Source organism: Balaenoptera borealis (genome assembly GCF_965194805.1).
Source record: "Balaenoptera borealis genome assembly, contig: HAP1_SCAFFOLD_1920, whole genome shotgun sequence".
Taxonomy (NCBI): Eukaryota; Metazoa; Chordata; class Mammalia; order Artiodactyla; family Balaenopteridae; genus Balaenoptera; species Balaenoptera borealis.
In genome coordinates, this window is record NW_028122338.1 from 7,043 (window position 1) to 72,155 (window position 65,113).

The following is a 65,113-nucleotide window of genomic DNA, read 5'->3' on the forward strand; positions in this document are numbered from 1 at the left end:
CTGTGAGTCTTCCTCGTATAATCTAACCTCTGCTCTGTCATTACATCTCTTTCTCTCTGATTTGATCCTCTTGCCTCCCTCTTACACAAACCCTTGTGACTACACTGGGCCTACTTCGATAACCCAGGATAACAGTCCCATCTCATGATCCCTACCTTAATCACATCTACAAAGTCCCATTTAACATTAAGGTAAACATATTACCTGGTTTCAGTGGTGGTGGTTTTCTTTCACTGGGCTAGAAGAAAGATTCATTCAACATACCACTCTCCGCAAGATTTTCTATTAGATCTTTTTAGATTTTATTTTTTCATTCTTGTTTTTTTTTAATTCTTGGTGATAGAAGAAAAAAAGGAACAGAAGCAGTAGGGAATAAGCAAAGGAAAGAGAACTAGAAGGAAAGCAAGAAAGAAGGGAGAAGGGAGAAAAGACAGGAAGCAAGCAAGCCAAGCTCAAATTACAATAGTTTAAAAAAATTATGTTTTTTGGTGAACTGTTAAAAATAAGACTGTGGGAGAGCTCATGTTATACTATTTTGAAAGGGAGATTTCAAATGACCACTCCAACATATATTCATTTACATGTGTGAGGATATTAACATTAATATATTTGAATGTTAGCAAAGGAACTAGATCCTCTTAGCCTCTTACTTCATGATATGGAATGGTTTTAAAATCTTTCAAAAGTAGTCACACGTTATCTTTAACTACATGTCTAAAACATACTTTTGCTTTTTTAGCACAAAAACTATAATGTTTTCAGCTGTATCTCAGAAAATGAGAAATGCAGGATGCTCTGTTGGGTGTTCTTAGTTCTGTAATACTATCCCTCAGTTTGTCCTATGGAGTGAGAATTACTGACCCTCAGGGCATGGGGAGAGATTTATTATTTTAACAATTTTTGTAAAGCATGGTCTAATAAGTAAACTCCATCTGCTAACATAAAAGCAGTTCCTTGTTAGACCTGGATATAATGTCTGCTTACAGGAGATTATCCAAAGCATGATTATGGTTAAATAAAAAGCCATTTGCATCTGTTTATTTTAACTCAAAATGCATATACAGTCTCTGGCACTAAGTAGGAAAGTAATAGGTTCTTATAGCATGTGATATTTAATTTATCTTTCCTTTTAAAAGTTCATGCCATGTAGGTACTCCATCAGAGTTTATATGGATACAATTTTCTCCTAAAATACAGTTTTTATAAGAAGTCATCTACTGTTGAGCTTATATATGTCTCTGATATAGCTTTCTTTTAGTGCCTCATAGAAAAAGTAGCCCTTCATTTTGTTTTATTATTGAAGGAGAATCCAGCAAATACCTTAGGCTGATTCATCTTAGAAATATCTGTTCTCTCATCTGCTGTGTAGCAAACCTCCCACACAGTCTAATTTGTTCTAATGCTCTTCCCTTTACAGTTGCAGCAGTATTTTCAATTACTTTTAAAGCAGTATTTTCTGGGAAAGAATTGCATTTTACTTTATTGCCATATAGTTTTCTAGATATTTTTGCTTTCCACCATGGGAGGAAAATCAAGTTCTTCCTGGATGAAATAGGATATTTTGCATTTTGCTATTACATAAAGCATTAAACAGGAAGTCTGAGTCCTTTTTTATACCACTAATAAGATAACGTGGCTACAAAGGCTTTCAGAGTCACTCTTCAATTCTTTCCAAAGCATTGTCAAAGTTTTTGTAATTTTTGTAAATTTTTTAACACATCAATATTATTAACCACATCAGTGCCAGCCTTTCAAGTCCCTACACAAACCTTCAGTGACTTTTCACTCAGATTTAATTTAAAATCCTTTGAATTAGAGGATACAGAGCTCAAAATAATCTGACTCTCCACTCCCAATTCCCTGAACTAAGCTCTCACCACCTCGACTCTGCGTCCATCAGCCGTTTTGGACAACTTTCTTTCCAAATAAGTGTATCTTGCTCTTACCTCTGAGCGCTTGCACTTTGCCTGGAACACCGTTCCTCAGCCTCAGGTAGGAGCGAGCTCCCCCTCTTACCTGCTTCCTATGTCACTCTCCCTGACCACGCTTTTGAATATTGCAAGTCTCTCCTCACTTTTTTCCCCTCTAGCGCTCATCACCACCTAATATGTTATATAACTCACTTATTTCACGTTTTGTATATAAATGTCTAGTGGAAACCAAGCACTCTGAAAATACCAATTGCTTTTATTTGTTTTCTGTTTGTATTTAACTTGAGCATCCCCAAAACCTAGAACCGTGCTTACCACAGAGGTCGTCAATAAGTCTTGTTACTATAGACAGTAACTTTCAAGATAAATTTACACTGATTATTTTCCTTCCTGATGTGCTATTCATATTTAGTTTTTCTGAGAAGCCCAACTTGTTACTCTCCTGAGAATGGTCAATGGAAAATCATAAAGTTCCTTATTTAATATTAGAATTTCTTTACAAGTTTATATCAATAAAAATTTTTAAATATATACTTGATCAAAAGAACAACAGTGAATAATTTAAAACAGCTTACTTCTACAGGCCCACCTCAAAGATATTCCATGTTTCGTTCCAGACCACTGCAGTAAAGTGAATATTGCAATAAAGTGAGTCACATGAAGTTTTTGGTGTCCCTGTGCATACAAAAGTTATGTTTAAACTATACTGTAGTTTATTAAGTGCGCAATGGCATTATATCTAATAAAACATGTACATGCCCTTAATTAAAAAATACTATATTACTTAAAAAATGCTAACCATGATCTGAGCCTTCAGTGAGCTGTAATCTTTCTGCAATAGTAACATCAGAGATCACTGATCACAGATCACCGTAACAAATTGAATAATAATGAAAAAGTTTGAAATGTGAGAATCACCAAAAGAGTGAAGTGAACAAAGGCAGTTGGTAAAATAGCGCTGATAGACTTGCCCGATGCAGGGTTGCCACAGACCTTCAATTTGTAAAAAGCATAATCTCTGTGAAGCACAGTAAAGTAAAGAATAATAAAAGAAGGTATGCTCGAATAGCTTAGAATAATAGTTAACATTTATGAGCTGTAAGGGAGTCTGGGATTTTTGACCTATTCACTTTACATATGAGGAAACCAATAACTGAGAGGTTAAGTGACATGTTAAAATTTACCATCATAAACCAACACAGGCAGAGCAATTCTGATTTAGAAGTGCAATCCTGTAACCTAATATTATATCTCACTACTTTCCCCAATTCTAAATCAAATTTGAAGTTATTTAAAACATCTCATATAAAGTAATACTTTTTTCTTTTATTTCCACGTAATCATAGCATGGAATGGTTTTAAAATATTTACAATGATAGAGTTAAGTAAAAACTAATAGATACACTATTGGTGCCTTTCAGAGTAACACTATCTAATTGGATATTACATCCTCATTAAGATTTTGTGAGTAATTATTTATTTAACGATAGATATTGAAGGTAAAACCATCACTTGTATAAGTTAGTGAATATTGTAATTCCTCCTACATTAATAATTCTAGGAAAATGCTATTTCATATACTTTGTATTTTCTGCATTTTATAATTTTATTTTCACTTGCTAATAATGAAAACATAAAGGAAATACCTAGACATTTTTTGTTTAATTGACTCTTTTAGAAATTTGACTCCTTTCTTGTTCCAAATAGTGATCTTCACATATATATTCATCCTCTTCTTCAAATGTTAAATAAAATGAATAATCAGTTGATTTATTTTGTCCAGTCTACCCTCCATATTTCATCATGGTCCTTACCTTCATCTTCCATGTCAAGTCTAAAGGGCGCTGTAAAATGAACCAGGTAGTTAATGATTCTTAAAATTTTATTTCAAATCTCTAAGTTCACATTTTTAAGAAAACATATTGCAATTGAGCACCTTTGATTTTTCTGAATTTCTACCCTGTTTTAAAAGTAAACTTCTAAATAGCTCTTTTGCTTTGGATACGAGAAACACCAGAGTACAAGAATTCATAGGTGAAATTTCTCAGAGAAATAATATGAGTGAATGTGTCTCAATGCTTGAAGGCAGACAGATCATGACAGTGGGCTGCTGAAAAAATTACTTTATAATGACTATAGAGGGCCACAAGCAGAGGAAGAAGAAAGCAGTGTACCAAGTGCTGATTCAAAAAAATCTGAAGAATACTTGGGATTTGATAAGTTATAGTCAACAGAGTTGGGATGGGAAGAAAGGCTGCTTAGGACTTCTTTGAAAGAAAGCTTATTATGAAATTATTTTTGGCAAGGCATATACTTCTGTCTCTTTCTTACTGAATTTAATCTCATGATTTAGATTCTTCTTGGTGTATTTCTATCATTCTCAAGTACAGTTAACCCTCCTCACATGCTGAATTACATGGAATTGCTGATAATTGAAAATTTTTGACATAAAAAGAACAATTTTATATGATTCAGTCTACAGTAATAAACTCACTCGTATTTCCACATTTATTACTATATAAAAATTCATCTTCATTCTCTTTGTTTATTCTCTGTTAATGAATAATCATATTCTCATGGCAAACAACTGATAGGTCGATCTAAAAATGTTTCAGCTGAAAAATAAAATGACTAACGTTTAGAAGAAACAGAAAAGGCAATCTTATTAACATATTTTAGTAATAAGTGAACCAAAAAACCTTGGTTGAATGAAATCCCTGTTGTGCTGACATGCGGATTAACTGAGACTCTCAAAGTGTTTCTGTTTCAACACTGTGTGTGTATGTGTGTGTGTGTGTTGTGTGTTTAACTAGTACTTTAACAATAATTGCTCTTAGTGACACTTTGGAAACTGTGTTTAACATTTATATTCAATTGCCTTCCACAATCATTTTTATTATACATTCTATTTCTAGTTTATAGTTTTCTTATCCTCATTCTGCAAATTTCCTGTCCCCTTTCCCCTTAAATAATTTCTAAGCCTTTCATATTTCTCTTCCTTAGCTCCCAGTGGAATTTCTTTCATTAAAACTGCTAGATTGACATCCTTAGTGAGATACACTTCTAGTTTTTCCTGCACATGCCCAGCATGTCTGAGACTATTTAAATTGTGATAGCACCAGTTGCACCAAAAGAGATACATTTGGGCCTAATTAACTTTTTTTCATTAAAAATGACCTTGTTACAGTGAAACAGGCATTAGGCAGCCTCAGCCCTCCCAGAGATACATTTAGAAACATAGCAAAAAAGGAAGAGATCTTTTGGACACTTTATTTATTTATTTATTTATTTATTTATTTATTTATTTATGTCTGTGTTGGGTCTTCGTTTCTGTGCGAGGGCTTTCTCTAGTTGTGGCAAGCGGGGGCCACTCTTCATCGCGGTGCGCGGGCCTCTCACTATCGCGGCCTCTCTTGTTGCAGAGCACAGGCTCCAGACGCGCAGGCTCAGTAGTTGTGGCTCACGGGCCCAGCTGCTCTGCGGCATGTGGGATCTTCCCAGACCAGGGCTCGAACCCGTTTCCCCTGCATTGGCAGGCAAACTCTCAACCACTGCGCCACCAGGGAAGCCCCCTTTTGGGCACTTCTGAGTCTTCCAGTCATATGACTTAGATAACATTAGCTGCGGATGGTGTTATTAACACTATCATCTTTAATAAGATGATTCCTTTGTCCAACGATGCAAATGGCTGCTTTTCCCCAGTGAGCACTTTAATATGAGCAGAGATATTCACTATTCTGTGATGTCAATGTCTTTACTCCTTCTAGTGACAAATATGTGCATCAGTAGGACATGTGGAAAACACAAAGCTCCATGATAATATGATATACTGAATGATACTGTATTGAATTGCAGTATGTCCTCCTTTTGAAAGAGAAAGAAAAATTTTGAAAATAATAAATTCATTGTGGGTTCTTGTATTTAATCCCCTTTTTTTTTTCTTATGTTTCCATAGGTCAAATACATGACCTATTTTTTAAGTTTTTTGCTTTACTTATATTGTAACTCTATCAAGAGCAGGATTTGGCAAAATCTATTCAAAACACTTTAACTCACCACCAATTACAGCTCTGTTAGCCTATAAAAGGTTAGTTTACAAAGACAATACGTGTTCCTTCCAGACTCCCTCTCAATATTTACTTAGATTCATTTCCTACAAACACTTCTGTATATACGTTTCATTCAAAATCACACAAGGTTGACCGTAACTTCACATTTGCAAATAATCCTCTTCACCCTTTTTGCTTTCTGCTTTTTTTACTTGTCCTCTTCACACTCTTCATCATATGTAAAAGAAATGTTAACAGACCTCCTTATAAACTTTCTCTGTTATTAGGTGGGTACACAATTGATCAATAGGTATAATAATCAAATCCTGGTTTATATCTAGTGGAAAAAATGAATATATATGACATCATTATATTACCTTACATATGAAATTATTTTTATTTTGAATTTAGTATTTCTGAGATGATATTTACTAGTTCAAATTACAGATATCTATGTAAAAGGTAAAATAAGAAAGCATATCGTTAGCAGTACTGTGAGCTTGAATTTAAACTTCAAGGTGATACTTGCTGATATGTATGAATAAAGTTGTAGATAAAATAATGCCAATTAAGAGGAGGCATTTCTTACTCTATTAGAAGAAATATTACGCTGTGGAACTGGGTGGGTTTCACTAATAATTATACTGATTTCCTTGGTCACCTTGGGTAAATCATTCTACTTCTCTGGGCCTCAGTTCCCACCTTCATTAAATAAAGGAATTAAACTAGAATCAAGGTTCTTAAACTTGAATGTATGTTAAAATAAACCTGAGAGATTTAAAAAAATATATTTATGCCCAAGTCCAATGACCAGAATTTGTCTGGGGTGGGTTTGGGCATCACTATATTTTAAAGTCCCCAGAAATTTTATAAAACTTGATTAGATGATCTTTAATGTTTCTCGCAGTTCAAAGAAGTCTGAAAAGAGTTGAATAAACTAGATGTTGATATGACAAAGCATTTAGAAACCAGTGAACCTAAAATATACCCTTATGGAAAACTTGAAATGCGTGTGCTATATAAAAAAATGATAATTCCTATTCATTTCTTACGATTATGTAGCACTGTCTGGGAGCATCAGCATGTGTTTCTAGGAATAGATTCTTCCTGGAGATTTTAGTGACTGAAGCATCCCACACTTGCCATTCATCAGAAAAACATGCCCTGTGGGTTATTACTATACAGTCTGCCTTCTTCAGAAAAGTAACAGCAATTTGCTAAAGCAGTACAGTGAGTGCTACAGAACATAAGCTTATTGTTCCAATTACTCTTCAGTTCTTGGAAGGGAACTAGCGAGAATAAAATCTGGCTTTAGGTTTCTGTTTCAAAGACATTTCTCTGCCAAACAAAGGTATATGTTTTAGAAGATGAAACCAAGAACTTAAAGGAATCTACAAGATTCAACTTCTTCCAGTGCATATATTTAGCTACAAAGAATACGGCAATACTAAGTTTAATATGGCTGTAACTTGAAAAAGTATAGAGTTAAAATAAGGAAAACAATCTTCTTGATAAGTGCAAAAGAATTCAATACATTTTCTTCTTCATAAGCTTTAAATAAGTTTTCAGTGAGTATCAGAATATTTTTCTTATTTAACGAGCAAGAAGTAATTTAAATATATATTATATATGATAAGATATAGTTATTGTATACAGTATAATTATATATAAAATTTATATAATATACACAATTATGTTAGATTAAAATATTATATTTTCTTAATTTTAATACATGGCTTTGTTACCCATTATAAATTATAATCTAATATATTTATATATTAGGAATTTATCAATCAGCTGCTATTGAAAACAACCTGAACACCAACTGATTTATGCAAAGAATTTACTTCTCACTCATAAACGTGTGGGTCAACTCAGGATCTGCTGAGCTCAACTCAGATCAGCTAATTGACTCTAAGCTGTGGGTTGGGTTCAAGTCTACTCTATATGTATTCACATTCGGGGACTATATTTCCTTAACCATAGCCAGTCTTATAACAAAGGGTAGATTGACAATTTGCAAATAATATTTCATTCTACTACATTAGTTTATTCATCCATTTATTCAACTATCCATTCAATCATCCTATTAAAAAAATGTATACTGAGAGCTATTATATGATTGGTACAATATAAAGCACTAAAAATACAAAGTGAGAAAAATAAACATGGTGTCTTCTTTCATGGAGTCAAAAGTCCAGTGGAGCAGTGAGTGCTACTAATCAAGCAATTGCACAAACACACCTATAAGTAAACAATTTTTTAAATGCAATTAAATGCAAATACTAAGTGGTATAAGCTATGCAATGGCGTAACACTAGAATTCAAGAAATCTTCATGCAGAAAACAACAAACGAGCTGAGAACTAGGTATTATTCTATGTAGCCGAACGTGTTGTGGCAGAGAGAAGAGTGTTTGAGGCAAATGAAAGAGTATGTGCAAATGTTTTGTAATGACAGAGATCATGTTTGTTTGAAGGAAATTTTTCAAAGAGAGATAAGAGAGGTGAAGGAGGATGGCACGGGTGAGAACTATAAAGAGAGTTGGGGTCATACTATTGAAGACCTCATAGACCATGGCAAACATTTTGAACATTTACCTAAGAGCAATAAGAAGTTGGTGAATGCTTTTGAGCAAAAAGCCTGATGTGAAATATTTATATTTCCATTTTAAAATATCGCAATGGATTCGTTAAAGATATTGGAAGGAGACAAGAGTGGATATGGAGCTTTTCATCCAACAGACATTTTAGCCAGTTATAGTTTGATAATATAGAGGCAGATGCATTGGAGAGAAATTTTGAAGATAAAACTCAAAGTACTCTGAAAATTTAATTGCAGAGCATAAGGGAGGAAGAAGTTTCAAGACTCACTCCTACAGTTCAGGCTTGTGACACTGAGCATATCGTATACTCTTCGAAGATCATTCTCTTGACTCATTTTCCTCTTTATCTTCCCCAAGTATTTTAGGTCTGTCTTTACCTGTCCATGAAACTGCATATTCAGTTATGCTACGATAAGGTATTTTCTTGTCTGCACATCAGAAATGAACTAGAATGTTGTTTAAGCAGAAAGAGTAAAATCCATCTCAAATGCCACATGTGATCATTAAAATCATGTCAAGATAAGGAAGCAATTCTTACTATAAATCAAACATTATTGCTAATATTCTTAAAGTAATCACAAGCTTAATTAGCTAAAAAATCACTGCAAATGATTAAAAGGATCAGTATGTATGAACCATTTGATGCTCCTCATATCAAATAATAGTCGAATAGAGGTTATTTTTGAGGAAAAAAAGGGACAGGCATTAATCCTCAATTTTATGTCACAATGCTAGTTACAAAGGAGTGACATTATTTTCCACTTCATGCTAATCACTACCTGGGCAAAGGATTACATATTTGCTTCCTAACATATATCATTTTTTCCTGAAATACACGACTATCCAAGTACATGGGGAAAAAAGCTACTCATTAATTATTTGGATAGTTATCCACACCAGCCATTCTCCTGAAAATCTTTCCCCTCAGTAATTTTATAGCTAAAATAATTTATCTGAGAATACTTCAAACTTGATGATATTATAATATTACAGAGAACATAATTAGTAAATTATGGCTATGATAATGACCTTGCTAATGTCTATCATCAATCTGATGGTCTAGCAATACATATGAATTATTATATTGCCAAAATTAATGTATTATCTTGAGTCCAAATTTACTTTGCCGTATTTATTGAGTTTCTAATATATGTCATGGCTTGTGTTGGCCTTGGTAATACATTAGCCCCATCCTCAGGACTTTAAAATCCAACACATAGAAAACTCTAAACACTTTTCATGTGTATAGGATACATTTCATCTTTTAATCCAAAAAGTTAGGATTACAAATATTGATTGATTCTACCCTGGACTATAGAGCTGTATTATGTCCTGTTGACTATTATTCTTTTATTTATGACAATCTTTAAACAGTAAATCATAATTTCAGAGTACGAAATCAGATTAAAGAAACAGATGAGAGATTCTCTGAGCTAAGCAATAAAGAATGAAAGCTTTGGAAGTAAATTCATTGAAATCCAACCGGACTGTGATACAAGCTTTGAAACTTCATAAATATCTTCATTCCTCCAAACTCCATTTTTATTTTAAAATAACAATTGTGCCAAAGCTGACATTTTTGAGTGTTCATATATTTTAGGCTATGAATTAGGGCATTAAATAAATTGTCTCATTACTGAAAACCCTACATTATAGTCAGCACTATTATTATCCATCACATTTTACAGAAGAGGAAACAAACTTAAAATTCACAAATTTAGTAAGGGATAGAGCCAAAATTTAACTCATACTAAATTTAGACCCCATGACCTAAACACTATAACAAGATATTAGTATAAGATATTAACCTCAGAAGGCTCTTTGGGGTTTCCAAAGAGGTTGAATATAAAGCAGGTAGGTCTCAGTTGGGGGGCAAAATACGCTGATACTTGCTCTTCCTTCTCTTAAGAATACAATAAGGAGGTCCCTGAGACCAACACTTCCTAAACGAAAAAAGAGTAAACATATATGTTAGCCATTAATCTAAGACTAAAATGTCAAGCAAAATGTCCTTAAATGTTTCTTTTTTAACCTGGTACCGATTCTGACAAGGAGATGCACATGCATAGCCCATCCACTCCCGTCAGCTAACACTACATAGCAGGGGTTACTAAATGGGTCAATATGAGAAGGTGTAGAAATAGCCCCTAAAATTATGCCAGTGAAAGCTTCAGCTTTTTCCTTTCTGATCCTTACTAATCCCTGACAAAAGAGCATGCCAGGTTGCTTATGTGGGTACCAGACACACCAGATCACACATTCTTTGATGAGTACAGGAGCTGTACCTTAACTTTCCATTCCTGTGCTCACTTTAGTGTCTGGCACAGAGTAGAGCGCAGACTTTTGAATAAATGGATGAATTATTCTAGTGATAATACCAAATTTGTACTTGACAATCTTCTTAGAGTAAATGAGAAATTAAGCAGATGTGTCACTTTAAGAAAGACGTAGCTTCTACCTATAGTTTATAGTGTATATGTGATACCTATGCATTAAGGGTACAGATCAGGGCAAAAGTTATACCCGTGTCTACTTGTTTATGAACATATAGAAAGATGTCAGAATTAAGCCATTCTATTAGGAGCTAAGAAACTAACCAGAGGTGGTTTTTATTTACATAGGCAAACTGTGTGTGTGTGTGTGTGTATATATATATATATATATATATATATATATATAAAACTCTGTGTGTGTGTATATATATATATATATATATATATATAAATTATCTATAAATATATAATGTGAATTTGCTGGACAAGGCCTCATAACAGGCACATGGGTTCACTAGTGAATGGTATCTAAAGTTATTACCAAATGATTTCACAGGCCTTTTGTCAGATGGACACAAAATGAGAAAATAAATGTCCCAGCAGCATTAGGAAGTCAGAGGTTAAAGAAACCTTAATCACATTTTGTTAGCAAAGATTGTTTTAAGGATATTTAGGTTTGAAATGCATTGATCTTTACCCAGGCTTTTAAATATCAGTCAAAGGGAGACTAAGAAATGAAGTAGCAAGGAAATAAATACCTAAAGGAGAAGAAGAAAGAAAAAAAGAGATGAGTATAGGTTTTGAAATATTTCAGAGACTAACTCAAGATGGTTTATATGTTCTCACTTTCTCTGGATATTTTTTATGTTTGAAGAGAATTCCCTGTTCTCATAGAGAGAACTACTAAGAAAATTAAGTGTGACAGTTAGAAAAGAGTCCTTTTTATACTAATATTTTTTTCATGTATTTATACTTACCTTTTAAATCAGTATTTTTCAGAATAGGGTATAACTGTATCTAATTCGTTTTTAATTATCAAATAATATAATGGAACATTTCTAATCCACAAGGTTTGTTTCAGGTTTATTGAGATATAATTGTTTAAGTTTAACATGTACAATGCGATGACTTGATATACATATATATTGTGAAATAATTGCCATAATTAATAAAGTTAGTTAATACATCCATCACCTCACATAGTATTTTTTGTCTGTGTGGTGTGTACATTTAAGATCTACTCTCTGCAAATTTCAAGTATACAGTACAGAATTATTAACTATAGTCACTATGCTGTACATTAGATCCCCCGAACTTATTCATCTTAAAACTGAAAGTTTGTACTCTTTGACCAGCATCCTCCATTTTTACCACCTACAATTTTAAGTCAACTACTATTAATGAGTGTCCATTAAAGATCTCATTCTATGTGAGTGTAGGAGGTTGTTACATAAAAATTATTCTTTTCCACCAAGACTTTACTAAATTTGGGAAACACATCACTTATAGATATTTGAAAATCAAGTGATGATATTTCAGTATACGAGTAACCACTAAATTGTGTAGTGTAATGAGTGTGCTTTTCCCATGCCCAGCCCCACTACCTTCCAAAGCTCATTCTACTGCAGTCCCTTTAGAAGTCAAGGACTCTCTGTGCTTTGGTGATGCTTACAAAGTCCTTGGCTGTGGCAAAGAGTTATCTGCTCACAAGGTAGTTTTGATGAAAACTCAAAAGTGCATAGCATGGGAGGGCATCCATCTGTTGAAAGAGTCTCTGGTGTTATATAGGCAATGACTGATAGAAAGAATTCTTCTGTAGGAAGGTAACACCCAACTGGCCTCTGTTCAGGGGAAGTAAGCTGCTCGCTTGACATCATGACGAGTTAATATTTTCAGCTGTTGTCTTGTCCTCTACTTGACAGCCTACATAAGTTGCTCCTGCCTTTTGATGACCTCATCCAAATCCCCCAGGTTATATCCTTCTGTTTTGACATGGGCTTCCATTTTGGCCATGGTCCACTGTCTTCTCTACCCCATTTACATCCCATAAGACTATCTTTTACTCTTACATGGACCACTGATGTTGCTTTCTATTCCTCTCTATATGCTTTCTAAAGTTTTCTGTGGGATCAATTTGATATTTACATCCTCTCTGTACTATCTGGACATTAGGATCCTGGTCACAATTTATTTATATAGTAGTAGTTGTGCCTTTTCCTCTGCACTTCTGCTACAACAACTCTAGGCATTTTTAAGTTACTTCTTTCCCTTCAAATGAAAAGAGAAGGGACAGGGTGTAAAGAAAGTACAATAATTAATATTTTAAGATCTTTTCTCTTTAAAGTAACACTACAAAATCTACAGGTTAACTCTTTCTCATACTTTTTTCTTACATTTCCAGTGATCTGCTGATCATATTTTAGCATCTGTTCTACATACATGTAAACCAAAAAATGTTTACCCTGATCCTTCAAACTTGCTGTTCTTACTGAACACTATTTCTTCTTGTCCTGCTCCTGTTGTCTCAGTCACTCAGTCTTGAAAATTGATAATGATACTCTCCATTCCCATTGCCACCATAATTAGTTGGCTGAACTTTCAGTGATGTTGTAATTTTTCATCAATTTGCATCTTTTCCCCCACTCATCTCTTTATTGGATTAATTGTCGCTATTGGAATAATAAGTCCCTTGATTTAAATATTATCATTGGAATGCAGACACATAATAAAATAATAATATAAGGCTCTAGACTTGCAGTTATGTGGGAGAATAAGCACATTTGATCCACATATCTGTTACTTGCACCTGAAAGTAGAACTGATACACAAGGAAAAGAGGCAAAAGCAAAACTGTAAAAAAGAAAGTCAGAACACAAGAAGGAGATGAAAAAAAAGGATTTAGGACAGAAAATAAGAAGGAAAAAGAGTAAAGAAGGAACAGAAAAGAAAAAAAGAAAGAAAAAGAAAAAAGAAAAGAGAAGAAAAGAAAAGAAGAGCTACGAGAGAGCCAATACACTAGCAAAGTATTCTGAGAAGTTGTCACAAATGTCTAGAAGTAGTTTAGTCCCCAGTTCACTGCTTTTAGTTTTCTTTCCTAATTCTAGATTATGTAGAACATGTAGAAGAAGGTAAATAATTTAATGTTAATAAAATTCAAGCAGCAATGTCTTGTGACAAGAAAAAAGGGAACACTAAAGATTTTTAAGTAAAGCTTGTATGTTTACTAAAACTATTTTCAGGGCTATGGAAGTGAAAGTTCTAGGGAAACTGAGAGAACTCTTTCTCTTTCCCTACCTCCATTCCAGCAATAAAAGTTTTTTTCTTTGCTTTCTTGTTTACTTTTTAAGGAGACATAAATCTACCACCCAGCCCGAATACTGGAACACTACCAATAACCTACAGCTATATCCTCGTCTATTTATCTCCATAAAAAGCCCTAAGAGCTCTTTATACATATTCATACATGTATTTTTCCTTTAGGTTCTATAATTCCACTGTTAGGAGTCTGTATAGAAAAATATATGCTTGTAGATGTTCATCACCACATTTCAAAATTATGCAATATCATAGGAAAATGTTTACATTAAGTGTATTTTGATGTGTGCATGTGTGTCTATGAATAAATGTGTATTTTGTATGTATATATTAAAAATAAAGAATATGCATGTAAAAATTAAAATATTACAGAGGTGCTTACGATAAGAGAGACTACTATTTTTTCCATATCCTGTTCCCAGTTCAACTTCTCAAACTTAGCTGTATTTATTCAGACATACCTCCTTATGTGGAAATTACACACTTTACTTAAATTGCTTAAATAATCTTTTCTAATTTATCAACTTAACATCTTATCTCTTAATGCTCTTCTAAGAAGGATGGTGATTTAGTTCACAGATATTCAACTTCATCTCTTTTCCTCCTCTCAATCAATGAAATTATTATTTTAATCCTTTTATCATTTTGCTTTTAAAATATGCGTTGAATTTGAGGAAGAATTTCACTCACACCTCCTGTTTTAGCATCCCTTTTCCTTCTCTCCTACTGTAGTTCCTTTCTGTTTTATTTTTAATACCTCTCTTTATTGCTTTTCTTTTCATCAGTACTGGTTCTCATATACTTTGTGGTTTGCAGCAGTTGGTACAAATGTCTTTTTTTTCACTGAAGGTTTTCTCTCATTCTTTTTTGCTGTTATAAGATTCTTTACTTAATATAGTTTTATTGGTGCTTTGGAAAAGAGCAGAGCAAAAGCTTGAACTTAATTAGCCATCTTGGACGATGAACAATTGTATTATACTAAACTCTCTAATGTATTTTTTGGGCGTCAAACGTTCTATAATCCCCTGGGTTTCAATTGACTGCAACTGTGGAAAATCAGGTCCCCAAGAAATCTGACTCTGAGATGTGGATTAGCATGCATTAGGTTTATTAGGGAGTGCTCCCAAATAAACACCTGCAGGAGAAGGGAAGTCAGCAGGACTGGGCAGATTAAGTTATGTTGTGATGCATTCACAGCAGCTGAGTTAACTCATCAGCTTTATCCTGAATTGTGGTAAAGTGTCCAAATCTTTACAGCCAAATCCACCAGTCACTGGACTGCCCCTGGGAAGGAGCTTGATGGATGAGTGCTGTCTGCCACCAGCACCTCCAGCAGATGGAAACTTAATTCTCATTCCTATTGGTGAGTCTGAACTGCTCAGCACAATATCAGCTACAACTACAAAATCTAAAATCAAAGCCTGGAATTCAAAACTGTGTCCAGTCTATCCTTAACCTGTTTATATACTTTTATTTCCCACAACTCCCCAGTCTCCCCAGTATGAATCTAAGTATTCTAGTAAAACTAAGTACACCCCATTGTTTCATAATCCTTCTTTCTTTCCTGCCTTAGACAACATCTGAGCTCAGCTTTGATATCATTTCACATATAAAGCTATTTCTGATCAGACAAGTTGAAATGACCTTTCCTGCTTCTGAATTCTTTTAGAATTTTTTATCTTAGCCGAATGAATTTATGGCATTTCCCTGTATTATAGTTATTAGAATGTGAATCTTATCTCTTCACTAGATTGTGACTTAAGGTGCTCCATAATAGTTATTAAAATAGTAATTAAATGATTATTAAAATGAGAAATGTTGAAAGCAGAGTGAAAAACTGAACCATGTAGACAAGGCCACAGACAAGGAAATCAGATTTGAGCTGGGTTTTCAAGTCTTAGTGAGTAAACATGGCTTTCTTCATCTCCTGGGAATTCTCAGGTTATAGGAAGACTCGTTTTGTGATTTACTGGTTATGAGGCTCAAATCACTTGTTCCAATATTTAATTGCTGTGTGACCTTGCATGTGTTACTTACCTTTCTGAACATCAGTTCAGGATATTGATACCTTTTTGAGATTCTGATTCAGAGGTTTTGGGTATATACCCAGAAATGATATTGCTGGGTCAAATGGTATTTTAATTTTCAATTTTTTGAGGAACTTCCATACTGTTTTCCATAATAGTTACACCTATTTTGTATTCTCAACAACATTGTACAAGGGTTCCAATATCTCCACATCCTTACCAACACTTATCACTTTTAAAAGTAATAATAATAATAGCCACTCTAGTAGGTGTGAGGTAATTCTTCATTGTGGTTTTTATTTTCATTTTTCTAATGATTTGTGAGGTTGAAATATTTTTATATACCTATTGGCTATGTGTAAGCTTCTTAGAGAAATGTCTTTTCATATTTTTTGCCCACTTTGTAATTAAGTTATTTTATTTTATTTTTTTACTATTTTGTTGTAGGAATTCCTTGAGTATTTCATATATTAACCCTTTGTCAGTTTGAAAATATTTTTCCCATATTATAGGTTGCCTTTTCATTTTGTTGGTTATTTCCTTTGCTATGCAGAAATTTTTAGTTTAATGTAGTCCCATTTGTCTATTTTTTTCTTTTGCTATCCATGCTTATGGTGTCATATCCAAGAAATTATTGCCAAGACAAATATTATCAAGATTTTCACCTATGTTTTCTTCTAGAAGTGTTAGAGTTTTACATCTTACACATAAGTCTTTAATCCATTTTGACTTGATTTTGTGTATGATGTAAGGTAAAGGACCAATTCTATTTTTTTTTTCCTTACGCCTATCCAGTTTTCCCATAACCATTTGCTGAAGAGACTATTGTTTCCTCATTGTGCACACTTGACATACTTGTTGACTATCATTTGACATTTAAGTATGGGTTTATTTGTTGGCTTTCTATTTTGCTCCACTGGTCTATGTCTGGATCTATGCCAGTGCCATACTGTTTTGATTGCTGTAGATTTGTAATATTTTTGAAAATCAGGTAATGTCAGGAGGTTCCATCTTTGTTCTTCTTTCTCAAAGTTGTTTTCAACATTCAGGGCCCTTTGTGGTTCCATATTAATTTTAGTATTGGGGTGTCTTTCCAACTATTTATGTCTCCTTTAATTTCTTGTAGTTTTCATTGTACATCTTTCAACTGCTAGGTTGTTTATTTCAAAGTATTATATTATATTCATTTTATATTATATTTATATTATATATTTATATTATATTATATTTATATTATATTATTATATATATATTATATATATTATATTATTTTATATTATATTCATTTTAGTCAAAGTATTATGCTATTTTATGCTATTGTAAATGGGACTGTTTTGTTAATTCCTTTTTGGATAGTTTGTTGTTAGTCTACAGAGACACGACTGACTTTTGTATTTCAATTTTTAGCACCCTGTAACTTTGCTGAATTTGTTTATTAGTTTTAACAATTCTGTGTGTGTGTATGTGTTTACCATGAGGCTTACATAAAACCTCTTAGAGTTATAAAGTCTATTTTAAGCTGACTACAACTTAACTTCAATCAAATACAAAATTCTACCTTTTTACTTCTCTTCCTTACACACGTTTTATATTATTAATACCAAATTTATATATTTTTATATTGTATATTGATTAACATTTTTGTCATTATAATTATTTTTCATGCTTTTGTGTTTTAACATTTATAGTACAATTAAAACCACCACTACAGTATTATGATAGTCTGTATTTGTCTATATGTTTGCCTTTACCAGAGAGTTTTATTGTTGCTCTTTATTTAAGATGTTCTTAGTCCCATAAAACCCTTAGGATTTCTTGATTCTCTTTCATTTTTTTTTTTTTTTTTTTTCTCCTCTGAGTGGATAACTAATGACCTGTCTTTGTATTCTCTCATTCTTTCTTCTGCTTGCTTATGTCTGGTGTTGAACTCCTGTAGTGAATTTTTCAGTTCAATTATTGTATTCTTCAGATCTAAAATTTCTGTTTAGGTCTTTTTTTTTAATAGTATCTATTTCTTCTGTTGATCTCATTCTGTTCATGTATTGTTTTCTGATTTTTAGTTGTCTATCTGCGATCTCTTGAATTTTTAAAATATAATCTATAGATCTCCATTTTCTTAGGGTTGATCACTGGAGATTTATTTTGAGTATTTTAATGAGTCATGTTGTTGCCCTAATTCTTTGTATTCCTTGTAGATTTACATCAGTAGCTGTGTATTTGAAGACACAACTCTCCTAGTCTTTACAGAATGGCTTCATGAGGGAATGACCTTCACCAATCAGCCCAGCTGGAGTTTCTGGGGGCTTCTCAAACCTCTTCTATGGACTTGTGCATTTTTATTACTAATCAGACATAGTTTTTTTTATCCAAGAGCCTGTAATCACTTGCACTCTCTGGTTACTGACTGTTTTACCACAAGCTTGGATATTGGAGGAGGCTCTATTTCTTTTCCTCCAATTTGAGAGAGAGATCAGCCTCAGGGTCTGTGCCTTCTCCCAGTCTCACACAGCTGTGCCAGCTGCAACAAGCTGCCCTCTGCTTTCCTTTGTTCTTAGCTGGCCAGGCATCCAAACTATGCCCATTCTGTCAGCACTCTAGGTGAGGCTAAACAAAAATCGGTTTTTTAGGCAGCCCCAGGAGACTGGAGTCACTCTCCATACGCTTTTCCCTCAAGGGAAAAGTCACAGTCAGTGGTGATTTCTCTTAGCCCTGAGTTGAGCCAGTTTGGGGTAGGGACTGAACTAATGTAGGTAAAGTGAAACTATTCTCCTTACCTCTTTAAATGTGACTATTCACGGTCAGTTTCGTGCTCAGCTGGGGTGCTACAACCTCTTGACAGGGATCTGAATTTCTCCTAAAGCTCTTTTGGTCTGTGTACTGTTAAATCACTGCTTCTGTGAGAAAAAGAAGTCTAAGACTTACTCTTCCACCATCTCGTTGCCATTACTCTTTGCACAAAAACTGCCTTTGAGTTATTATCTTCATTGTCCGTATACAGTGTAGTTTATGAAAATAATCTTTAGAGAAAAAGACAGCAAATAACTTACATCCCATTTACCATTCCAGTCAGTAGCAGTTGCCTCGTGCAGCAGGAAGAGAAAGATCATAGCAAAGGAGCAACAGCAGTCGTGGTCATAGAATAGGGGCATTGTAGCGTGTATGTCTGGTATTTGCTACTTATCTGAAAAGAATGCTGCCTATAAGTGTGTCTTGCTAAAATAACAATGAGTACAACAATCATACCATCATAGTAATAACTGGCTGATACCAAATACTTTCTGTGTTGAAAAGCACTAAAATAAGGATTAAGCTAAGTACTTTACATGTAGTACTGCCACATTTACTTCTCATTATGCGTTGGGAACTATTACACTCATTTACCCTTGAGATAGCTAAAGTTTAGAAAGATTAAGTAATTATAAAGTCGCAAACCTAGCAAGATTCAAATCCAGGTTAGTTTTTTAATATGTACTCTATCACCTGCCAGATAAGAGCATGCTCCTAAATGGTGTTCTAAGGTTTTTAAAGTACTTCTTCCATAATCCACCTCATTTATCATGTGAGAACTGTAATGGGGTTGTAGTTGACAGGACAGATGATAACACTCATCTGACTTGTCAAAGGACATCCAGGGCTTTCCTTCAATTGATATGCATACTGGCTGAGCTAGAAGCAAGCTGATAGAATGGAAAGACTCAGAAGTCAGACACATTATTAATTTACACATTCATTCATCTTCCATGCAGATATGCATTGAATGTCTTCTGTGTCACAGGCACTGAGCTCTAATTCTCCTTTTGCCTCTTTTTATCTAGGATGGTGGGTAGTTTAGTGCCTCATGATTTTACAGTATAAGAGCCAGGATACCTGTTTAAACAAATCCAGATGCAAATCCTAACTAATGCATGATCTGCGCATTAGAAAAATATCCTACACAGTTGCCATAAACCTTCTAATAGTCTTTTTATTTCAAAGGTGTGGACTAAACACCCCACACTATTTAGGTCTCAATATTTTCTAGGTAGTAAAATAAGCACTTTAGTTATAAGGACATATCTAATCCCCATAATAACTCTATAATGTAGTTACTACCAATATCATCTTCATTTTTTTCTTTTTGTAGTTTTACAACTGAAGCACAGAGAAGTTAAGTGATTTTCCCAAGATTACACAGCCTAGAAGTGGTAGAGTTTTTATTCTAACCCAGAGATTCTATTTCTAATGTATCCTTGTATCCACAATTTATGATACATCATAATGTTGTTCTGAGGGTCAAATTAAACTGGATAATAAATGCAACATACCTAATAAAAAGTCTGAGACACAGTATATATTCAATAAATGTTAATATCCTTCCCTTGTGAGCCTAGGTTTTATTATTGCAAAGCGGTGCTACTTTCACTATGCCACTCTGCTCAATAAATAGTGACAGGCAGGAATGCTGTGTCAGAGGGACTCTAAACAAAGATCATGCAATTCATATCACAAAAATAGTTGAGAGAATGTGGCTTCCTGTAAGAAAACAATTCCCCTATAGCCATTTTTTTTCCCCTCTTCAGCCTGCATTTTTATACTATCAGGTCATTAAGTGTGATTTCAGGGACCTGTGTTCATATAAAACTTCAAATCTAGATAGTTAATGAAATAATAAATTATTTAACTGGAAAGGAAAAACAATATATATTCTCATTCTACATTGAAGTGTCTTAGAAATGAGGTAAATTTGATATAGAATTCAAGTCTTTTCACTTACGGTTAATTGACTCTTCAGAAGGTTTTTGCGTTCAGGATGTACACAAAAACACGTATGCATAGTACCATAGTCCTCGTGCTTTGAAGATCAGGATAATTCACCCTTTCTTTCTATTTATTTATTTTTGGAATTATATGTTTGGTTGTTGTCTACTTTCTTCACTACTGTTTGCCAAAGATCCATTTCCTTAGGAAATGAGAAGCTGACAACTGTAACATAATTCCAAGAGCCCTAGAATATTCTCATACTGTTCCAAGATAAACCACATTTAGTAACGCAATAGAGACCAGATCACTTCAGTAAAGTCAGCAAGAAGCAATATTTCTTTTTCTAGTATGTTGTTTAACTGTGTAACAAGTTAAAGATACCACGTCATCCATGAAAATGGCATCAGAGACAACTTAATTCTTCTGAAACATATTTTGAAAGAACCATAATGCTTCATTTCTCTGATTTTCTCTACCAAATAATAAATTACAAATACTGTTCTGCTCTATACAAGCTAAAAGCTCCCCCTACTGTCTGTTAAAGAAACTATTAAGAAAACATCTTCCAATTTTAGCTTCTTGATCAAATCAGATAGTCAGTTCTTTGTTCCACTGGAAGGAGTAAAACAGGGAAGGGGAGGGAGATAAAGTAAGGGGTTCAACCTGTTATGGTCCCTCAAGGATTATATGAACTGAATATGAGAAGCGTGCTCTAACATTTTGTTCCCTCGGTCTGCCTTATTTCATACATATTCTGAAAGTGTGAACACTTCACCACACTAAATGGGATCCCAAATTTTAAAGATACCTCTTTTTTATAATATATCTCTGCAGCGAAATTCAATTAGGTCCTCTGATGCTGAACACAAGAATTAAACAATCTGTTCTAAATGCCAGAGGAGAAGGCATATTTTGGACATAATGAGGAAAGGTACATATAAATGAGACACAATATGTAACTTACAGGTAAGGTTTGGATTATCCTGAGGACAAATAGCGTAAGTGGAAAACAGTGGAACCGTTTAAGAAGGATTTATGGGACCGCCTTGATTCTTAGTTTGGTTTCCTTCGGAAGTAGATGCTAAGATAATAATTGGTGTACAAATAATTTATTTGAGAAGAATCAGGAAGCAATAGATGAGAGTGGAAAATGAGATAAGATAGGAAGAAAGCCAATAAAATGTGCCTTATTAACATCTTATTGCTGTCGGTGAATGAGGCTTTTCATGCTTCCAAGCTCAGAGAGATGTAGCACACACCTCAGAGTTACCCTCTTGGGGGCAACGGAGCCAACTCTCTCTCTGCCATGGATTGATGGTTCCTACATGACTCAGGTCATTAATTCTATGATCCTCCAAGCTTGCCTGGAGTGGGGCACTGAGCTCCATCAGGGGGGCCCGTGATTCGGCCCATCACGCCCACGTGAGGAAGCCCCAGTAAAAACTCCGGATGCACGGGCTCAGCGGGTGAACACGTGAACTGTGGAGGGCGACAGGCCCTGACTCCAGGGCCGAGAGGAAGCGCCGAGTCCCCGGGACCCTCCCGACCTCACCCTGCGCCCCTCTTCCCTGGCCGGCTCTCCTGAGCTCTGTGAGCTGCTCCAGCAAGGGATCAGGCCTTGGGGCCCCAGCAACCGCTGCCTTGATCACTGATGGGTCACAAGTGCGGGCGGCCTGGGGGCCACGGGCGTGCGGCTGGCACCTCCTGGAGAACTGAGCCGGCACGGGGGTCTGGCGCTCACCCTGGCAGGGAGTAGCAGAAGTGTGCTGCGGGGCGCCCACGCGGCACTTGGTGTACGAGCAGAGGACTTCCTCCAGCATTAAACGACCCTGAAGGTTCAGATCCAGTCAGACATCAGGGCAGGGGCCCAACTGCGCATACGTTCCCCCCAGGTCACTCCTCCAAGGCTAGTTCAACACCCAGGCCAGGCCGCGGGGTCGCTAGCTTGTTATATAGGAAGAAGGGGGGTGGCGGTGACGGCGGGTCAGACCCTACAGGCTGCCACCCGTTTGTAAAGTGGGCAGTACACCCCCGGGAGGAGGTCACACCAGGCACACCTGGCCTTGGGGACAGGGACACCACCACACTCTCAGGACCCCAGCATAAACACGAGAGCGGGATGGAATGAAGCTTCCCAGCAGGTTGTAAGGAAACAGCGTTCATCTGACACCACCCACACCATCTTTCCATCCCTGGAGAGGTGTCAAGGTCTATGTTTTCGACAGTAACATCATTCAAAATACGAGTTCTTCCGGAGCGACACAGAACTGAAGCGACGAGCTATGAAGTCATGCTCCCTTCACAGGTGTGCTCACGAGCACCTCAACACACACCCCAAACTGGGGCTGTTTCCACGCAGTGCAGGAGACGGAGCCCACATCGCGGGGCACCGACCGCTCCACAAGCCACATGAGGGCTCCCTGCCCCCAGCCCTGGCCACGCCCAGAGAAGAGAGGAAGTGGGTGCGACGCCAGATCCGGCGGATGGGTCTCGGCTCCATGCCCCCCACACCCGTACAAGGTTCTAGAGGGGACACAGGGCGGGGCTGGTGAGGCGTGCAGATCTCAACGAGCTGCACTGTGGACAGATCTCAGCTCGCTGTGGGCAGGCGGCCAGCCCTGACACCACCCAAGTCTGCAATGAAACTGAAGACGTACAGCTTTCCCAGAAGTCTTCCCTCTCTCCTGATGCACTTTAAGACTGAGAATACGCCACAAAAAACATGTGTCTGAGTCTGACATCGATTTGAGACTCCCCACGCCTGGTACTGGCTGGTCCGTGCCTCCCCACATTCAAGACTCAGCTCAAGCATCACTGCCCTTTTGAAGCCTTTTCTGACCTCTCTCCACCCTGGAGCTGAGCCCCCTTCCTCAGTGCCCTCACCTCGACTCCTAGAGAGTGCCTGTGACACTTTGGTGGCCCTGAGGTTTGCATGGCTGGGTGCTCTCTGCACACACGCAGCCGCTCCTGGCCTGGCCCTCGGGATGAGTGAATGGTGGGGCTCCTCCCCCCAGAGGACACCTGCATAAACTAAAGACTCAACAGTGGGTGCCATGAAGGCAGCTTCCCCAAACATCCACCTGGGGCTCCTCAGGCGCGAGCCGGCCAGCCAGGTGACCACGGTGCGGAGCGGGGGACCTGGGGCATGAATACCGGGCATCTGCCCGCCAGGAGGCCAGCACCCACACCAGGGTCTGGGCTGCCCTGACCAGGCTGGCTGACAGGCCAGCAAGTGCTCAGGGGGCCTCTCCGAAGGCCCCCCCAGGGCTCCCAGTGCTAAGACAGAGGGGGTGCACCAGGGTTTCGGGCACCAGCACGCAAGTGCACACAGTGTTAATGAGCCGGCAAAGCCCCATGCTACCGGGAAGGGCTGGGCTCTTGCGAAGCAGGGAAGGACCGAACCAGGGAGACGGGTGTTTGAGACTCTCCTGGCGGCCCTAGTTCAACCCTCAGCTGCTCGGCCAGCCCGGGGGCATCTGAAGTGAGGAGGGCTCAGCGGAGGCTCGGGAGGCCAGGCGGGGCTCTGCAGGTGCCTGAGTGGCAGATAAGCAGAGGCCGCTCTCCACCAGGGGACGAGCAGGAGGAAGACAACGGCCTTCGGCTGACCCTGCTCGCCTACAACCGAGACCCACAGCACGTTCCAGGGGCCGGGCTGCTCCCGGGAAGGAGCCAGCCCTCCCCGCCCCCATCCTACCTGCTGAGACCCCCCAGCATGGCTGGATTTCCTGTCCCAGCCGCTCTTCCCAGCCCTGGCTCTCCCGCTGCTGTTGTCAGCAAGCAAACGACGCAGAACAGCCCAGACGGGTGGTGCCGCGGGAAACCTTGCTCACCCGGAACGCCTGTACACGTGTGGTCGCAGGCCAGGATGCCGTTCCTGCTGGAGCGCTTTCCACACCCGGGGACGGTGTGAAGACAGTGAGCATAAGGGCGCCAGGAGGGAATTGCAGGTCTCCTTGCCATCAGGAGGGAGGCATCCAAGTGTAAGAAGGAGGTGGGCCACGGTGTCCGCACACCCCGGCAAGGCACCCATTTAACATGGAGCTAAAAGCATTCGTTGTCCTCAGGCTGCTTGGCGCAGATCAAAGGAAGAGACACCTTCCCCACGCAGCTGACAATGTGAGGATACCCAAAGTGACCCCCTCCAGGCTCCCCAGGTGCCACGTGGGGACCCGCACCCCTCAGCCCTGAGTCCCGTCGCACGGTGTCATTTCCCAGGTACACACGACGGGCAGCTCTGTGACAACGGCTCTCTGTGCCCGTCTCGCCCCAGCCCCTAACCGCCTGCTGGTCTCCGGTGCCCCCCAGGTGCCAGCTGCAGAGGACAGCCGCAGGTCCGCGTTCTCACCGCCCGGTGCCAGCGTGTCCCCACGCGCCAGAGAGCCGGCTGCATGAGTGTCCAGCTCAGGGCCCTTGGCTGCCACGCACTGGGGAAGATGGGGGGAGTGGGTCTCCTTGTCGCTGTCACGGGTTCCAAGGAGGGGTGCTAAGAGCCCCCTCGGCAGGGCGCCAACCAGAGACTGGAACGGTCACACGCACACGTGGACACACGCACACGCAGGGACACACTAGGGGCCCTCAGGAGCCCGGGCCGAGGGGCGACAAGCATGGGCTCCAGGGTCAATAGACACTTCATCAGAGTGGACGGAGGGACACTGCATCTGTGTGACCTGAGCAGAACGCTCCTGGCGGCCTCAGTCCCCGTGTGTCAGGTGCAGATCCCATCAGCCCTGACCTCACCAGCCGTGGGGACGCGTGACGCACCGAGTGCCTGCTGCGGGCAGAGCATCACGGGCTGAGTGCCCAGCGCCCCAGCGCTCCCACCGCTGTTGGCTGCGGGGCTGTTCCCAGGCAACGCCCGGCGGAGACCACTGGCACCCCCTATCCGGAATCCCAGCCTGGACCAGGGCGGCTTGAGAGGCCGTTAGAGGGGCTTCTGACACCTGTGCGCACCTCTCCTCCTTCCCGGCACCCCGCACAGCGACAGGAGGGGGCAAACACTCGAGGGCCAGAGAAAGGCAGAGAGACAGAGACAGACGAACAAGAGGGCTCCCCCGATGGCCTGGCCAGCTTCAGCCTGCGCCCAGGCCACGCGGAGCCAAGAGGCGAGCCCACAGCCCTGGGCCCTGGAGAGAGGCGAGGAGGGGGTGCTGGGACAGAGTGGGGGGCTTCGAGAAGCAGCTGGACAGCCTGTGCCCGCACCCCGGCCCTCCCCATCCTGCCCACCCCCCAGAACACAGGAGGGCTACCACCGCAGACGTGACACCAGGGCTCTCTGTGGGGGGGGACCCGGGCCCGGCAGAGCACGGAGGACTGCACTGTCCCCTGCGCGGTGATGGGGGCGTGTGTGCAGGGCGGAGCTGGTGCTCGGATGGGCCAGGGAAAGCACTCTGAGGGTGGGCCCGCCAGGGACCACAGCCTGAGGTACGGGGGGCCCCGAGGGCCCATCTCAGGTCTCCCTTCACAGAAACAGCACGTGCCTCCTCTGCCTTCTTGAAAGGGCTTATTACTGTGGAAAGGAGTCTGACCCCCGTGCAATAAACTGTCCTCCTTCCACCAAGCCCCGCGTGGAAAAGCCCGGCTGCCGGGGTGGCCTCCCTTCCTGATTTCAGAGGGACGTTGGTTCTTTACAGTAAGGGAGATAAAGCCACCCACACTCTCTCCAGCAGCTTGTAACCATGAACAAAATGGCTTCGGGGAATCATTTCAAAAGCAGACTTGATGGCCTACATTCAAAACCAAGACAACTTTTTCTTCTTAAAGTCAAGGAGAATCGCTTTATTTGGAAGTCTCTACTCACAATTTAATTAACTCGTCTCGGTTTGGCAATAAACCTCGGACATCAATCTCGGGTGGAGGGTCACAAAGATAGCATCACTAAGGAGAAAGGCGGCTAATTCACTGCTCGGGAGGCCTCGCGTGCTCGCCTTTCCCTACCCACTGGGTGGTCATCACCGCATCCCAGGTAAACAGGCCCCCACTCGAGCAGCCGAAGGCGAACAAGTAATCCCCACGTGGCCTTCCGTGCCGGCACCTCCGGGTGGTTCCGGGAAGAAGGGCTGGCCAAGACACAGGTGCAGCATCTCTAACACAAGCACCGACCCGCCTCCCCGTCCCACCCCAGCCCACCTTCACCCACTTCCTGGGGCCGTAAAGCGGGCTGGGTGGTGGTGGCCCGGCCATCTCGAGGGCCCCGCCTGTGAACGGGGAGTCTTTTACGAGCCGGTGCTAAGTGCGGGCCTGGAAGGAAGAACTCCCGGAGCAACTGTTAACCTTCTGTCTGCTCGTACAGGACAGAACGTCCTCAATGGTCAAAGCCACCGACGCCTCAGCTCCAGGTCTTAAAAACCCCGCTCTGTCCTGGGGGGCATGTCAGTGCAGTCCCACCTGCCGGCCGCCAGCCCCAAGACCCTCCCGGGACCCTGCCAGCCCAGACATGGGAGGAGAGTTGCCCCTTGATTTTAAGGAAACAGATCCCTCTCCACCTGCTCGGGGGGTGGGAGGAAAACACAAAGGTCTGGGAGACAGGGAGGCCTAGAAAGGAGGGAGTGGGGAACCAGAGAGGGTCAGGCAGGGTCCCAGGTGGCAGGGCCCAGCCCGACTCCCCCACACACCACTCAGGCTCTGGAGGCAGCTACAGGCCTGACCCCAGGCCCTAGGACGACGGTGGGGAGGCCTCTGGGACCGGGCTCCTGCAGCGAAGGCTGGCAGGGGCAGGGACGGAGGGCGGAGGGCGGGGCCGTCCAGCACGGCTACAGGGGTGCTAAGCCCGGGGACCCCTGAGCCACTGACCCTTCACGTCGGGCCGGTACAGCCCCTCAAGCACAGTGGAGCCGAGTCCTTCCGAGCTCTCTGGCAGGCATCGCCCCTTCCCCCGATGACGCGACACCCCTGGGGGTGGTGGGAAATGTCTGTGAAGATGGTCACTTGGGATCAAGGCTCTTGCACAGAGAAAGCGCTGTCTCTACAGCAGCACAGAGGTCAGTTAGCAGGAGAAGCCAGCAAGTCCGAGAGGCCCTCGGGTCCCAGCGAGGAAGGCCCAGCTCGGCCAGCGGTGGGGTTGGCGGGGGAGGGTGGGAGTGGGGACTCACTTTGAGGCGGACAGTTCTCAGACGGCCACGAGAGGGTCGGCTCTCAGCGACTCAGCCAGGAATTGCTCGTCTGTCCTGCATATGCAGCATTTTTCTGTCCCTTTTACAAATGATGTAGCCGCAGCTGGGGCTACACTGGCACATATTACGAGCTTTCCCAGGCATCCGACCGCCCATCCTACGGACTGAAGGGCAGGAGGAGGGGGACCTGAGAGTCTCAGGCAAAACAAAAGCCTCCAAGGAAACCTATGCGGTGCAACAAACATCTAGAGACTAGAATAACCAACACAGAAACTGCTTTAACACCCACCCACACCTGCACTTTGTACACAGGGAGCTTCATCTTCAAACTCTACGGAAGCAACTCGAAGCCACGGACGCTGAGGGCGCCCCCTTGTGCAGGAAGCACGGCAAACACCTGACTGTTAACCCACCAACGGGCGCGGAGCACACCCTGCACACACGGGGCGCGAGATGCGGCCAGGAGTCCCCAGAGGGGCGGAGCATGGGGGGTCTGGTGGTGGGCACAGCCACGGTGCGGCCACAGGCTGCTGCTCCCCAAGGAAATCTGGGGCGCAGGAGGGGACGAGCGTGACTCAGAGCCCGAGGATACCACCGGGTCCCCCGCACGGTTGGGAGACAGCTCAGTGGGCTCTCCCATGTTCAGTACCAATGCAGGGTGGGCAGAGCTGGAGGCCACATGGAGATCATCCGGCCTGAGGGGAAACTGAGGCCAGAGAAGGGGCAGGGCTCTCAAAATGGGGATGGTCACTCACCACTTCATAGGGGCGCTGTGAAAAGCCAGCACAGTGATGCAAAGAAAGAGCCGAGAACAGTGCCTTGTACGCTGGCACCGAATGGATGCCAGCTGCCATTATTATTATCATTATTATTATTAGCAGCAGCAGCAACCAAGTTCAGAGTCGGTGATGGAGGCTGAACTAGACCCAGGGGTTTATTCATAATACGTTATTTTTTAGATTACGGGAAACTTCCTCTCCTTCTTTGATTTTTTTGGCCTGAGTAATAGATCCCTCTTCCCAAAAATGCAACCAAATAGCCATGTGGGTTTTCAGTTGAAGGCACATTAAATCAGCCGGACACGCCCTGGGAGAGTGAGAACCCATGGGCCACCTGCTGTCCAAAGGCCTCAGGCAGGCACAGCACGGAGCCACCGGAATAAGGACGCTGGCCGTGGGGGAAAAGCCCTGGCCCGAGACAGGGAGACGGGCTGGTGAGGGACACACAGAGGAGTCGCCGCGCCCACGTGACTTCCCGTGCCTGACAGCACTGCCGTCACGCGGGTGCTCTGCCCGCCACCAGGGCCCCGCGCCTCAAAGGAAACATCGCCATCCTTCCCGGCTCCCATCAGCCACTCCGGGGCCTAATGAAGATGCAAGCGGGGGAGGGGAGCTTGTTATTTCTCACTGTCACGCACTGAATATTCCATGGGCCAGGGCCCCTCCGCTGATTTATCCTCTGCTCTCCGACGGCTTACACTGTAGCAGTAATAAAAATATTTTCACTTGGATGGTAATAAAGCTGAATCTAGTTTACTAGCTGTAACTGAATTCTATCTTGAAAGAATAAGTCAATTTTAACCTTACAATGTAGTCGAGACAGCTTTCAGAGAAATTTCATTAAAATCGCATTTAACCTAAATTTAAAAACACAGGGAAGGGAAAATGTACACGCAGATTAAGCCTTTAACACACTGAGATAAAACTATTCTCCAGGAGTGCATTCGGGCATTTCTTCCCCGAAGGGTGAGAGTGTAAATTTTAATAATAATGACAGCCGGCACTCCCCTTGGCCCCCCTGCGTTGGGTCAGTATCGGCCACGCTAACGGGCATCCGGGGGTGGACAGAGGCGCCTGCCCAGGGAGCAGAGGCCCCAGACTAACCCCACCAAAGGAGTGCTAGCCCACCCACGGCTACCCGCCTGCTACGCAGGTGATAAAAATGATGGTGAGATGATACAGGTACAAAGTTGGCTGGGCTCATGACGGGCCAGGCACCGTCCTAAGCATCTTCCCTGCGCTGACTCTCATTCCCAGGGAAACCACGGCCACCGCGGGGCCATCACTCCCCACCCACACCCACCGCTGGGGCAACAGAACCAGAATCTGAACGCACGCCAGCCTCCAGAGTCCTGCCCTGTGCTGAGTGGTGGTTCAGGACAAGCCAGAAACGTTCAGGAATGGTTTCCAAGGAGCCCAAAGCAGGGCCCACCTTCTCTCCTCGGCTGCTTAGCCTGCCTCCCGTGTCTGCTCGTGGACCAGCAGCCCCTGTCACCAGGGGACGGAAACTCTAGCGTCTAATTTCCTTCTGACCCCCTAGTGGGAGGTCAACCCGTCCCTCAGGTTCCCACCAGCTTACAGGCCCCCAGCTTGTTACTACTGCTCTTTAGCACCCAGGACGACCCCCCAAGGGAAGGGTTTCCACGGCCTCAGAGGAAGGATGGGAAACACAGGAGCACGGGGCCGGGGTGGGGGCGGGCAGGCTGCCGTCTACATCCAGGCCTGCAGACCGCACACCGGCCCCCACCCCACCCAGCGCACCACGGACGCCCTGCGGAGGGATGCACACACGCTCCGGGCCCCCAGCAGCCCTGTCACAGCGGACTGGCTGTGGAATATTTGGTGGTGGCCCCAAACCATGAAGGACATCTCAGAGGAAAACTACAGGGCCCCAGGGGCTTGGTGCCACCTTAGGCCAGGGTGACAGTGACATCTTCCTGGGACTGTCAACGGCACCTCCCGGGCTACGGCCTAAAGAAGGGCGTCCCGTAGACCCTCTACGGCAGCAGGCCCACCGGGTGGGCGAGCACGGGGCCACTGAGCTTCCCCAGGCTGCGTCAGCATGTCCTGGTCCTGCGGCGGGTCTCCTCCTCCGCCGTGGGCTCCCTGAAGGCCAAAGTCACATCTGTCACTTACCCCACCTGCCTGCCCTCCCTCCACCCGTCAAACCCCGCCCCAGCCTGGAGCACTGCCCTGTTCTGCCACGCACAGCAAATGGGGAGGGGGGGAGCCTAACTGCCTGTGGGGGGTGGCCGCGGCGTTCCAGGCAAAGGAAACAACATGAACAGGGATCCCAGCACGGCTGAGGTCACATGTCGTGCTTAAGGAAAAATAAACAGCCCCAGGCTTCAGCACGGCCTAAAGCTGGCTGCAGGATGAAGGGGTGTGGGATCAAACCGCGAAGGGCCTTGGCGGCCACCGCACCGCAAGTTCCGAGGTCCAACTGCCGTCACATCAGCAGCAGCGTGGAGGGTGGACCAGAGAGGAGGAAGACGCGGATCTTGTTAGGAGGCGGAAGGCAGGAACCTCCTACAAGCCCGCCTGCACTCATGGGCAGGGATCAACCAGGTGAGTGTCCCGGGTGGCACGGGCAGCCCCGCGCGGCTGTGCGCGAGGACTTGAGTGACACTCAACACATCTCCGAAGGTCATCATCCAAGGTCAGCGCAAAAAAATCCAACCATCCCCAGGGCGACTGTGAATATATTCACCAGACGGTCGAGGGGCCCTAAGCCAGCCTTTCAGAGCATAATGATTAATAAGTCAGAAACTGATCCAACCAAATGAAGAGGAGTAACTTCACTTAAAAAAATCACTTGGTGACCAGCCTCATCACAATGTTTGCACTGAGGAAAGTCAAATGAGCTCAGCTGGTGTACAGGTCAATCCAAGCCTTTGGCATAAACAAGAAGCCCTCCCGGGAGACAGGCTGCCCCTCTGTGGACATGTCGGGTGGCCGGAATGTGTAACGAGGTCAGTCTGCCCCTCAGCAGAATGGGAAAGTAACTAACCTCAAGCACGGCAGCCCCGCCCAGAAAATGAACCACATCTAAAGTGGGCACGTATGAGCGCAGAGGGGTGTGTGCACATTGGTGCGTGCGTGTGTTGGTGTGTATGTGTGTGGCGGTGTGTGTGTGCATGTATGTGTGTATTGGTGTGGGGGAGTGTGTATACTGATGCGTGTGTGTGCATATACGTGTAAGGGTGTGTGTGTGTCTACTGGCGTGTATATGTGTGTGCACATGTGTATACTTTAATTTCAAATGACCCATCATGTGTGAGCTGTATTTTCATCGCCACCTGTAACCTCTAGGAGAAGAGGGCAGCCTCAAGCTTAGGACTAAGTTTAAATTCCAACTTGACGCAACTTTGAACTCTCCCTTTGTGGAGTTGCCAGATAAAACACAGGAGGCTCAGTGAACTCTGGATTTCAGTACGTACCCAATATTGCATCCAACGAACAAAAAATGGTTCATTATTGATCTGAAATTCAAATTTAACTGAGTGTTCCATATTTTTATTTGCTAAATCTGACACTGCTAAGATTAGGTAGGAAGGATTTGTCCCCATTTTTCCTCCAGGAAAGGGAAAGCAGAGCTTGGATGAGCTTGAGAAGGCGCATTTCTGCTGGTGGTTCTGGCCTCCCCAGGCAGCCCTAGGACAGTTTCGAGTGTGGAGAGAACTCCCTCTGGGCTATGCTCACTGGCCATCCGGTCCAGGCCGGCTGACTAATGACCAGGTCTCTCCACCTCCCCCCGGCCCACCGGGCCTCAGCTTTCTGGTCCCTCCACAGCTGAGGGCAGACCCCAGCAGGCCTTGGCCTGCAAAGGAGTCACGGGCCTTTAGGGGGTGGGCGCGCCTGTCTCCTCCCGCTTCCCCTCCGCTGGGCCTGCCCCACCAGGAACTATGCACCGAAGTCCCTTTCTGTGTCTGTTTCCTTCCCCACGGGAAAACTCACTAGTCTGTGAAGCAGTTCTTTAAGATTTGATTTTAAGTGTTCTGAGAAAAACCAAGCACAGATATAACCAGATTTACATGTCTGCTGAGGCTGAGTATCTTCAAATGTTCCTTTTTAAAACTGAAATAGGGGAGGTGGAGTCAAGAGGGCGGTGTGGGAAGACACGGAGTTAGCGTCTCTCCACAACTAGGGCACCTGCCAGCCGCTGGTGGGGGACTCTGGTGCCCAAGGAGATGGGAGGAACCCACAAGTGAACCAGTAGGACGTAGGGGGACTGAGGGGGGAGGAGAAGTGGAGGCCAGACAGGATCAGCGCCCCTGAGGCCGGGGAGATCAGGAGAGGCAGGAGGGAGGAGCCATCCAGGAGGAGCAGGAGAGAAGCGGAGGGTGATTGCCCCGCCCACTCGAGCCCAGGAAGCCTGCTGGGCTCCCAGGTGAGGTCCCTGCCCCATGAGACCAGGGGTGGGGGGCACGCCTGGGCCCCTTCTGTTCCTTGAGCCTAAGCCCATCCCCCCACCCACAGTCCCCAGGGCCTTTTCCAGCCCTGTGGGTCCTGAGCATTGGCCCCGCCCACCACCCAAACCTCGCCCTTGCTTAGGCCCTGCCCTCCACAGCCAAGGCATTTCCCCCCCACACCTTTTTTTTCTTTTCCCTTCTCCTCTTTTTTACTATCGTGGTACTGATGTACCTTCCAGTTGTTGATTCATCTATATTTTTACTTTTATATTCTTCCTAACATATCTGTTAGTTTCCCAGTCTAATTTTATTTTTTATTTTGTGCTTTTTTTCTTTTTTGCCACCCCAGGCGGCTTGCAGGATCTTGGCTCACAAGCCCAGGGTTGGGCCGAAGCTCCTGTGGTGGGAGCTCCGAGTCCAAACCACTGGACTAACAGAGACCCTCAGACCCCAGGGAATATTCATCGGAGTGAGGTCTCATGGAGTTCCTCATCTCACTACCAAGACCCAGGTCTACCAAATAGCCTACAAACCCCAGTGTTGGAAGCCTCAGGCCAAAGAAACAGTAAGACAGGAACACAATCCCACTCATAAAAGATAAATAAAACAGCAAAAAAATATGTCACAGATGAAGGAGCAAGGTGAAAACCTGCAAGACCAAATAAATGAAGAGGAAATAGCAATCTACCTGAAAAAGAATTCAGAGTAATGATAGTAAAGATGATCCAGAATCTCAGAAATAGAACGGAGGCACGGATTGAGAAAATACAAGAAATGTTTAACAAAGATCTAGAAGAACTAAAGGACAAACAAACAGAGATGAACAACACAATAACTGAAATGAAAAATACACTAGAAGGAATCAATAACAGAATAACTGAGGCAGAAGAACGAATAGGTGAGCTGGAAGACAAAATGGTGGAAATAACTGCCGAGGAGAAAAATAAAGAAAAAAGAATTAAAAGAACTGAAGACAATGTCAGAGACCTCTGGGACAACACTAAACGCACAAACATTCGAATTATAGGGGTCCCAGAAGAAGAAGGGAAAAAGAAAGGGTCTGAGAACATATTTGAAGAGATTATAGTTGAAAACTTCCTTAACATGGGAAAGGAAACAGTCACCCAAGTCCAGGAAGCACAGAGAGTCCCATACAGGATAAACCCAAGGAGAAACACGCCAAGACACATAGTAATCAAACTAACAAAAATTAAATTCAAAGAAAAAATATTAAAAGCAGCGAGGAAAAACCAAAAAATAACATACAAAGGAATGCTCACAAGGTTATCAGCTGAATTTTCAGCAGAAACTCTGCAGGCCAGAAGGGAGTGGCAGGATATACTTAAAGTGATGAGAGAGAAAAATCTACAACCAAGATTACTCTACCCAGCAAGGATCTCATTCAGATTCGATGGAGAAATCAAAAGCTTTTCAGACAAGCAAAAGCTAAGACAATTCAGCACCGCCAAGCCAGCTTTACAATAAATGTTAAAGAAACTTCTCTAAGTGGTAAACACAAGAGAAGAAAAAGACCCACAAAACAAACCCAAAACAATTAAGAAAATGGTAATAGGAACATACATATCAATAATAACCTTGAATGTAAATGGATTAAATTCCCCAACCGAAAGACACAGACTGGTTGAATGGATACAAAAACAAGACCCATATATATGCTGTCTACAGGAGACCCACTTCAGACCTAGGGACCCATACAGACTGAAAGTGAAGGGATGGAAAAAGATATTCCATGCAAATATAAATCAAAAGAAAGCTGGAGTAGCAACACTCATATCAGATAAAATAGACTTTAAAATAAAGATTGTTATAAGAGATAAGGAGGGACACTACATAATGATCAAAGGATCAATCCAAGAAGAAGATATAACAATTATAAATGTTTATGTGCCCAACATAGGAGCACCTCAATACATAAGGCAAATATTAACAACCATGAAAGGAGAAATAGACAGTAACACAATAATAGTGGGGGACTTTAACACCGCACTTACACCAATGGACAGATCATCCAAACAGAAAATAAATAAGGAAACACAAACTTTAAATGACACAACAGACCAGATAGATCTAATTGATATTTACAGAACATCCCGCCCAAAAGTGGCAGAATACACTTTCTTCTAAAGTGCACATGGAACATTCTCCAGGATAGATCACATCTTGGGTCACAAATCAAGCCTCAGTAAATTTAAGAAAATTGAAAGTCATATCAAGCATCTTTTCTGACCACAACACTATGAGATTGGAAATCAATTACAAGAAAAAACTATAAAAAACACGAATACATGGAGGCTAAACAGTGCGCTACTAAATACCCAAGAGATCACTGGAGAAATCAAAGAAGAAATAAAAAAGTACATAGAAACAAATGACAATGAAAACAGGATGATCCAAAACATATGGAAGGCAGCAAAAGCAGTTCTAAGAGGGAAGTTTATAGCAATACAATCTCACCTCAAGAAACAAGAAAAATCTCAAATAAAAAATCTAACCCTACACTTAAAACAACCAGAGAAAGAAGAACAAAGAAAACCCAAAGTCAGTAGAAGGAAAGAAATCATAAAGATCAGAGCAGAAATAAATGAAATAGAAACGAAGAAAACAATAGCAAAGATCAATAAAACTAAAAGCTGGTTCTTTGAGAAGATAAACAAAATTGATAAACCCTTAGCCAGACTCATCAAGAAAAAAAGGGAGAGGATGCAAATCAATAAAATTACAAATGAAAAAGGAGAAATCACAACTGACACTGCAGAAATACAAAGGATTATAAGAGACTACTACAAACAACTATTTGCCAATAAAATGGACAACCACGAAGAAATGGACAAATTCTTGGAAAGTTACAACTTTCCAAGACTGAACCAGAAAGAATTAGAAAATATAAACAGACCCATCACAAGTAATGGAATAGAAACCGTAATTAAAAATCTTCCAATAAACAAAAGTCCAGGACCAGATGGCTTCACAGGTGAATTCTATCAAGCATTTAGAGAAGAGCTAACACCGATCCTTCTCAAACTCTTCCAAAACTTGCAGAGGAAGGAACACTCCCAAATTCATTCTACAAAGCCACCATCACCCTGATACCAAAACCAGAAAAAGGTATCACAAAAAAAGAAAATTATAGACCAATATCACTGATGAACATAGATGCAAAAATCCAGAACAAAATACTAGCAAACAGAATCCAACAGCACATTAAAAGGACCATACACCATGATCAAGTGGGATTTATCCCAGTGATGCAAGGATTCTTCAATATATGCAGATCAATCAATGTGATACACCACATTAACAAATTAAGGAATAAAAACCATATGATCAACTCAATAGATGCAGAAAAAGCTTTTGACAAAATTCAACACCCATTTATGATAAAACTCTCCAGAAAATGGGCACAGAGGGAACCTACCTCAACATAAGAAAGGCCATATATGACAAACCCACAGCAAGCATCATACTCAATGGTGAAAAACTGAAAGCGTTTCCTCTAAGATCAAGAACAAGACAAGGATGTCCACTCTTGTCACTATTATTCAACATAGTTTTGGAAGTCCTAGCCACAGCAATCAGAGAAGAAAAAGAAATAAAAGGAATACAAATTGGAAAAGAGGAAGTAAAACTGTCACTGTTTGCCAATGACATGATACTATATATAGAAAATCCTAAAGATGCCACCAGAAAACTATTAGAACTAATCAATGAATTTGGTAAGGTTGCAGGACACAAAATTAATGCACAGAAATCTCTGGCATTCCTGTACACCAACAACAAGAAATCAGAAAGAGAAATTAAGGAAACACTCCTATTTACCACTGCAACAAAAAGAATAAAATAGCTAGGAATAAACCTGCCTAACGAGGAGAAAGACTTGTACTCAGAAAACTATAAAACACTGAAGAAAGAAATCAAAGATGACACAAACAGATGGAGAAATATACCATATTCTTGGATTGGAAGAATCAATATTGTGAAAACGACTATACTACCCAAAGCAATCTACAGGTTCAGTGCAATCCCTATCAAACTCCCAATGGCATTCTTCACAGAATTAGAACAAAAACTTTTACAATTCGTATGGAAACACAAAAGACCCCGAATAGCCAAAGCAATCTTGAGAAAGAAAAACAGAGCTGGAGGAATCAGGCTCCCTGACTTCAAACTATACCACAAAGCTACAGTAATCAAGACAGTATGTACTGGCACAAAAACAGAAATATAGATTAATGGTACAGGATAGAATGCCCAGAGATAAACCCGTGCACATACGGGCACCTAATTTACAACAAAGGAAGCAAGAACATACAATGGAGAAAAGACAGCCTCTTCAATAAGTGGTGCTGGGAAATCTAGACAGCTACATGTAAAAGAATGAAATTAGAACACTACCTAACACCATACACAAAAATAAACTCCAAACGGATTAAAGACTTAAATGTAAGACCAAACACTATAAAACTCTTAGAGGAAAACATAGGAAAAACGCCCTTTGACACAAACCACAGCAAGATCTTTTTTGACCCACCTCCTAGAGTAACGGAAATAAAAACAAAAATAAACAAATGGGACTTAATTAAACTTAAAAGCTTTTGCACAGCAAAGGAAACCATAAACAAGATGAAAAGACAACCCTCAGAATGGGAGAAAATATTTGCAGATGAAACAACAAAGGGTTAATCTCCGAAATATACAAACAGCTCATGGAGCTCAATATCAAAAAAAACAAACAATCCAATTAAAAAATGGGTGGAAGACCTAAATAGACATTTCACCAAGGAAGACATACAGATGGCCAAGAGGCACATGAAAAGCTGCTCAACATCACTAATGATTAGAGAAATGCAAATCAAAACTACAATGAGGTATCACCTCACGCCAGTCAGAATGGCCATTATCAAAAAATCTAGAAACAATAAATGCTGGAAAGGGTGTGGAGAAAAGGGAACCCTCCTGCACTGTTGGTGGGAATGTAAACTGATACAACCACTATGGAAAACAGTATGGAGGTTCCTTGAAAAATGAAAAATAGTACTACCATATGACACAGCAATCCCACTACTGGGCAAATACCCTGAGAAAACCATAATTCAAAAAGAGTCATGTACCACAATGTTCACTGCAGTACTATTTACAATAGCCAGGACATGGAAGCAACCTAAGTGTCCATCGACAGATGAACGGAGAAACAAGATGTGGCACATATATACAATGGAATATTACTCAGCCATAAAAAGAAATGAAATTGAGTTACTTGTAGTGAGGTGGATGGACCTAGAGTCTGTCATACAGAGTGAAGTAAGTCAGAAAGAGAAAAACAAATACCGTATGCTAACACATATATATGGAATCTAAAAAAAAAAAAAAAAAAAAAATTGGTACTGATGAACCTAGTTGCAGGGCAGGAATAAAGAGGTAGACATAGAAAATGGACTTGAGGACATGGGGTGGGAGGGCGAAGCTGGGGCAAAGTGAGACTAGCATCGACATATATACACTACCGAATGTAAAACAGTTGGCTGGTGGGAAGCAGCAGCATAGCACAGGGAGATCGGCTCAGTGCTTTGTGATGACCTAGAGGGGTGGGATAGTGAGGATGGGAGGGAGGCTCAAGAGGGAGGGGATATGGGGACATGTGTATGCATATGGCTGATTTGCTTTGTTGTGTAACATCAACTAACACAGTATCATGAAGCAATTATACTCCAATAAGGATCTATTAAAAAAAAAAAACTGAAACAGGTTCTCACGGTGTTTTCAATCAAAAGATAGCAAAAATATTCTGGGCTTCCCTGGTGGCGCAGTGGTTGAGAGTCTGCCTGCCGATGCAGGGGACGCGGGTTCGAGCCCTGGTCTGGGAAGATCCCACGTGCGGCGGAGCAACTGGGCCCATGAGCCACAACTACTGAGCCGGCGCATCTGGAGCCTGTGCTCCACAACAAGAGAGGCCGCGATAGTGAGAGGCCCGTGCACCGCGATGAAGAGTGGCCCCCGCTCGCCGCAACTAGAGAAAGCCCTCGCACAGAAACGAAGACCCAACACAGCTAAAAATAAAAAAAATAAAAAAGATAGCAAAAATATTCCATTTACATTATCTTATGTCACAAAAGATGCATGAGCATAGACTCCAAGGTGAGGCTGCCCCACAGGGGGCCCAGCCCCCGGATTCAGTCACAGGGGCTCTGACTGCAGCCTCTCGAAGAGCCCAAGGGCTGAACTTGGGGGCAACTAGGGATCGTGCAACCTCAAAGATTGACATCAGATGTAACAGACATAAGGACAATAAAGGTACAAGGTGTGTCACTCGGATACACGGCAAAAATGTGAAATCTCACTTTCAAATATGTGTAAACATTCCAGGTGTAATCTGGAGTGAAAATCTCCTCCAGTACTCTGTACGTTGAAATTCTATCAGCCCATGGTGTGTTAACGTATATTTATTATTGAAGCAGTAAATTACTCAATGATTGGCATGAACTGTTAATCTTATGTACAAAAATTGTTTCATAAGTAGGGAACAAACTGATTTAACAGAAATGCTGAGAGCACCCGCTCTTACCTCTGAACTTCTCTCTATGCCTCACCCATTACTCTGTCCCCAGTCTCGGGGCCAAACGGGATTTACTGAAAAGCCCAGATCCGGTTGGGATTCCTGTGGTTGCTTCTGCTGTTCTTTTAAACCATCATCCAGCAAACCTGTGATGTGCTTCTTCTAAACCACAGCACCAGAGAAAATCAACTCAACTATTTCCCAGACTGCAACCCTGGAACAAATAAGCACCAACCGCAACTTTCCAACCTCCACAAAAATACAAAATCTGCCTTCTAAGAGACACAGGAGGAAAAGAAGAACTGCTAAGGAAGTGTAATTCACAGCTCCTGCAAATCGTATTTCAAAGAACAAAACGAGGCTGGGGGAAAGGTGTGAAACTGCTAGCAGGGAAAAAACCCAAGAGCGTCCAACAAAGATCTCACCATGAAGTTAAGCATAAATGTACATAAATGCAGTTACATAAGCCAAAAACAGTACTTTGAATAGGTAGCTGCAAAGCAACTAAATATACTGAATCAAAGTGTTAGTGGAAGAACTGTGTAGAACTTCATAATATGGAAATTAGGTAATAACCATTAGATACAACTGAAAATCAGGTTCAATCAAGGAACAGAATGGAGTTGATAATTTGTATGATTCCATTTTATAATGTCATTCCATCATTTCCCAAACCAAGTGCCTTTCTTGGGAAGATGATTACCGATATACTTTCTACTGCTGAAGGTACAGCAAGGGGAAGAGACGCCGGGATATGCCTGTCCTTGGAAGGCAGCCCTGGAACACGGGCGGCGTGTCTACGTTTTAAGCAAAGTACGATTTCTCTGCAGGTTCAGTGAAGTCACCCACCAAGCTCACACAGGGCTCCTGATGGCACAGCCTGTGTCTTCTCTGCACATCACCACTGACCAGCCAGCTGGTGTCACAAATCCATGCCCAGGTCTGCTTGGTATCCCTCTGTTAATGCTCTGTTCATTAATTTAACAAACTATCAGGAGAGTATGCTTGAAATGGGCAGCATTATCTCTCAACTTTAATTAAACTCTGCTATTGCAATATGACAGTCAGCACATCATAGGGGGAATTATTTTAAGGATGAGGGGAGAAAGTATTTCAAAGCCCCCACTTAAACATGAAAGCATAATCTAAAATGGCCGAGCACATACTATAATTTTTCTGTAATATTAAAGATGCTATTTTCAGACTCGGTAATTAATTGGATTCCGTGGAGAAATTATGCCAGCATCCTTGATAGCAAAATGTGTGCAGAGGCAGGAACAGTGTGCCAGAGGACGGCCATAAACAACCCGGCTGTCACCCAGATTATGACAATCACCAGGCTTAATAAGGAGTAAGAGCTGCCTGCTTCTAGGACGCACTCATTACTTCCTGCAAAGTGACGGCACTGAATTCTGATTATATCGCCTTCGTAAAAGGAATGGCAGCGGCTCCTGCTCTAGCGGCGGGTGGCCTCAGAAGGATGCGTGGAAGGCACAAGCCAGGGGCCACGGGCTGGGCGAGGACGGCATCCTGTCAGCTGATGGCCGGCGAGTCCTGAGCCTTCCACCACCTTCTCCCCCGCCCCGCAGGGAAAGGGGAGCCCAGGAAGCTGGCTTACCATTGATCCGGCTCACGAGTTCTTCCAAGATTTTCACTTTCATTTGAATCCCAGGTTGAGCAAACGTGTAGTTGTCCTAAGGGAAAAATAACAACGAATATCATATGCATGGAAAATAAAACCCGCTTTCCAAAGGGGAAAAAGGCAGCGGGAACAAAGGTGAACAGTTTCACAACATAACAGATTCACAAAGTGATCAACGCACAAGGCATTAGGCTGCGTTACACCACCAGTGTGCAGCACGAACCAGAAGGTGAAGTCCGACACCCCCTGATGTCACAGGGGAACACACCAATCTCAGGAACGTTTAATGGGGCGTGTCTATATGTAAATGCAGACATTTACATTTAAATTGAACAGACAGCCCACTGAGGGCCAGAGCCGGCCGGAAGTTGCTCTGACTGGCACAGGGGCAAAGCCCTCAGCGCTGCAGGGGGGCCGACCTGTAACAGCGACCTGGCAGTACCAGCGTCACGCCGGCCGTCCCAGGGCCAAGGACGTGGTCACTGCGTGAGCGCAGAGTGAACATGGGACTTCAGTCTCAGTGAACTCAGGTGAAGAAGTTCATAAACTAAGACAGGAAAACCAGTGTGGGCACTGGGCGGGGGGAGGGGGGTCTCCAGTCAGGCAGACCTGGAACGAGAGCCCAGCTCTATCACGTAGATGCTGTGTGACGCTGGCAAGTAACACCACCCCTCTGGGCTGCAGTTTCATTATCTGTAAAGTGAGAATGACAGTGCCGACGTGTAGGGCTGCTCTGAGGCTTCCGGAAGCACTGTGAGTGGCAGGTGCATGAAGGCTCAGGGACAGGAGGCCGGGTGCCCACTGCCATCACCTGAGAACACAAACCAGCCGGAGGAGAAGGTGGCGCCCTCTGTGTCCCGCCCCAGGGCATCCCCACAGAACTGCCCTCAGGAGCCTCTGCCGGCGCTCAGGGACCATTTGCAGAATGAGGGTTTCAACTGGACTCCTGCAGTGATGCACTTACACTGCAGGTAAGATGTAAGATGCATGTGAGATGTCCAGGGCACATTCCTGGAGCCAGGCAAGGGGGACAAAGATTGCTAAGCAAGGGACTGAACCCGGGAAAGCATCCTGGATGGCCCAGGTGGGCCCAGTGTGACCCGGGGCCCTTGAAGGTGGAGGAGGAGACAGGAGAGTCAGAGTCAGAGCTGCGAGGACGCTTGACTCGCCACCGCGGACATGGAAGGCGGGCAAAGGCGCCACCACCCAAGCAACACAGGCTCGAAAGAGACCAAGGAGCGAATTATTCCCTGAAGCCCCAGAAGGGACGCAGCCCTGCCCACGCCTTGATCTACACCTTGATCCAGCACCCCAGGTGCATGGCAGCCTTCTGGCCTCCAGGACGATGAGGTAACAAACGTGTGTTGTTTCAAGCCACGACGCGCTGCGCCTGCGGGTCCTTGAACTCGAGTGAGCGCGTGGGGCCTCGGGCCCCGGCGGTTCAGGGGAGCTCCTGCTGGGCCGGTGTTGGGAGAGGATGGCTTGTCCTCAGGGAGGCACGGGGGAGGCCCCAGGGACGTGGGAACAGCACTCCCGGTGCCACCCGCCCCAGGACCTGCGAGGGGGTCTCCAACGACACAGCATGGGGGAGAGGAGGACCTTCACACCAGCAGCAGCGCCTAAGGCTGAGCAGTCAGACGTGGGGGGCTCCGATCCCGGCACGGTCGGCGCTCTCTGGGTTTAACACGCGTGCGCACACACGCACACACACCCCTCCTGCTAGAGCAGGAGTGGCAGCACGATGACACAGAACTTAAAACTCCTACAAGGCGACAAGGACCTCCTTCCCGCAGAAACAGAAAACGAGCAGACTCACACCTAACTTCTTGCTGAGGTTTCCCCCAAGTCGATTTCAAGCGACAGCCTCTGGATCCAACTGTCACATCCCCGCGAGGGCAAAACCGAGGACAGCTCCGTGCGGTGCCCCGACCCAGAGCAACGCTGAGGCCCCACATGCGCCCTGCTCTGCGCAGGGGGACGGTGCTCCCGGGGCGGCTGCCACAGGGGCCCGGCGTGATGTGTCCTCTAGACACGGCGACAAGCTCGTGGGTTTTGCCACACTTTGAAGTCTTGTGACGCGAGGGCTTTCACAGACTGGCGCTCAATGGACAGGACCTCTGGGCCCTGAAAGGCCCGTGCGTGTCCCGGTGAGACACCGGGCGCCCCTCCGGCCGAGACAGGGCAGCACCACAAGGTAAGCACAAGCCGTGAGCTTTCACAGACTTAGACATTAATGGGCAACGGAAATTCTGGCTTTGGACTTGAACTTACAAGGGTTGGTCTTTAAGACAATTTCTCTCTGAAACTGGGTAACACAAGGAGATTTATACTCAAATTCGGGGCATGCTGTGTAGTTGGAAGCTTATACACTGGCATTTCACCTCATGGTGGAATTTCTGATGAGCCAGGTGGAACAGTCAAGCAGGACATAATTAAGGATGAGAAATAAACTAAGAGTGGTTTTGCAGCCTTAGGTAGAGGCCTTGCAGGTTATCGAATTAATGTTCAATTCTGACACGTTTCAGAGCCATCAGGACCAGGCTCTAATGCCCTCTCCCCGGCGTCCCAAGAGAATCCTCAAAGGAGCGGGGGTTCCACTGGGGGCTGGCCTGTCCCGATGGGCTGTGGGCTCCAAGGCGGGCCACACCCCTGGCCGAGAAGGGACCTAATGGTTACGCAAACAGCCAGCTGAAGGAAGCACTCTCAAACCCGGGGTCTGCTTCCCAGTGGAGGGAACTCAGTTGGTGCCTCTCCTGCACTATCTCCATCCCCAGAAATACTCACCCCAAGAAGGCAACTTCAACTGCTAAGCCTGGGAGACTAAACAGCCAGTAGGTTCAGCCCTCCTTCCAGCTCTCAGAATCGGCTGATCCCCCAGGAAGGCTGCTCCCCCGGGGGAAGGCTGCTCCCCACAGAAAGACTGTTCCCCCAAGAAAGCTGCTCCCCCAGGGAAGGCTGCTCCCCTTGGGAAGGTTGCTCCCCTTTGGAAGGCTGCTCCCCCCAGGAAGGTTGCTCCCCCAAGAAAACCGCTCCCCTGGGGAAGGCTGCTCCCCCAGGGAAGGCTGCTCCCACCCCAGGAAGGCTGCTCCCACCCCAGGAAGGCTGCTCCCCCAGGGAAGGTTGCTCCCCCTGGGGAGGCTGCTCCCCCTGGGAAGGCTGCTCCCTCTGGGAAGGTTGCTCCCCCTGGGAAGATTGCTTCCCTAGGGAGGCTGCTCCCCCAGGGAAGGCTGCTCCCACCCCAGGAAGGCTGCTCCCCCTGGGAAGGTTGCTCCCCCTGGGAAGGTTGCTTCCCTAGGGAGGCTGCTCCCCCAGGGAAGGCTGCTCCCACCCCAGGAAGGCTGCTCCCCCTGGGAAGGTTGCTCCCCCTGGGAAGGTTGCTCCCCTAGGGAGGCTGCTCCCCCTGGGAAGGCTGCTCCCACCCCAGGAAGCCTGCTCCCCCTGGGAAGGCTGCTCCCTCTGGGAAGGTTGCTTCCCTAGGGAGGCTGCTCCTCCAGGAAGTCTGCTCCCCCAGGAAGGCTGCTCCCACCCCGGGAAGGCTGCTCCCCCAAGAAGACTGCTCCCCCTAACCCCCAGAAGGCTGCTTCCTGGTACAGCTCTGATGCACGTGAGGGGGTCCTGCCCAGGCCCAGCACTGGCTCTGACAGGGTGGGTCAGCCTGAATGATCCTGGGATTCAGTCAGCCAGGTTATTTGGCTCTCACACTAAGACAGGATTTCAAGCTTCTCATTTAAAAGAAATAAAAGTTATTCTTTGACCATCTGCCACTATTTTATTTCTCAGTTTGTTCAAAACCCAGATAGGGGAGATGAGTTCTCTTGAAAATCCAAATAATAAGAAAAGAATGACACCCGAGAGTATAAAAAAAAAAATCTGTATTGTGAAAGGACCTGAGAAGATTGACAGGTGTGGCCTTGGCATCTGGATTTAGGCAGGGAGCGGGGGGCAGAGAAGACCAGCCTTCAGAAGGGGCACAGCGTGGTCGGCTGAGGACGGCCCCGCTTAGCAGCCAGGAAGCCTTTGAAGGGCACACCAAGGACATTCCAGAGCCAGAGGCTGAGATGGAAGGTGTGAGGGGAAAAGAATGTTCTGTGGCCTCAGGAGAGGCACTTGGCACTCAGGCTGCCCAGCAGGGCTCCACCAGCGCCCCTGATGAGACCGTGGGTTCTGCCCACTTCAGGCAGGGGCGCCGCCCCAGCATGCCATCCAAACCCGCGCCAGTAACACATCTGGCACAGAAAACATCTGCTGAATAGATGTATGACTAGGCAGGCAAAATAGGAAGTAAATAAGAATGTGGTATATTTACAGAAATAGTAACAGTCATAATATTAACAATACTCCATGAAAAGTAAACATGCTTATCCTTTCAAACTGAGATTTGATTTTGTGTCTTTAAGAAACGATAGAATATGTAAAACTTACGGGTCAGAGGGAAGGAAGGAAGGTCTGAAGAATACAACGACCTTCTGGGAAATGTTTTACAGAAAGTGAAGTCCGTAGCAGACGGACTTTACCTTTCTGCTTACCTTTTCACAGAAAAAAATCAAAAAATGCACACCAGGCTTGCCTCGCACATGCTGCTGTTCCCGCCTCACCCTCCAGCAATACCGAACAGCATTTTCCGCGCTCTTCAGCTGACAAGCAGAATCAACTCTTCTGAAGGAGCATTTCAGAGAAGAGCTGGAAGATACACTCATATCGGCTTAGCCGGAAGGACCCCAGCACCTGCCTATTAAAACTCCCAGCTCCCAGAGAACTGAGACTCCCTCTTACCTCTGACAAGGGGCTGTGCCCCCAGACCAGAGATGCAAGCCCTCAGCAAGTCCCACACCCCTTTCCTGGCCAGTCTCACTCCGAGAAAGCTGCCTTCTTAGGCTCAAACCACACTGGCCTCCCTCACCTGCCCTGGACCTGCGTCTGGAACAACTCAGCGGTACGAGGCCCCATTTCAGGCACCCTGATGACCCAATCCATGCAACTGATGCATCAGCAGAACCACAGCAGACCGGGAGCTCTTCCCTCTGTGCAGTGAACACTGCCTGCGTGCCTCGTGCGTGAGACAATACCCCGAGGCCGGAGCAGAGACGGTGCGGAAAAGCAGGCCGGAGACCGCCATCCTGAGACAGGCCGGTTTGCCAGGTCGGCCCTCCCTCAGCCAGCGCCTGGGACCGGGGATTTCGGGTTTTCCCACCTCTCCCGCACCAGCAGGAATGGCTCGCTGGCCTCAGCTGAGCGCTGTGGTTTACGCCGAGCTCCTGCTTTCCTGCCGGTCTGTGCCAGGCAGAGGTACCTATGTGAAGAGCCTCGGTACAGACCCCGGGCGCAGAGCCTCTACCGAGCTCCTGGCAGACGGTGCCAACTCGTCGCTGGGGAGTTAGGCGTCTCCTGCGACTCCACCAGGGCAGGACTCCGGGCAGCTGGCGCCTGGGTCCCCCTGGGCCTTCTCCCTTGGCCGCTGCCGCCTCACACGACCGCGCTGGGAGGAATCACGGCCGGGAGCACAGCTACATGCTGGGAGTCACGGGGCCCGGGGGCAGTCCTAGGCCTCCCAACACAGCTGGGCAGGAGAACAGCACGGGCCTTCTGTCCAGAGATGACGGTCTGGTCGTTAAGCAAACGTTCATCACGCAGGCCACGCAAATGCGCATGGGGGCTCGCTGTGCCCTGGGGAGCACAGCCGTCACGGCACAGAACGGGGGCCTGACCTGAGGACCTGACCTGACCTCTGCGTGCAGAGGACGTGAGGCCCGGGCCTAGACGCAGGGAGAAGGAAGCTAGGCACACTCCAGGCGTGAATGAAGGCCAGTGCGGCGGGAGGGGCCGCAAGGAAGCTGGGGCTGACGGGAGAAGACCATTCGGAGGCTGGAAGGCCACGGGGGAGCGAAGGGTGAGACCCCAGCAAAGCTACAGAAGGAAGCTACTGACACGGAAATGGGGAGCCACCACGGTTACGAGATTTGCATTTGGAAAAGATGACTCTGGCCGCAAGGTGGGGCGTAACAGAAGGGGCCAGCGAGGATGCGAGAGGTCAGCTACAAGACCAAAGCCAGAATCTGGGCACGAGAGCCATGAGAGCATCCCACTGGCGACGCAGTCAACCCAGGCTGTCCAGGCTGCATTCAACGAACTGTACTGCTTGGTTTTGTGAACTTGAACGTAGGGCTTCTCACTTATTCCTGTGAGCTCGTTTGTTTGATTGGCTCTCAGCCGGAACTGCAGTCAGTGGAACTCATTCTGCACCTTGATCGTGTCATCGATCACATTAGCTGTCCTTCCAAGCTGAGAGGCAGTGGGTAAACTCACACCCTCCACGTCTTCGCCACGGTCTCTGGGAAGAGGGGAGAAGGACGAGGACAAGGACAGAGCTCCGTGGCATGTTTCGCAGATGGAAGAGCATTGTAAAAATCTATCAAGCCAACTCTTTTCCCACCCGCGAGCCGAGTTTCTCTGATCTTCTCTTTCCTCATCTGTAAAATGATGAGGAACGGCTCCTTCCCAAGGCGCTGGAGGTGTGAAATGAGTTGTTATCTCTCAAGGAGCCCAGACAGCGTCCACACCAAAGGTGAGCCCACCCGCCCACCGACCCACCCCTTCCCCAGCTTCCCCGGTGACATCGGACATGGGACGTGGTGAAGGCTGAAGGCTCCCCCAGCCCTGGCAGAGCGGCCAGTGCTCCTCCTGTAAACCGCGGGGGAAACGGGAAATGCTGAATGCCTGCGTTCAGACACGGGCCTGCCAGCAGCAGAAGGTGGTGTACCAGTGAGGTAGAGGTAGATGGGCCCCTGGGCTGGACAGCTGGAGTCTGACAAGCGGAGTAAATTGGAGCTTTGTTTCCCCAGACACTCCAAGGCCAAAGTTAATAGCAGGAGCTGAGGTCTGCCGGAGTAAAGAGATAAGATGACCATTCCTGAGGTCAAGGAAACCTCCCCGATTGCACACGCGCAGTAAGCCTCCTTTGGGGGTCAAAAAGGAGGGGGCACCACCCCATAACAGGTGATGCTAAGGCCGTCCCACAGGCCTCTGGGCTGAAACCCCATCTTGGAAAAAAGTTGCGCACGCATGCTGGGGAGGGGCCTACGGCAGGTCACGTGTGGAAGAAGAAACCAGATGATTGGCCAAAGGTAAACAAAAACCCGGAAGAACTGCCCTATATGAATGACTTCACCGCCTCTTTATTGGGCTCCTCCTCATTATGGGGGGACGCCCACACCCTTTCTCTCCCCGTGTGCATCTCTGCCCTGCTTCTGTCTTAACTAAGCAACTGTTTCTCTGTGTGCTCTCCCACTTGTTGTGCTGTGTCTCTAATAATTAACTTTGTACCTGTTTTTACAGTTTTTGCCTCCGTGAGAAATGCATTTTTCAACGGGGGCAAACGCCACGGCAGCTTTGCTTCTAGCCTCTAGCCCTAGCTGGTCTAGTGGCTGGGGTTCCTGGTTTTCACCCAGGCTCCCCAGGTTCACTTCCTGGGCAGGGAACTAAGATCTCGCTTCAAGCCACCACTCACTGCTGTCTCACCAAGATCAACAGTATTTGAAGGGAGTCTAGGTAAGTTATAAATACGTGCTATAAAAAGTAACCACTAACTGAAAGAAAGGTGGGGAGAGGAGAGATGGCCCATAAGCCAGAGTGAAAACTAACAAGAATAATAAGAAAGTCTCCCTGAGTGAAAAGAGCCGATCTGAAAAGACTACACACTGTGTGGTTCCACGGAAATGACATTCTGGAAGAGGCAAAACCATGGAGACAGTGAAAAGACCAGTGGTTGTCAAGGGTTCAGGGAGAGGGAGGGATGAACAGGTGGAGCACAGAGGATTTTTAGGGCAGTGAAACTACTCTGTGTGATACCATAATGGTGGATACATGTCATTATACATTTGTCCAAACCCACAGAATGTACAGCACAGAGAGGGAACCCCAATGTCAACTATGGACTTTAGTTAATAATGACATATGGATATTGGCTCATCAACTGTAACAAAGGCACCACACGAACACAAGATGTCAATAACAGGAGAAACCTTGTGTGTGTGAAGAGGTGGCAACAGAGTATATCAAACTCTCTGTACTTCCTGCTCAATATTTCTGTAAACCTGAAACTGCCCTAAAAGACAGGGTCCATTAATTTAAAAAGTACCCAATGCATGCAAAAGAAGGGAGGAAAAAGGGAGGAAATAAGATGAAATGAATAGAAAATAAATAGCAAAATGGCAGTGTAAACCCCAGCCATATAAATAATTACTGAATGTAAATGAACTAAACACACACTAAAAGGGTAGGAAAGCAAAATCCAACTATAAGCTGTCTACAAGAAAAGTACTTTAAATAAGAAGACACAAACAGATTAAAAGCAAAGGGATGGAAAAGACATACCAAGGAAATACTAATCATAAGGAAGATGGAACGGCTATATTAATATCAGAGGAACTGGAATCGAGGACAGGGGATATAACCAGAAATAGAGGAATATTTCATAACAATAAGCATATAAATTCATCAATAAAACAATCATCTTACATGTGTGTGTATCTAATAACCAAGATTCAAACAACATGAAGCAAAACCTCACAAAACTAAAAGAAGAGACAAATCAACCATTATAGTTGGAAATTCCAGAAGTCCTCACTCAGCAGTTGATAGAAAAAGCAGATGGAAAATCAGTAAGGGTAGAGAACACAGGAAAAACACTACATATCAACCAACATGACCTAACTGATATTTACAGAAACTTCCCCAACAAAGCAGAACACACATTCTTCTCAAGGACACATGAAACATTCATCAAGATAGACTATGTGACAGATCTCAAGACACATATCAATTAGTTTAACTACCAATTTTAGGAATTGAAGACATCACTTTAGTTCTTACAGACATTAAAAGAATTAGGGAATATTGTAAACAACAGTATGTCAATAAATTACAATTGTTTAAAATGACCAAATTCTTTAAAATACACAAATTATCAAAACTGACAAGAAAAGAAATAGAAAATCTGGAGCCCTACCCAGAGCAGAAACTGAATTTGTACTTAAAACTTTCCCACAAAGAAAGTTCCAGGCCAAGATGGCTTCACTGTTGAATTCTATCAAGTATTTAAGAAAAACACAATACCAATCTTGCACAAACTCTTTCAGAAATCACAGGAGCATTTTATGAAATCACCATTTCCCTAATGCCAAAACAGAAAAAGAGAATACACAGAAGAAAAGAAAATGGAAGACAATACTGTCATCCCTTGGTATACAAAGGGGGTTGGTTCCAAGAGCCCCCATGGATACCAAAATCCATAGATGCTCAAGTCGCATAGTCAGCCCTCTGTATCTGCAGTGCTATATCTGTGGATTCAGCAAACCCTGGATCATGCAGTACTACCCGTATTTAATTGAGGAAAAAAAAAAGCACGTGTAAGTGGACCTGCACAGTTCAAACCTGTGTTGTTCAAGGGTCAATTGTATTCCTCATGAACAGAGATATAAAACTCTTTTAAAATATATTACATACAATACAATAAAATAAAATATCAAAGAGAATCCTGAAACATATAAAAAGACTAACATCTCACGACAAAGTGGGACTTATCTCAGGAATGCAAGCTGGCTTAACATTAAAAATTAATCAATGTCCTTCAGTACATTAATAGAGTAAGTCAGAAAAATCATATGACCATCCATCTCAACACAAGAAAAAGCATTTGGCAAAATACTGATTCATAATTATTTAAAAGTCTCAGCAAACTATGATCTGTCTTCCAGCTCTTCTTCCACCAAGTCTTACAAATTCTATCCTCAATCTCTTTGCCCTTTATATACTGGTATTCCTCAAATGTAAAGAAAAAGACCTACCAAAATAAGGCAGAATGTTTATTAAAAATACAGACTCCTTGTCTGTGGAATTTGCACTGTCAAAACCACCCTGATAAAGGGCATCTACGAAAAGTCAACAGCTAACATCAAAGTTAATGGTGAGCACCTAAATGTTTCACCCTCTCCACCAATACCTGGAAGGAGGTAAAAATGTCTGCTCTCATCACTTCCGTTCAACATTGTACTTGAGGTCCTTGACAATGCAATAAGGCAAGAAGAGGAAATAAAAGCCACACATATTACCTAGAAAGAAGTAAAATTTTGTTTATTTGTAGGTGACATGATTATGCACATAGAAAATCCTAAAGCATCTACCCAAAAGCTCCTAAAACTAATAAGTGAATTTAGCAAGATTACAAGAAACGAGGTGTGGCATATATTTTCCACAACAATATCTCTTATCCCATATATTCTTTTATGTGACCAGGGCACTCCTGCATCAAGAGATGGAGTCTAATTTCCCTCTCTTTAAAGTAGGCTTATGACTTCTTTACCCAAAAGAGTAGAGTGGAAGTGATATTATGCGACTTCTGAGGTTCAGTCATGAAAAAATGCAACTAACAACTTGCTTTCTGGAAGTCTTACTGGGAGCCTTGAACCATTATGTCAGAAGTCTGACTTTCCTAAGGCCACTGTGCCATGAGGATGTTAAGCCACATGGAGAGGCCATGTGTGGGCAGCTCAATCTACAGTCTCAGTCTTAGAGTCGTCCAAGCCCAGGCACCACACACGTAAAAGAGTGAGATTGCAGATGATTCCAGTCCCTAGGCATCAACTTGTGCCAGATTTCAAGCCGTCTCACCAAGGTGCCAGACACCGTGGTGCACAGACAGAGATTCGTGGTGTGTCCTGACTGAAATCCTGACCAACAGGATCTGTGAGAATGATAAAACAGTTGTTCTAAGTCAGGAAGTTTTGGAGTAATTTGTTACACAACAATAGGAACTGAAAAACTGTCAGTTTACAAAACTCAATTGTATTTGTACAAACTATCAGTAAAAATCAAAAAAACAAAATTTACCAAGAAAGCTATACCATTTAAAGGAGCATCAAAAAAAAAAAAAAATCTAGAAATAAATTTAACAAAAGATGAGCAAAACCCATACACTGAAAACTACAAAATGTTTATTAGGGTAAGTTAAAGAACATTTAAATAAATTTAAAACTATACCATGCTTACAGATTAGAATAAATTAACACTGTTAATACTGTTAATTCTGGGACAACTGACACATAGATTCAAAATATAATTCCATTCTTTTTTTTTTTTTTTAAAGCTACTTGCCTTTCTTTTTTATTTATTTATTTATTTTTATTTATTTATGGCTGTGTTGGGTCTTCGTTTCTGTGAGAGGGCTTTCTCTAGTTGCGGCAAGCGGGGGCCACTCTTCATCGCGGTGCGTGGGCCTCTCACTATCGTGGGCTCTCTTGTTGCGGAGCACAGGCTCCATACGCACAGGCTCAGTAATTGTGGCTCACAGGCCCAGTTGCTCCGCGGCATGTGGGATCTTCCCAGACCAGGGCTCGAACCCGTGTCCCCTGCATTAGCAGGCAGATTCTCAACCACTGAGCCACCAGGGAAGCCCTATAATTCCATTCTAAATCCCAGGCCGTAAGGCTTTTTTGGTAGGAAATGGCTAATGATAAACTTTATATAAAAATGCAAAGGACCAAAAATACTCAAGATAATTTTTTTTTAAAAAAGAACACACTTGGAGGACTTTACCGAACTCCAAGAAAAGCTACAGTAGTGAAGACAGTACGTACTGGTATAACAACCCATTAATAGATTAATGGAACATGATAGAGTGTCCAGAAATGGACACACATGTATACAGTTATTTGATTTTCAGAAAAGGTGCCAAAGCAATCTACTCTGGAAACATAACAAAACTGTTTTCAACAAATGGTGCTGTGTTAACTAGGAAATCTATATTTTAAAAAAGAACCATGGGGCCTTCCTCACACCATACAGAAAAATTAAGTCAAGCTAGATGACAGACCTAAAAGTAAAAACTAAAATTATAGTTTCTAGAAGAAAAACATAGGAGAATACCCTGGTATGCTGGGTGTAGGAAAAGGCTTTTTGATTAGGACACAGACAACCATTACCACAAAAAATAATAAATTAGAATTCATCAAAATTAAAATTTTCTGCTCAGCAGAAGACATTTTTTAAAAGTAAATTGAGGGACTTCCTTGGTGGCGCAGTGGTTAAGAGTCCGTCTGCCAACACAGGGGACGCAGGTTCTAGCCCTTGTCCGGGAAGATCCCACATTCCGCGGAGCAACTAAGCCCATGCGCCACAACTACTGAGCCTGCGCTCTAGAGCCCGCGAGCCACAACTACTGAGCCCACGTGCCACAACTACTGAAGCCCACACGCCTAGAGCCTGTGCTCCGCAACAAGAGAAGCCACTGCAATGAGAAGCCCGCGCACCACAACGAAGAGTAGTCCCCGCTCGCCACAACTAGAGAAAGCCTGCGTGCAGCAACGAAGACCCAATGCAGCCAAAAATAAATAAATAAATAAATAAATAAATAAATTTTTTTTTTAAAGTGTAAATTGACAAGCCACAAACTTGGGAAAAAATATTCTCGTTCCCTCTCTCGATATGGATATAGCTATACAGATATAGATATCTAGACACCGTATGGTCAGGCCACTCAGGATGGCTGTTCTCTTGCTCTCTGTACATCCCTGCTGGACCAGCGCCTGCTTCACCTACACCTGCTCATGTGACTGACCTTCCTTCATACTTGCCCCAGGCCCCAGCTAGTGACTGTTCTTATCAAAGGGGCCATGAGGGGCATGCCTCTCTGCTGGTTTCCCTGGTAACTGACAAGCCCACCTGAGGTCAATTCCCCCTAAAACTGGCAACGGCCCCTTCTCCCGGGAGTGAAGACAGCTGCTATGTCCTGCCCACCGCCCGCCGCACGTGGTGAGGCATTGCTCCAGGAGCTAAGCTCCCCCGTCCATTAAACCGCTGATGTCTCTGTTGCTGACTCCAGGCTCTTTCTTCACTCTTAAAGCTGGGCAAGTAAAGGCCTTGCAAGCCTGTGGAGTGCAGCCCAACAATACAGATACATAGATACACACGCATGCGCGCGCGCGCGCGCACACACACACACACACACACACAACTGCTAACCAGCAGAGATGAAAACAGGGCTGTGCAACGCTGGTGAGGACGTGGAGCAACCAGACCTCACTGCTGACGGGCTTATGAAATAGCGTAACCAATTCGGGGAGAAGATCTGGATGTTTTTCATAAAAACTAAGTATAGCCCTACGCCATCACCCAGCAAGTCCACTCCTACGTATTGACCCAAGAGACAAGAAATACACGTCAACAAGAGGACGACTACATGAGTGCTCACGGAAACTTCACTCCTAACGGCCGAAGACTGGAAACAGCCTTGGCTTCCACCAGCTGGAGGATGTTTAACCAAACTGTGACAGAGTCACACGATGGAGCACTGCTTTGTAATTAAGAGGAATGAACGATTCATCCAGGCAACGACATGGATTTCACTGTTTTCAATGCTACTGTAAATTGAATTTTTTTTAATCTTCATTTTTACACTGGCGCACAATAACTCACTCTTAATGAATCTTCTGCTTCAGCCCAGTAACCCACACATTCTTGTCTATTTAATAAACGTTTCTAAAATGTTGCCAAGAGTCCTCACTGTTATCGACTGGAGCTCTAACATCACAGCTCTGAAGGTGCTTCCACCCCGCGCGTGACGCATCTGGACGTGAAACGGGAAAGCGCCACGTGGAGCGGGCGCTCCGGCCATCCACCGTCCACCCGCGGGCTGGGCACGATGTCTGGCTCTGCGTCCTCCTCCTGCTGCTCCGCTGCCCTTTCCAGGTGGAGACTCCTGATGCAAACAACAAAAGCCACGTCAAGGCCACGTACGCATCCTCTCCACCACCTTCCCAAGCAACGCACCGGCCCTCTGTTCTCTTTCCTTGGAGTTTGGTTGAGAGGTGGCAACAGATCGAGGTTCTGGCTCCTTCTGAAGATCCTGGGCCACCTTCTGAGCGTGCCTCGGGCCGCTCTCCTTTTAGGAGCAGAACCTTCTCCAAGGGCTCCCTGTGCAGGCTCTGGTTCCCTGTGATACGTCGTCCCTTTTCTCCCCCTGGCTAACTCACAGCAGCTGTATTTGAGGGACCACCCCGCCCCCCGCAAGACAGTGTCCCCTCCAGCCCCCAGTCACAGGTCTGGTCGTTCCCGGCCTTTCTCTGCCAGTCACTACACCACCACATTTCCAGCCTTTTCTCTGGCAAGTTCCAAGATAATATCGTCACTTTCCCCAGTATTCCCATCCCTTCCACACCAGCAACCAGTTCTTAGAATTGAGTCATTCTTCCCCAAGGAAAGAAAACGTAAATGACTAATTATAAAAGGCAACAGTTCTTTTCTACTCAAAGAGGCTGTCCTGCTAAGTAATGAATCTGAGAGTAACAGTACGACTGCAGGGCGGGCAAGTATGGAAGCCGTAACTCAAGAGGTGAGAGCTCCCCGACAACCCTGGCGTCATGTCGTTGGTGAAATGAGAAGGCGGGCAAAGGCCCAAGAACAATCCCCGAGAAGCCAGAGAAGGGCTCGCCCACCTGGACTGGGACCTGGGCCTGCCCTGCCCGGCGCCGCAGCAGAGCCTTCGAGCAGCTTCCTTCCTCAGAAAGTCCACGGGCACTCTCCTCCTCGGCCCCAAGGCCCAGGTCCTGCTGGCCTGTCGCAAGGCGGTCCTTTGTAAAGCAGCAGCCCATCAGCTGGACTGGCCTTTGGTGACCTAACCAAAAATCACCTCCAAAGGCGGCATTAGAAAGACACAATCCGTGAAACCACTGGAAGAAATAATGGCCCACCAAATTTTTTTTTTTTTTGGCCACGCTGCGTGGCTTGTGGGATCTTAGTTTCCCGACCAGGGATTGAACCCAGGCCCATGGCAGCGAATGTGCCAAGTCCTAACCACTGGACCACCAGGGAATTCCCCCTTAAGTCTTTGGCTGGACTCCTCACGTCATACCTGAGGACAATCGACCTCATTATGAGACCCGAGTGTGGCTCTATCCTTTCAACGAGACGGGAAAGCCCACGTCAGGGCCCTCCACCTCACGTTCCCAATGGCCCCTGGACATGCAGTCAACTCACGATGCCCAGGATCCAAGGAGCAGGACACGGGCAGAAAGATCCACTGTTGTAGGATCCCAAGTCCCCGGGCACAGCTCCCCCAGTCCCAGTGCCAGCCGACGTTCACTCGTGGCGCACTTTCTCCGTCTTGTACTTTTCCTCTTGTGAGCTCACCCTGGGGGCCTCTCCCTGCGAGCATCTCTCCCTGCGGGGCTGCAGCGCCCACGGTGCTCAGCCAACCGCTGGGCTCCCTGGGATCCTTTCAAGCAGCCTGTGAGGTCCAAACTGCATTCATAATGAGACTGGGGCATCATCTACCTCTGTCGCCGTGTTGGCATTTGCTGTCATGCTACAGAAGTGGTGGCAAGTAGAAGTGCTGGCTCGCGGCACGGACCAAGGCAGCATTCACAACCGTATTCAACGCCACACATTCGTGGTTTAAAAAGAGAGAGTTTCACTTCACTTAAGGATGTCCTGGGTGACACAGGAAAAGTTCCTAATCTTATGATTAGTATTGGGTTAAATCTTGACCCTTGATAAACATCTTTTCAGTATTCTATGGGAAAAATGGGAAGAACATGTAAAGCTCTGGAGACGTGAACCCAAAAACATTGATTTCTTCCAGAAAAGCAATTTTTGGTGCAATTCTCTGAGCTGAGAGCAGAACTGGATACATTTTCCAAGAGAAAACGTACTTGAAAGAATGACCAACAGGCAAACTGGTTATTCAAACTTGGGTATCTGGCAGAAATTTTCTCAAAAATGAACAAAGTTACCCTGTCACCTCAAGGGAACCAATTCACAGTGTTTGCTGCCAATAATAATATTTGCACTTTTAAGCCAAAATCTGAATTTTAGAGAACTTTTATCCACCACTCTGGGCTTGACAGTTCCTTATGAGAATGGTGGTAACACTCACAAAGGTGATTTTTTGATACTGTACGATGAAACGCACCAATGTTTAGATGATCTACATACCTCAGGCATCCAGGATTTTCCAATGACCAGTGTCTGATGTGACAGAACCATGCATTTGTAAAAGATCTATTCCAAGTACAAGACAGGTCAATGGATTTTACTGTGACTGAGCACAAAATGTTCACTGCTACGGCTTCACATTCACACTGCAAGTGACCTTTAAGAAACTACCATCTGTTCGGCTGTGGTACAGCATTAAAGGGAAAACATCCACAATCATCTGAAAGGGCTGTTAAAATACTTCTCCCTTTTCCAACTACATACCTGTGAGAGGCTGGGTTTTCTTCATATACTTCAACCAAAAAAACATATTACAACAGGTTGACTGGGGAAACACATATGAGAATTCAGCTGTCTTCTGTCAAGGCACGTAAAGTAAAACCATGCCTTTCTTCTCACTAAACATTTTTGTTTTGGAAAATATTCATTTATCATAAAAATATGTTATTTATAATAGCATACAATGGGTTTATGACACCTGGTCCATGTTTCCTCTTGATTTTAAGTCAGTTCATAGCCTCACACTTATCCAAACTACAATGGCGACAGTACTTGCACACGCTGAAAAGTCCCCCACGGAGCTCGCACAGGGTCACGGGGGATGGCCTCATCTAAGGGAATTACAGAAGAGCCCCCCCAGACTCCCTGGATGCTGGTAATGGGCATCGCTGAACGCTTGCTCACGTGAGGATCACGTGGAATCAGTCGTGAGCATGTGACAGAAAGACAGACGGCTGCCGTTGGCCTGGCGTGCGTGGTAATCACACACACACACACACGCCAGAGAAGCATTATGCCTTCCACGCAGCACCCCTGTCAAGAAACCATTTCATCAGACAACAAATCTCGGGTGAAAAATGAAAAGCCAGCATCAGTTTCATTGTACAGCTGATTTTATTTACAAATAGAAGCCGGACAATCTTGTATTTAAATAGCAGAAGTTCCATCACTCATGATCAGAAAAGTGACATCTGAAATTTATAAAAAGTTTCAGATTACGATTCAATCTCCTTTCCAAGGAGGAAAAGAGTCTTAAGTTTTGGGAGAAAGACTGAAAAATATGAAAACATTAGCAGAGTAGGGAAATGATGAATTGATGCTGGGGCCAAAATCTGTCGCCAGCAGGCACATTTTTCTTTACAAGATACAAAATCAGTAAGGAGGCGTTCTGATGGGCTCTCAGATACAAGCTTTCTATTATTCAACTCCAGAAAGGGCTTCTGCGTTCTCTTTGTCAATTCCTAAGTTATCAAGGGGAATGAGAACCCACACAGTTTTCTTCAACAGAATCGTCCTAGCTGATTTATTCAAATTAAACCTCAGGGCCTCAGTCAGTCTTTAGATGACATCTTAGAAAAGCCTTGCTTGGACCATTTCCAATCAGGCAGCTTAGCTGAGGCCTCTCCAGTGGGCGGCATCAGGAATGCCTGCTATGACAACAGCTCAGGAAAAGCCAAAGCTGGCGGGAAACGCCTGTGACGAGTGCATCCGCAACGCCAGTCCTCTCTCTTCAGGGGGAAGGGCCCTCCTTACCTGGGACAAAGGGATCCTGGCAGAACCCAAGGCCCCCGCACAGCCTCCGTCCTGTGGCGGCCGTCTTTGGACCGTCCTCCCGTGAGTGACCAGAACGAACCTCAGACCAAAACCCTGCCCCGGGCTCTTCCCCTCCTCTGTTGGCAAATTCACGGTCCCCCTCCAGGGCCCAGTCTGCCCCGCAGGCGTGTCGGCGGAGCGTGGTTTATGCCTTGTGCCGCAGCGCTCACACCTCTCCCCTTCACCCCGCGGTGAGCCCGGGAGCTCGGCCCTAAATCCCTTCTCCCGCCCCAGAGCGGGTGCAGCCCCGGCCCCAGGCCAGCGTCTGGGAAAGCTGTGTGGGCACCAGACAAGCCTAAAATGGCCCACAGCTGGCTCGAGGGCCGTCTACCTACCGCGGCCACTTCCCGCCACACGCAAGGCTCCAGCCCGTCCTCCTGCTCTTGACCTGCCAACGTCTTCCTCCCCAGGCACTGTGTTTGAGTTTCCCCCTGATTTAGGGGAATGGATGATGCCATAAAACCATCCCAGGCCCCGGAAGACTCTGGCTTTCCAGGGAGAATCCCAGCCAGGGGCCCAGCTGACACCAGGTCCAGCAGAAGCCCCACCCACGGGGGGCAGGATGCCCCCCAGCTCACGCTTCCCTCTGGGACCCGGCAGCGTCACTGGTCCTCGAGCGCCGAGATCCCTGACCCGAGGCGGGCGGGGATGGTGGGGCTGGCGGCTGGCGGCTGACGGGCCCCGGTGTCACGGATGCGGAGCCAAGGCCTTGAATCTGATGCCCTTTTTTTTTTTTTAAAGACCCCAATTGTACTTGAACATTTGTTACTTTTTTTTTTTTTTTTTTTTATGGCTGTGTTGGGTCTTCGTTTCTGTGCGAGGGCTTTCTCTACTTGCGGCGAGCTGGGGCCACTCTTCATCGCGGTGCGCGGGCCTCTCACTATCGCGGCCTCTCTTGTTGCGGAGCACAGGCTCCAGACGCGCATGCTCAGTAGTTGCGGCTCACGGGCCCAGTTGCTCCGCGGCATGTGGGATCTTCCCAGACCAGGGCTCGAACCCGTGTCCCCTGCATTGGCAGGCAGGCTCCCAACCACTGCGCCACCAGGGAAGCCCCAAATCTGATGCCCTTTAAGAGGCGGGTTCCTCTGAACACAGTTCACGCAGACAGTGAAGCGGCCCGTCAACGACCCCCCGTGCTGGGGGGGCAGAACCACAGTCACCGGCGGCCGAGTGGAGCTGGGGGGGGGGCAGGGGGGTGGAATACCCGCGGGGATCGGACTCTGCAGGGGGGGGCCTGGTCCCTCCGAGCCCCGCACTGTGCCCCCCAACCGGCTCCAGAGGCGCGTGTGCGCCCGCAGACACACAGTCACCCTGAGGAGCATGAACTCCGCCCGAGGGACGCCGCGGGGCGGGGCGGCGCTGCCTCCGGGCGCTCACCTGGATGCCGTCCAGCAGCCGGCTCATGCACCAGTACGTGTCGGCCTCCACGTTGCGCAGCGCGTCTGCAGGCACGCAGGAGACGTCGGCGGTGTCCACGTCCTCGTCATCTGTGCCGCGGGGCGGGGGGAAGACAGGGAGCCGTTAGCCCACGGGGCGAACGAGGAAGTGCGCTCTGCGTGCGCTCTGCGGGCAGGACCCACCTCCCCGCCCCCGCCCCCGCCCCGTTCTCCTCGCTCCAGCTAGATGACTTGGCATCTTCCACCGCATCATTTAATGGGTCTCCATTTTGATACCTAATTAGTTGCAGATAATTAATATTCTGAATCCTCTCCAATTAACATAATTAACATATTGTAAATCATTGCTTCTCAGGCATTTCACATCCTCATAAGAGAGGACCTAAAATATCAATTTATTACTTATTCCTAACTGAGGTCTGAACGTTTTTTCCTAAGATTTCTAAAATTATGCTTCTCATATATTCACATATTCATTCAGTAATAACCCCTCTAAAAACCCGTTTCCAAGGTGAGAGTTCCCAAAACCACACTGCGTAAATACTTCTATGCTATGAGCAAATACCAAGAAAGCAAAAACACAGATGTGTTTGAAAGAAAGAATAGACAATGGTGCTCTAAATAATTTCCTCCTCCAAGCATAAAAAATCTAATGAGAAAGCATAACTTAAAAGCTTTAAAATGCAAAACAGATGCCTAATTGAAATGGCTTATCAGACATTTGAAGAAATTAACTTTAGATCCTTATAAAAATTGCTATCATCCAGCATAACACTCATAAATGTTTTAAAAATTGTGCATCGTATTCTTTTAATTTTATTTACTTTTGTTGTATTTTGCAAAGGTGCATGGTAACTTTGCAAGGAAAATGTTCTTTACGAAAAGAAACATTTCAGCCCGGAATATATTTAGAAAGTTTTAAGCAGGTAAAAATGACAATAATCATAACAATGATAACTGCTAACATTTACTGAGTGGTTATTAGATGCCAGGCACTCTTCTTCATGTTTTAAATGCATTAACTCTATTGCGGCCACCGTTGCGCCCCTTGGGAAATGGGGTACAGAGGAACAACGAGCCGGCCCGGTGACGGCCTGGTAAGGAGTGGGGTCAGGGTATGGACCCGCCATCCGTCCCGGAGCCCGGGCTCGTAACCGCTCCCACAGAGCAGGCCAGCCCTCCACACCTGCGCACACCTCACACCCGGGCTTCGATCGCCTCCCCAGCAGCAGCCCGACACGGCCTGACTCCCACCAGGTGCTGGGCTGGGAGAGCCGCCCGGGGAACACCCTCCCACTCCGTCCTCCCTTCACAGCGGAAATCAGAAAGTAAAAACAGGGAGGGTCCTTCCAGGCCAGCACCCCGTGAGGGAACCAACCAGCTGGGGCCTCTGTGGGGGGCCTCAGGAGCCCAGAGAGGAGGCCACGGCCCCGGACACACATCCAACCGGGCACAGCCTCACGGCCGTGCAGACCACACAGCAGATCCAACTCCTAATCACCGCGTCTCCCTGGAGGCACGTCTGTCCTTCTGGGCAAAGGAAACCAGCACTCTTACCTGCCTTCCTTCATCTCCTCCCTCATTCACGCAACGAGTTTCTGATGGTTTGGTTTGGTTTGGAGGGTTATTTTATTGAGATACAATGCACATACCGTAAAACTCACCCTTTTAAAGTGTACCATTCAGTGGGCTTTAGTGTATTCACAGGGTTGGGTAACCATCACCACGATCTAATTCCAGAACATTTTCATCACCCCAAACAAACCCTGGCCTCATTAGCAGTCACTCCCCATTCCCCTGCCCCTCCCAGCCCCCAGCAGCCGCCAGGCTGCGTCCTGCCCCCGTGGACGTGCCTGTGTGGACATCTCACCTCAGTGGCATCACAGGACACGTGGCCTTTCGTGTCTGGCTTCTCTCACTGAGCACGATGTTTCCAAGGGTCACCGTGTCATAGCCTGTGACAGTGCTTCCCTCCTTTTTATGGTATAATAACTTTCCACTGTATGGACGGGCCACACTGTGTTTATCCCCCGCCCCTCGGTGGTCACTGGGTCATCCCCACGTCGGGGCAAAGTGACGAGAGGCAGCAGGCCCTCCCTGTGTCCCTAAACTCCGGACCCTTGGGCACAGAGATGAGGAGGAACAAACGCCCCCAAGAAGCTGGTGGGTTAAAGGGGAAAACACCTTATAAATGGAAAACGAAAACATTTAGGTTCCAGACAGTCACCCAGATGATGGGGGAGGGGTGGGTTACTCGAACCCAGGCTGTGTGCTCAGCCAAGGCCCTGGCAGGCAGACCCAGGCGGCCCTGTCCCCTTCCCTGTGACATGGGACTGGGATGAAGAGTGCACCGGGGCCAGCCCTGAGCTCCCCTCTGCCCGAGTGCGCCCATGAACCTGCACCAGCCCAGCTGCCCCACTCCGGGGCTGGGGGCCTCCCTCCTGCACTGGGCACCGCTCTGCCCGCCGGGCTGGCCCAGCAAGGCGCCCGGCCTCGGAACTCTGCGGTCCCAGCAGGCACCCTAGGCCCACACGCCCTGAGCACACTCTGGGATGGAGGCCCACCTGATTCTGCGGATGGCCTGTCTGGCTCCGGAATTTCTCGTGGCAGCCGAGGCGGGAGGTGTCATCGCCGCCAGTTCACAGATGGGGAAACCACATCTCCCCGGGGTTCACTGCCCTGCGCTGTAAGGGCCGCCCAGCACCGGGTCCCGCCCGTCACGACGCCCTTCCTGCTGCAAGATCAAGTTCGCAGACAGGAGTGCAAGTCACCTCGTCAGGGCGGAGACCTCCTCGCTGGGAAACTCGATTCAGCATCCCCCCCAAACTAGAGCAGAGCTGGACTGATTTTCCGTTCTCAGGGAACCGAGTCAGTCAACAATAATCAGAGGGCTCCTCTGGAGGTCTTCCATCCACGCACTCTCTTTCAAGGGCCTTCAAAGCACTGAGATAACTTCCTCAGCTATAAGAAAAGGCAAGCAGGGGACTAAAGCCCTCCCCAGACCTCAGGCTCCTCTCCTGGGTCACGAGCAGCGGGGCTGCCTCAGCCCAGGTCCGCAGGGTGCGAGCTGCCGCGGGCTGTGGGCAGGAGACTGGGTGAGTTTTCTTCGTCTGTTTAGCTGGCTTATTATTTTATCCCAGGAAATATCGGTGTCATTTCTCACAATGGGCCATTTGGTACTCTTGGATGTAACGAAGTAATGGCATTTAACTCAGAGAGCCCCTATGCTAATCTGTCTTCGAAAAGCCAAGAGAATCGGAATGACCCTTATTGTCAGAATGAGATAAATACCCCCCGTGGTTTTTTTAGGGGAGTACAGAGGGCAGCACAGTCAGAGCCGAGGGACGGGCCCAAGAGCAGGAAACACGGTGACTGCCCCTGGCGGGGGGCACTGGTGGCTCCGAGGGGGCCCAGCTGGACCAAACCACGAACAAAAGGGCAGGTGTGGTACAGGCTCGGTCTGATAGAGGCTAAGCTACTAACCCCCCAGAGAGCCCACACCACGGGGCAGGGACGAGCTCTCGGGGTCAAGACCCTCTGGCCCAAGGGTGCACACCTGCCACCAGAGCTCACTCACTGCCTGGGACAGCCCGGGGGTCGGGGTGGGGGGCGACCAGGAGGGGAGGAAACCCAAACACGGAGCCGCCCCACTCTGCACAGGCCCCAGGAGTCTGGGCTTCAGGCCGGCGGCCATGGAGCCCACGCCAGGTGGGACTCAGTGACAGCGGAGAGGCCGGAAGAAAGGCCGTCAGCCAAGACCACTGAGAGAGACCCACGGAAGTGAGGCTTCCCGGGCCATCCCAGGGTTCAAAGGAAGAAACATGACCCAAAGGGAAAAAATGATCCATTGACAGGTACAGGAGAGCAGACAGATCCAGGCCAGCAGCAGACGGAGGTGAGGCCTAAATAACAACGTGGCTGTGGCTGTGGCCGCGGCAGTGGCTCTGCAGCACCCTGGGACCTGGGGGGTGGGCCCATTCTGACACAACCCGTGAAGATGCTCCAGGCGGGAGGGCGGCGCAGCACAGGGCCCCCCAGGGCGGGGCAGGGCCCACACAGCCTCCCCCCCCCCCACCCTGCAGGGTTGGGAGCCAGGACCGCTGGGGACTCACCATGGCAACATTTAAATGTTATTTAAAATAACGGAATGTAAACCAAACTGTTTCATCAAAAACCGGACTAGATTCTCTGTCTTGCGTTTATCTTCTAATCACAAACAAACAGTAACGCTGGCACGAGTAACACTGCACCCAGCCCTCCTCCCCACGTTATCCACGACACCTCCCTTCAGGGGCCAGGCCCTGTACCCCGGGGACACCACGTTGAGGAAGGTGACCCCAGAGAGCCCTCAGAGTGCCAGGGAGGACGACAAGTGCACAGGCTAACCCAGGGGGCGCCTGGGGGGGGGGGGCAGAAAAGGCGCTGACCACCACAGCCCCGGCCAGTAGATCAGGAGTCCCAAGTAGACCACAACCAAATATAAAGGCACAGGACGTAAAAGCAGACATTTAATTAAAAATAATCTCACTTGTCTTCTTAGATCATAGAAAAGCTTTAGGGGATGATTTAAATAAGTTCTTTGAAAATGCTGTTCTGCCATATGACTGTTGAAAAAGCAATTTGTAAAACAATCCCATCTTTACCAACAACTCCATTTATAAGGAAAACTCCACCGCGGCACGTCTGT

The 65,113-nt window shown here is 45.4% G+C and overlaps 1 long non-coding RNA gene across 1 annotated transcript; it reads right to left on the reverse strand.

Moving 5' to 3' along the window:
• Positions 1–5,679: 5,679 nt before the first annotated feature.
• Positions 5,680–60,587, reverse strand: LOC309622260. The gene is made up of 3 exons (XR_014240652.1): positions 60,407–60,587; positions 41,429–41,504; positions 5,680–5,795 (listed from the first exon to the last, which is right to left on the reverse strand). It is a non-coding gene; the product is annotated as an uncharacterized lncRNA (long non-coding RNA).
• Between the last annotated feature and the right edge of the window lie 4,526 nt (positions 60,588–65,113).